This window comes from Myxine glutinosa, chromosome 5 (assembly GCF_964187855.1).
Source record: "Myxine glutinosa chromosome 5, kmMyxGlut1.1, whole genome shotgun sequence".
Taxonomy (NCBI): Eukaryota; Metazoa; Chordata; class Myxini; order Myxiniformes; family Myxinidae; genus Myxine; species Myxine glutinosa.
The window spans coordinates 73,611,197-73,683,285 of NC_136265.1; the positions used below are offsets into that span (position 1 = coordinate 73,611,197).

Consider the following 72,089-nt stretch of genomic DNA (forward strand, 5'->3'; position numbering starts at 1 on the left):
ACGGGTCGGGAAATGCCCGGGCCGGCGCTCAATTGTGGCGATGAGCGCCGGCCGTTCGAGCAGCCTGCTGTTCATAACGGACACCTTCTCCGGGCGCCGTTACCTGTGCGACACGGGAGCGCAGGTGAGTGTCATTCCCGCCGGCACGTCAGACAAGCACGCCGCGGGTGGGGGCCCCGCGCTGCTTGCCGCGAACGGGACGCCCATCCGTACGTATGTAAAACGCTGCCTCTCTCTGCGGTTTGGAGGGCAGGTTTTCCGATGGACGTTCGTCACCGCCGACGTGCCCATGGCACTGCTTGGCGCGGACCTCCTGTGCGCTAATGGGCTCCTGGTCGACGTCAAGCGCAGACGGCTTGTCCAGGCCGAGACGTTCAGCTCGCTCGCTTGTGCGTTGCCCAGCTCAACGAGCGGCTTGCCAAGCGGCTTGCCGAACGATTCGGTTCCGGCCACGTTGGTCTGTACGCTTCCGGCAGCGGACGCATTCACCCGCCTCCTCGCCGGCTTCCCGGCCCTCACGCGGCCCACCTTCTCGGCGGGGGCCGTCAAGCACGGGGTGGCCCATCACATCCCCACCGTCGGGCCACCGGTCTACGCCCGGGCACGCCGCCTCGAGCCGACGAAGCTGGCGGTGGCAAAAGCGGCGTTCGCTACCCTGGAGCGACTCGGCATCGTTCGGCGCTCAGAGAGCGCTTGGGCGTCGCCGCTGCACATCGTGCCGAAGCCCGGCAGGGGATGGCGACCGTGCGGGGACTATCGCCGTCTGAATGACGCCACGACTCCCGACCGCTACCCCGTCCCCCACATTCAGGACTTTTCCGCCCGTTTGGCGGGCAGGTCCTTCTTCTCGAAGGTGGACCTCATACGCGGCTACCATCAGGTCCCCGTCAGGCCGGAGGACGTCCCGAAGACGGCGGTCATCACGCCATTCGGACTCTTCGAGTTCCTGCGCATGCCCTTCGGTCTGAAGAATGCGGCTCAGGCGTTCCAGCGACTGATGGACAGCGTCCTGCGCGACTTGGATTTTGTCTACGTCTACCTGGACGATATCCTCGTCGCCAGCGCGTCCCGCGAAGAGCACCTACGCCACCTCCGCACGCTCTTCGAACGCCTGGGCCAGCATGGCCTGATTGTGAACCCCGCAAAGTGCCAGTTCGGCGCCGCCACAATCGATTTTCTGGGGCACCGTGTCACCAGGCACGGCGCCGTCCCCCTGCCGGCCAAGGTGGAGGCGGTGAAGGGGTTTCCGCGCCCCCGCACGATCAGAGGGCTGCAGGAGTTCCTGGGCATGGTGAACTTTTACCATCGGTTCCTGCCCCGTATCGCCCAGCTCCTGCGCCCCCTGCACGAAGCTCTCCGAGGTAAGCCGGGCAAAGGCGACGTTACCTGGACCGAGCAGATGGACACGGCGTTCACGGGCGCGAAGCTCGCCTTGGCTAACGCCACCATGCTCGCGCACCCGGCGCCCGATGCACCGATCGCCCTCACCACCGATGCCTCGGACTACGCGGTGGGCGCGGTGCACGAGCAATGGGTGCGTGGAGCTTGGCAACCGCTGGCGTTCTTTAGCCGGCAGCTTCGCCCGCCCGAACGCCGTTACAGTACCTTCGACCGCGAGTTGCTCGGACTTCACTTGGCGGTCAGGCACTTCCGCCATCTGCTCGAGGGCCGGGCGTTCACTGCCTTCGTCGACCACAAGCCGCTGATCTTCGCGATGGGCAAGGTCACCGAGCCGTGGTCGGCCCGGCAGCAGCGTCACCTCTCGGCCATGTCCGAGTACACGACGGACATCCAGCACGTCGCGGGGAAGGACAACCCGGTGGCGGATTGCCTTTCCCGGGCCGTCGCCCACGCAGTCCACCTCGGCATCGACTATGCCCGGATGGCAGCGGAACAGGCCGCTGACCCCGACGTCCAGGCCTTGCGGACCGCCGTCACGGGTCTCCGCGTCACCGAGGTGCCGTTCGACGGCGCGGGGGCGGCCCTCTTGTGCGACGTCTCCCTCGGGCGTCCTCGCCCCATTGTGCCCGCGGGCTGGCAGCGCCAGGTGTTTGACGCCATCCACGGCCTGTCCCACCCGGGCGCGAGGGCCTCCCAAAGGCTGATCGCCGACAAGTTCGTCTGGCATGGCCTCCGGAAGGCCGTCCGCGGCTGGGCCAGGACGTGCCTCGCGTGCCAGCGCGCCAAGGTGCACCGGCACACCCAGGCCCCGTTGGCCCCGTTCACGGTGCCGGAACGCCGGTTTGACCACGTCCACGTGGACCTGGTGGGACCTCTGCCCCCCTCGCGGGGTTTCACCTACGTCCTCACCATGGTGGACCGCACCACCCGGTGGCCGGAGGCCGTGCCCTTGGCGTCGACAACAGCGGCCGATGTCGCGCAGGCTTTCATCGCCACCTGGGTCGCCCGGTTCGGCGCCCCCTAAGACATCTCATCCGACCGCGGCCCCCAGTTCACCTCGGAGCTCTGGGGGGCGGTTGCGCAGGGGCTCGGGGTCCGGCTGCACCGAACCACGGCCTACCACCCCCAGGCTAACGGCTTGTGTGAGCGATTTCACCGCTCATTGAAGGCCGCGCTCCGGGCCACCCTCCGCGACGGCGGCTGGGTCGACAGGCTCCCCTGGGTCCTGCTGGGCCTCCGGACGGCGCCCAAGGAGGACCTGCGCGCATCCGCGGCGGAGTTGGTCTTCGGGCAACCGCTGCGGGTGCCGGGCGAGTTCCTCCCCGACTCCACGGCACCATGGTCCGCGGCACAGCAGCGCTCCGCTCTGCAAGAGACCGTCCAGAGGTTCGCCCCGGTGCCAACGGCATGCCACGGGCACCCACCGACGCACGTCGCCCCGGAGCTTCGCACGGCGGAGTACGTCTTCGTCCGCCACGATGCCCATCGGACACCACTGCGGCCCCCGTACGACGGGCCTTTCCGCGTGGTGGAGACCGGGGCGAAGCACTTCACCCTGGACATCGGCGGTACTCCTGACCGCGTTTCGGTAGACCGCCTCAAGCCGGCCCACCTCGATGTGGACCATCCACCGCCAGTGGCCCGACCCCCACGTTGGGGCCGCCCTCCTGCGGGCGGACCCCCGTCACCGCCCAGCCCCGCCGCCACGGCGCCCCCCGGTCCTGCACCCATCCCAGGGGCAGCCAGGGGCATCCCACCTGGTATCCCTGCACCCCGGACGCCGCCGATCGCCAGGGGGCGCTTCGGCCGGGTCATTCGTCTGTCCCGCAAACTGGCCCTCCAGGTGCGCGGGAATTCTGGGGGGGGGCGCGTGTGGCGGACACAAAAGCCCACTGGCGTGGTGACATCATTCCACGCACCAAGTGGGCGGTGGCCACGCACCAGGGGTAGGCGTGGCCTCATGATATACACCGGGCGCCCAGCCCGGAACAGTACAGTGTTACAGTGCAGTCTTACAATAAAGACGTTTATATGTTACCGCTTGTCCGCTTCCTCCTTGCTCACAAGCAGCGCGCGTAACGCCGCGCTTTAGATTTAAACTTTAATACAAAATTATATAGAGATTAAAACTTGAACACAAAATGATATATAGATGAAAAATTTAATACAAAATTATATATGGATTAAAACTTTAATACAAAATTATATATAGATTAAAACCTTAATACAAAATTATATTTAGATTAAAACTTTAATACAAAATTATATATAGATTAAAACGTGAATACAAAATTATATATAGATTAAAAATTTAATACAAAATTATATATAGATTAAAACCTTAATACAAAATTATATATAGATTAAAACTTTAATACAAAATTATATATAGATTAAAACTTGAACACAAAATTATATATAGATTAAAACCTTGATACAAAATTATATATAGATTAAAACTTTAATACAAAATTATATATAGATTAAAACCTTAATACAAAATTATATATAGATTAAAACTTTAATACAAAATTATATATAGATTAAAACTTGAACACAAAATTATATATAGATTAAAACCTTAATACAAAATTATATATAGATTAAAACTTGAATACAAAATTATATATAGATGAAAAATTTAATACAAAAATATATATAGATTAAAACCTTGATACAAAATTATATATAGATTAAAACTTTAAAACAAAATTATATATAGATTAAAACTTTAAAACAAAATTATATATAGATTAAAACTTTAATACAAAATCATATATAGATTAAAACCTTAATACAAAATTATATATAGATTAAAACTTTAATACAAAATCATATATAGATTAAAACCTTAATACAAAATATATATAGATTAAAACTTTAATACAAAATTATATATAGATTAAAACTTTAATACAAAATCATATATAGATTAAAACCTTAATACAAAATTATATATAGATTAAAACCTTAATACAAAATTATATATAGATTAAAACTTTAATACCAAATTATATATAGATGAAAACTTTAATACAAAATTATATATGGATTAAAACTTTAATACAAAATCATATATAGATTAAAACCTTAATACAAAATTATATATAGATTAAAACTTTAATACAAAATTATATATAGATTAAAACTTTAAAACAAAATTATATATAGATTAAAACTTTAATACAAAATCATATATAGATTAAAACCTTAATACAAAATTATATATAGATTAAAACTTTAATACAAAATCATATATAGATTAAAACCTTAATACAAAATTATATATAGATTAAAACCTTAATACAAAATTATATATAGATTAAAACTTTAATACAAAATTATATATAGATGAAAACTTTAATACAAAATTATATATGGATTAAAACTTTAATACAAAATCATATATAGATTAAAACCTGAATACAAAATTATATATAGATTAAAACTTTAATACAAAATTATATATAGATTAAAACTTTAATACAAAATTATATATAGATTAAAACTTCAATACAAAAATTATATATAGATGAAAATTTTAATACAAAAATATATATAGATTAAAACCTTAATACAAAATTATATATAGATTAAAACCTTAATTCAAAATTATATATACATTAAAACTTGAATACAAAATTATATAAAGATTCAAACTTTAATACAAAATTATATATAGATAAAAAATGTAATACAAAATTATATATACATTAGAACTTCAATACAAAATTATATATAGTTTAAAACTTTAATAGCAGCCTCCTCACCCCTCACAGCCTCCTCACTCTCTGAAGACCTGAACGAAATCAAAGACTGGTCAAACAAGTGGAACATGTCTTTCAATCCTGACAAATCTCACACTCTTACTATGTCTCTCCGAAAAGATCGACTGGACAACCCTCCCATCTACTTTCTCAACAATCCTCTCCACGAAGTTCTGTCGCTCAAGCTTTTGGGTCTCACTATCTGCCATGATCTTTCTTCGGAAAACCACATTTCCAAGCTGGCCTCCAAAGCCAGTCGCCGACTAAGCATCCTCCGTCGTGCGAAGTCCTTCCTCGGCACACCTGAGCTCCTCACCACATACAAGGCTTTCATCCGCAGCTCAATGGAATTACTGTTCTCCCCTCTCGGCCGGTGCTCCTGCCTTACACCGAGCTCGGCTTCACGCTGTTGAAACCAAAGCTTTCAGAATCATTGGAATCTGCCGTGATGAAGCTATCTCCGAGGGCCTTTCACTCACTCACCGCAGACAGGTAGGTGGTCTTTCTGTCTTCTACCGACTCCTCTCCGGTCTTCCTCCCCCAGCTCTCTCTGTGCTCTGTCCCCCAAATATTCCTACAGGTCGCACAAGATCTGCCAGCAACCCTCTGATGGTTAAACTGCCGAAATCTCGGCTCTGCTCACCTTCACTCTTTCATTCCTCTTTTCTCCCGCCTCTGGAACAAACTCCCACACTCCCTTCAATCCCACTCCTCCCTCCAGGTCTTTAAAACAGCTGTTCACCACCATCTCTTATCTTCCCCCATCTAAAACCTTGATCTTTTCTACCCCCGCTAATTCACCCCAGATCCACCTTGTTTGAAATTCCAATTTCTTTCCTGGAAGTCCTGGCAGTGTCCATATGTTTTATACCTCTCCCACCCCACCTTCCCATGCCTCCCCCCACAAAGCCCTCTCCCTCCCACAGATCTCTCGATGTCTCCATGTCTCTCGGTCCCTGCTCTCAAATGTTGTGTTTGTGTCCTTCCCCCTCTCTCCCCATCTTGTCTACCGCTCCCGATGTTATATGTTTTATGTGTCGGTTTGTCTTTCTGTGTGATTAATGTTCGCTCTTTCACGAGCCTCGATCTTGTATACAAAAAAAAAATACAAAATTATATATACATTAAAACTTCAATACAATATTATATATAGATTAAAACTTTAATACAAAATTATACATAGATTAAAAATTTACTACAAAATTATATACAGATTAAAACTTTAATGCAAAATTATATATAGATCAAAAATTGAATACAAAATTATATATAGATTAAAAATTTAATGCAAAATTATATGTAGATGTAAACTTCAATACAAAATTATATATATTGATTAAAACTTTAATACAAAATTATATATATTGATTAAAACTTTACTACAAAATTATATATGGTTTAATACTTTAATACAAAATTATATATGGTTTAAAACTTTTATACAAAATTATATATCGATGAAAAATTTAATACAAAATTATATGTCGATGAAAACTTTAATACAAAATTATATATAGATTAAAACCTTAATACAAAATTATATATGGATTGAAACTTTCATCCACAATTGTATTTATTGATTAAAACTTTACAACAAAATTATATATGGTTTAAAACTTTAATACAGAATTATATATGGTTTAAAACTTTAGTACAAAATTATATATAGATTAAAACTTTAATACAAAATTATACATAGATGAAAACTTTAATACAAAATTATATATAGTTTAAAACTTTACTACGAAATTATATATAGATGAAAACTTCAATACAAAATTATATGCAGATGAAAACTTTCATACAAAATTATATATGGTTTAAAGCTTTAATACAAAATTATATATGGTTGAAAACTTTAATACAAAATTATATGTAGATGAAAACTTTAATACAAAATTATATATAGTTTAAAACTTTACCACAAAATTATATGGAGATGAAAACTTAAATAACAAAATTATATATAGTTTAAAACTTTACCACAAAATTATATGTAGATGAAAACTTCAATACAAAATTATATATAGATGAAAAATTTAATACAAAATTATATATAGTTTAAAACTTTACCACAAAATTATATGTAGATGAAAACTTAAATAACAAAATTATATGTAGATGAAAACTTTATTACAAAATTATAGATAGATTAAAACTTTACTACAAAATTATATATACTGGACATTAAAACTTTAATACAAAATTATATACAGATGAAAATTTTAATACAAAATTATATGTAGATGAAAACTTTAATACAAAATTATATATAGTTTAAAACTTTACGACAAAATTATATATAGATGAAAACTTCAATACAAAATTATATGCAGATGAAAACTTTCATACAAAATTATATATGGTTTAAAGCTTTAATACAAAATTATATATGGTTGAAAACTTTAATACAAAATTATATGTAGATGAAAACTTTAATACAAAATTATATATAGTTTAAAACTTTACCACAAAATTATATGGAGATGAAAACTTAAATAACAAAATTATATATAGTTTAAAACTTTACCACAAAATTATATGTAGATGAAAACTTCAATACAAAATTATATATAGATGAAAAATTTAATACAAAATTATATATAGTTTAAAACTTTACCACAAAATTATATGTAGATGAAAACTTAAATAACAAAATTATATGTAGATGAAAACTTTAATACAAAATTATAGATAGATTAAAACTTTACTACAAAATTATATATACTGGACATTAAAACTTTAATACAAAATTATATACAGATGAAAATTTTAATGCAAAATTATATTTAGATTAAAACTTCAAGACAAAATTGTATATAGATTAAAACTTCAATGCAAAATTATGTCTGTGGAAGGGAGAGGGCTGGAGTGCGGTACACGGGATAAATAAGGACACTACAGGGGGTTTCGAGAAAGAAAACAATTTGAAAAAGGTACATTTGTGATGTATTAACTGGGGTAGAAAAGATCAAGGTTTTGGATAGGGGAGAACATATGGTGGTGAACAGCTGTTTTGAAGAGCTGGAGGGAGGAGTGGGATTGAAGAGTTTATTCCAGAGGTAGAAAAAAGAGGAATGAAGGTGAGCAGAGTCTTGGTTTTGGCAGTTTCACCAGAAGAGGGTTGCTGACAGATCTTGTGTGTCCTGAAGGAATATTTGGGGGACAGAGCTGGGGGAGCTAGGCCGGAGAGGAGTCTGTAGAAGACAAAAACCACCAACCTACCTTTGGTGAGCGAGTGTAAGGCCCTCAGAATCAGCTTCATCATGGGAGATACCAATGATCCTGAAAGCCTTGGTTTCTACAGCGTGAAGCCGAGCTAGGTGAGAGGCAGGAGCACCACCCTGAGTGGATAGCAGTATTCCATTGAACTACGGATGAAAGCCTTGTATGTGGTGAGGAGCTCAGGTGTGCCAAGAAAGGACTTCATGATGGAGGATGCCGAGTCGGCGACTTGCTTTGGAGGCCATCTTGGAAATTTGGTTTTCCCAGGAAAGATCCTGGCAGATCGTGAGACCCAAAAGCTTGAGTGATAGAATTTCTTGGAGAGGATTGTTTAGAAAGTAGATGGGAGGGTTTTTCCAGACGGTCTTTTCAGAGAGACATTGCGAGAGTGCAGGATTTGTCAGGATTTAAAAACATGTTCCACTTGTTTGACCATTTTGTGATATTGACCAGGTCTGCAGAGTGAAGAGGCTGCTGCTTGCTGATCTGAGGGTTGAGAAATGTAGCGGCAGAGAAGGTTGTCATCAGCAAAGAGGTAGAGAGGATTTTCCAGAGAGTCGGAGAGATCATTAATAAAGCCCAAAAACTCACAGGGCTCAGACAGAACACTGTCTTGAGGAACTCCAGCCTGGACAGGAAGGGGAGATAGGAGAATTCCATTTTGAGCCATGTTGACTACCACAGGAAAGGAAGTCCTTGAGCTATGCATGGATTTCCATGGATACTTTAAGAAAAGTGAAACTCATGAGAAATCAATGGTGCGCCATCACAAATCCCCATGCGTCCCACCAAAAGCAAAGTTAAATGATGGCAAAAGGTTCCACCAGGAACGACCCAAAATCAAATTTTGAGTTGAAAGTTATTTTCCATTTTTACCCTCTGACCCCAAGTCCCCACCCTCTGAGGCATGAACCTGGGGTTAAATCCAAAAAATCGTTCCCTGTAACGGACTCGTATAACATTTAATAATTGTGCTTTGGCAAAAGTTATGTTGGATGGTGTTACGGTCTGTGGCCTTTTTCTTCTTCCTTCCCACCCACCCCCCTGGGAGTTTGACCAAGTGGTTTGGTCCATGTGTATCAAGCCTAAGATTGGCTGTGGGGCAGGGGAGTGGCCAGGAAGGTGATTCAGAGGAGTGAGTGGCCATTTTGGAGGAAGGCTTCTGGCAGAGTGCTTTTTCGGCGGTTGTAGAATGTCCGGCTGCAATCTCTCCACCTGAAGGGTGACGTTGATCGAACTCTTGCTGCCAACCACTGAGGCCTGCCTTGGGGCCTACTTGTGTACTTGCCTACTCCTACCCTCTACCACTGGGCCTGCCTTGGGGCCTACTACTGGGCCTGCCCTGGGGCCTACTCTTGGACCAGCCTACTCTTGGACCGGCCTGCTCTTGGACTGACTTGCTCTTGGACCTGCCTACTCTTGGACCGGCCTACTCTTGGACCAGCCTACTCTTAGACCGGCCTACTCTTGGACCGGCCTACTCTTGGACTGGCCTACTCAGGTTTTTCCCTCTTTTCTCCCTTCTTGGTTTTATGTGTAGGAAGAGATTTTCATGTGATAATCCATAAATAAAGACAGTGTGATTGAAGGCTTGGCTTGGTGTGCTTCAGGCCGTAACAAATTGGGGGCTCGTCCAGGAGCTGGATTACATGATACCTGTCTTGGATTTTTGTTTCTTTTTGCAGTAGTGCGTTTTCTCATTGGCAGATAATTTGACTTTTGTTTACAGTGCTGATACTTCTATATTTACTGCAGTCGTACACCATGGCTGAGGAGATGGATTGTGAAGTGAAGGAATTTGTGGAGAAGAAATTTGGTGTATCACAAATCAACGAATGATTAGATTTTGGCGAATATCTGGATCTGGACGCAATAATTTTTTTAAGTGATTGTTCACCATTGAGTGATTCGACTGTATGTAACATGATATATCAAGAAGTTGTGGACAGATTATGACAAAATTCGGTGGATATGTTGGGTCGGTGACAATAACAAGCCGATTAGATTTGGGTTCAGGTCTGGATACAGATCCAGTCTATCAGTGGTATACAAACCCATAAACTGTTCAGCCTGGTGGAGGTATGCGCTCTCCCAAGTGCCGTTCCAGTTTTTGTTGTTTTCTTCTTTAATAATTTGTGCACGTGAATTTTTTTTACCGCTCTTGGAGATGTAATCTAATCTAGGCTGTCGACCGCAATGATGACTCCTCCTTTGCCCGTTACAGATAACAACCAGCACAGGAGAGGTCATGATCAGGTACCTGCTTTGGTCTCACTGGTTATTGCAGGGTTTGAAGGCATAAACAAACAAACGCACATTCTACTTTATATTTTAGAACAGCAAACATACCCGCAACGCCGGTTCCCTCCTCCCGCCACTTCCCCTTCCTCATCCTATGCTTACTCCCACACCACCCCTCCAAACTCCCACCCCTCCTAATTCCCACCCCTCCTAACTCCCACCCCTCCCCTATCTCCTATCCAACAGCCCCCTTCCCTCCCTCCTCAAACCACCTCCCTGCCCCCAAAACAGGTGGCTTGTGTGTTCACAAGTTATCAATTACGAGAAATTGACTGTTTAAAAGTATTGTTACTGATCGCGGTTTAGGATGTTGTTTGCCGAGCGAAGGCTCCGCGACCGAACAGTTGTTCCCCGACTCACCCGATTCACCCAGAACTTTGGCCGTATCGCACCGCAGCTGCCCAATCTGGAAAAGACTAAAACGACGAAATGCAAAGAGGAAAAGGAATAAGACGAGAAGACGGACAGAAGAGTAATTGGATTTATTATACACACAAGCAAAAAGAAAGCAGTCACGTTTATTTACAACACATAAGACGCAGGTGACACAGTGCAAATACTAGCTTATACAGACTTAATTAAATACCCAGGGACAAGACACACAGAACAAACTCACATACACAAGAAGGGTGGAAAGGCAGGAGGTGGATGGCTGGAGGGAGAGGAAGGTCCAAGGAGGTCCTGCAGCACGATCGGCGCGTTTAGCAGCCGCCGTTCCTTCGCGGCCCTGCTCAAAACCGCCGTCCAGGCCCCAAGCGGCTGTTGGGTGTTGTTGCTGCTGTGGCCGCCGCTTGCTTTGCCAGGACTCTTCTGACTCGTCTGGTCCAAACCCTCAACTCAACAACACTCTTGCACGTCTCCCTGTCCAACCACTCTTTCTCTCTTGGTCCAACCACTCTTTCTCTTTCTTGATCCAACCACTCTTTCTCTCTCTTGGTCCACTCACTCCTCACCACCGACCACCCCACGCTTCTTGCGCGCGCGCCTTTATAGCGCCTCCGGCGATCAAGCCGCCGGCCTTTAGGACACGCCCATCAGTGTGCTCACCTCGGCCCTGGTTGGTCACGCGACCCTCTGGCTCCGCCCTTGATGACGACGGGCGGGCACGCCCCTCTTCCCCGACCCGAGCACATGTTCAATGGTGGTTTTGGAGGGGATGTAATTGGCAATCGAGGCTTGGCAATGACGAAAGGGGATGTGAAAGGAAATGGAGATTTTGGGGATGGGAATGAAAGGGGATCTATTCTCTTTCACTGGTGCAATGGAGTACTTCAATTAATGGGAGACACAGCCTTACCCTAAAACACAGAATAAGATATAACTATCGAACAGGGGTATTCTATTATTGGCTGACGTGTATGCTTGTGGACTAATTATGGGATGCCCTTTTACCTTTACACAGCTCCGGAGGCAGGGGGCGCAGAATAAACAATAATAATAATAATAAAGCACACAATCAAAAAAATATACAGTCCTCATATCCGCAACAGTATTAAAATATGATGATAATGTCTCATTTGCTTTTATGTATAAGATAACATTGTTCCAAGCTCCTAATGAATGAAATAACATCGTAAATGAAAGCAGATTGCACAAAAAGGTGAAAACTAAGAAACATCGAACAATAGCACTCAAAAGATTCGGTATTCGATGAGCTCTTTATTGTACAGAAACCACTACGACCTCTTCAAAAGTAAGGCATTTTTTGTCGGTGGAAACAAAATGGCAGATTAAGACCACTGAGGTGAACACAGGCTGACCAAGGATAAAACCTGATTTTGTTTTAATTTAATGAGCCCGTTAATTATCTTCAATAGGGGTGTTTAAATCTACCCACACACCCAGTTTTCATTCGTGCACTCCCTTCGAGTACCCTTAGCATGCACACAAAGTTTTGGGCCGCTAGATATCATGGTTTTTTGAGTTATGGAGAAGACACGCTGACTGACAAACAAACTTTATTACACTAGCAAAGGTACTGGGCGTTGCCGGGCAATGCATTGTCGCTTTGCTGGCAGCAATGTTGAGAGGAGAGGGGGAGGATTGGACCGGCAAGGCCTCAAAATACAAATTCTACAATATCAAGGTGTGTAATCCCTCAAAAGCTTGGTTTCCCCAAAACCTGTTTTAGCGCAAGGGCAACACTAACAACCTCATTTGCATCTATTTGTAAAATCACATGTAACATTGATAAAACCATGCAGGAAACATGTAATCTTGCCTGCACGTGTGTCGCATTATTCCTTTTGCCTGCAGAGTGCACAGAACAATGGGATTTCATTTTATAACATGTTTTTCACCAGATTTGTTTTAATTTTGTGTGGAGCACCTTAATGAACCTTTAAAAATGCAAATACAAGTCGAATATACCCCATGGCGAAGCAGTCCCGAAAGGGGACAAAGCGCAAAACCGTGGTAAAATGTATAGCATGTAGTACCCCTTTAAAAGCTATTCACAGCCTCACTGCGGTTATTTTAAAATAAATTTGAATTGTTCTCAAATTTTACAGAATTAATAGACTTTAGTGACGAGCAGAAATCAAATTGAAGTTAATATGAGCATATGCAAAAACAGAAGAAGAAGAAATAAGCACCGTTTATTGTATCACCATGGCTTGCAAAAACAGTGCACTAAAGTGCACTCCTGTTAATATTCAAAAAAGGTGTTTACATTTACCCAAACATCCAATTTTCATTCATGAACTCCCTCAGAGTTCCCTTCGTGTGCATGCAAAGTTTGGGGCTGCCAGGTTTAATGGTTTTTGAGTTATGGCAGAGACGCACACACTACGCCTTTTATTATAGAGGTGTCAATCTGTAATCTGGTCCCATCTGATTACTTGCAGTGGTGACAGGATCGCAGGTTCAAATCCCACGTACAGTTTGCATTTGGATCCGCTGGCTCATGTAAACCTACAGCTATATCTCCTCGTCCTCGATTTGAGAGCGCAACGTCCTCCAGGTGTTTTTTGACATGACGGAGAAAGAAATGCAAATTCAGAACTTGAGTAACAAGGTTAACATGAGGCTTTTGGTCTTTGCAACAGAGAAGCCAGGTAGGGATCTGGAGAGGGCAGACAAGGTGGTATAAAAATGTTACCGCATGTGTATGGTTGGGAGAGCAAACGGTCTGGTTTTTCTCAGGTTTTACTAAAAACCAGATTATTTTGCTTACAACCTTGTGCTGTATGTACAGGCCGCAGCTCACTCCCTGTAAGCACATTCACACAAATGGTCACCTGGATGTCAAAAGAGTAACCATTATTTATCAATATTCAGGTAAAATAAATCTGCAAAAGTCAAGTTAGTCTGGGATCCAGTCACCAAAATTTGAGAGAACCTGACATGGCATGTTATACTCTTTGTTTGTGTTTTTTCTATTAATTTGGACATTAAGGTCCGCTGAATGAGAGGTCTGCTCTGCCGGAAACCTTGCGAAAAAAAGTTGTGGCCATTTTTGTATATGCCTTAAAAAATGGTCTTACAATGCATGTTGTTGTTGTTGTTGTTGTTTTGTATATGCGCCCTTTATTTTTTGACCGAAAAATGTGAAAAATGTTTTTTTTCCTTAAAATCCCCAGTGGGTTGTGTAGGGTGTTTCCCACACATAGACTTTACTTGGGCGGGCCGCCCAGGTATATTAACGGCCACCCAAGTAAAAAAATAAAAATATAATAAAATGTTTTCATAAATAAAAATAAAAATTAAGCCATCCGTCCGAGAGAACGACGCGACCCGCGACACCTGCGATTGATTAACTAGTCCAGCGGACAATCTCCCCTCGCTCTACCCCTCCCCCCTCCCCTACTGACAAATGTGCGCTCTGCAGAGATCAAAACACAGAGAGAGAGAGAGCGAGAGGGTTCTCTGGACAGCTTTTCAAGACGCGGACACTGTGGATATTTTGGATGGATATAGCACGGACGAGGTAAAGCAACTCCTTTTCTCCTTATTGTGTAATTGTTTTCTTGACTTTTTTTCATAGTAGCTTGAATTCTATGAAAGCAAGCGGCAACTATGCTGCGTTACCAAAAAAAGCTTGGTAGACCTGTATGCTAGGTAGGCAGGCACACGTGTTTGTCCAAGGCTAACGTTCGACTGTATTCAGAACACATGCGCAACAACATGCAGCAAAGTTGTACTGGCTAAATATGATCAGCTAATTTTTCACCAGAATGCAGGAAAATAAGTGTTTGACGCTCAAAATTTTCTGGGGGACGACCGCCAGACCCCCCGCTAAAATTCGCCCTCCCCCACCCCAATATGCTACCACCACAAGTATATTTCAGACCTGTGGGAAACACTGGCTGTCAATAAATGCATCCCAGATACACAGAACACGTGTTGACAACATCAAGTTGAGAAATACACTTACAAAACCTTTCCAAATGATTTAGAATCATTTTTATGCAAAAGCGCCCCCGATATGTTTTCATTTTTTCATTATTTTCATCTTGCGAAAAAAAAATTGTGGCCATTTTTGTATATGCACCCTTTATTTTTTGACCGAAACATGTGATTTTTTTTTCTTTTTCTGCTGCAGGACCTGAAGACCCTGCAGGACCTGCAGCCTGAATCATGGAGCCTGAGTTCTCAACCAAGCAGCTGAAGAGAAAGTGGCCCGATACCAACTATACCGCTTGCCTAATATGTCAGAGGACAGACAGTAACTCTGGTCCTCTTCAGAAACTGACAGATCAAGGCTATCCTGCACTCCTACAGTCACGTGAAAAAGTAAGTACACCCCATGTAAAGTTTTGACTTTTTCAACATATTTCAACATACAGCTATTTGATCTTCATTTCAACAATATTGATAGATAAAGGTGATATAATATAACAAATATCATGAAACATTTACATTTTGTAGTCCATTGTATAATTTAAATAGACATAAATCCAAATTTCGCATGTGGAAAAAGTAAGTACACCCTTGGCTCTAATATGTGGTATTGCCCCCTTTGGCAGAAACAACCTCAAGGAGGCGATTCTTGTAACTGTCTAGCAGTCTCTGACATCGACTGGGAGAAATTTTTGCCCACTCCTCCATGCAGAATTCTTTCAGCTGTGCGATGTTTGAGGGGTTTCTTGCATGCACAGCTCGTTTCAAATCCCCCCCACAACATCTCGATGGGATTTAGATCCGGGCTTTGACTTGGCCATTCCAGAACCCTCCATTTCTTTCTTTTCAGCCATTCCTTGGTGGATTTACAGGTATATTTAGGGTCATTGTCATGTTGCAAGGTGCACCTTCGGTTGAGCTTCAACTTTCCGACAGATGGCCTCACATTATCCTCAAGCACCCTCTGGTACAATGAAGAATTCATAGTGGATTCCATGATGGTGAGCTGCCCAGGCCCTGATGCAGCAAAGCTGCCCCAAACCATAATATTTCCACCACCATGCTTTACAGTTGGTTTCAGGTTCTTGTTGTCAAATGCTGTCTTTGGTTTTCGCCAAACATGTCTTCTGGTACTGTGGCCAAATAGCTCTACCTTTGACTCATCTGTCCAGAGCACATTGCTCAAGAAGTGCTGGTCTTTGCCTCGGTGTTCATTGGCAAACTTTAGTCTTGCCCTGATGTTCTTTCTGGACAGCGAAGGTTTCCTCCTGGCACACCTCCCATGTAGATCAAATTTGTGCAGCCTCTTTCTAATGGTAGACTCGTGCACTTTGACATCAACAGTGGCAAGAGCTACCTGTAGGCCCCATGGACATTCTGGGGGTTCTTAGAGACTTCTTTCAGCATCTTGTGGTCTGCTCTCGGGCTGAACTTGCTGGGGCGGCCTGGTCTGAACAAGTTGGCAGTTGTTTGGAATCTTCTCCACTTGTAGATGATCTTCCGGACAGTCGAATGATTGATTTCAAATTGTTTGGAGATCTTTTAAAATCCCTTCCCAGACTCGTAGGCATCTATAACCTTCGTTCTGAAGGCCTCAGAGAGCTCTTTTGATCTAGACATGGTGACGCCGCACACTTCAACAACAAAGAGCAAACCAAACTAAATGTCTGAAGTTGAAATAAGACAGGTTCCTCCAAGATCCTCTCTAATGATGTTCTAATCATTTGCACCTGAGCTGGTGCACCTGATTCTAATTTTAGGTATTTGAAGTAGTGATAAATGTAGGGGTGTACTTACTTTTTCCACAAGCGAAATTTGCATTTATGTTTATTTTAATTATACAATGGACTACAAAATGTAAATGTTTCATGATATTTATTATATTATATCACCTTTATCTATCAATATTGTTGAAATGAAGATCAAATAACTGTATGCTGAAATACAGACTTGGCATTTAATATGGAATATATATTTTTTCTTGACTTGGGTTTACTTTCTGAACTCTGTATATCAATCTCGTGAGTTTCTTTTACGCTTCGGTGATTTCTTTGTTAAAAGAACCATGTCACTGATTGTCTGTCCCAGCAAGAAGTCAATAACAGGATTATATCACAGGTGGCGTGACAAAATGTACGGACAGGTACATTTGACGATTGGCTTCACAATCGGGTATATAAGGGTTGTTGCGTTCTGTATTTGTGGAAAACAACTGCTGCACGTCTACAAAAGTTATTGCCGCTTCCCCTGGAGATGGTCCGTCAACTCAACAATGCCGTTTGTCATTTAGTGCTGGCTTTACGAAATTCCGGCATGAAACAGCGTGCTATTGCTCGGCAGTATGGCATCACTCAAGGTCAGGTATCAAAGATCCTGAAACGAAATGCTCAGAGGGGTGTCCCTTCTCCAATACCGAGGTCAGGACGTCCCCGCAGAACCACAAGGAGGGATGATCGCCAGCTGCACCGGTTAGTCCGCAATGGCCGTACCAAGTCAGCTAATCGGCTTCGGGGTGAGTGGCAGCAACTGACAAGTGTGCCTGTATCCAGAAGGCTTGTCAACCAACGACTGGTTCAAGCAGGCTATCGTGCCAGGCGTCCCCTGAGAAAGCCACGTCTGACCAGACAACACCGCCAGCGTCGATTGCAGTGGGCCAGAGAGCACCGTCAATGGCAGCCAGGACACTGGAATCACGTGATCTTCAGTGACAAGTCTAGGTTTCTGGTCTATCTTCAATTTGGCCGCGTCCGAGTGCGCAGACAAGTGCATGAAGCCAACAACGAAGATTGTATAGTGCCAAGAGTCCATGGTGGAGGTGGTGGGGTGACCGTTTTGGCTGCTTTTCATGCAGGGGGCAAAACTGACCTGGTTGTTCTGAATGGAAACCTGAACCAGTTCAAGCACAGGGCCATTCTGAAAGAAACATTGCTTCCATTTGTTCATGCAGCCTATCGAGGAAACTTTGTCTTCCAAGATGACAATGCACGGCCTCATCATGCTCGCATGATACAACACTTTCTTGCTGACCGTGGTGTAGAGCATATGGAGTGGCCTGCCATGTCCCCGGATATGAATCCGATAGAGAACTTGTGGGCGGAATTAACGCGTCAAATCGACAACTTGGACCAGCAGCCTGCCTCTGTGCGTGAATTGCAGCAGGCTATTGTAACTGCATGGCAAGCGATTCCTGTCCAAACCTTGGCAAATCTCGTGAACAGCATGCCTCAATGTGTACGTGCTCTCCTGAATGCTCGTGGGGGTTACACGAAGTACTGAACTGTAATTTTACGGTCTGTAATCCCAGTCGTAATTTAACTTTTGTTTTTGTTAAAAAAAATTTGGGGCTAATGTGCAAAATAAAGAGATACTTCTGGAAAACGCACAGAGGTTTAACACAGTACTGTCCATGAAATGAGTTCCATTTCAGTTTACATCACTTTCAAGGATCAATTTACTTGCTTCGAAATGTCAAATGTGGTTTTTGTTTCTTTTAAAGGTCACATTAACAAAATCTAGAACAATTTCAACATAACTCCAATGAACTTTTGGTTCTAAGTCATCTTGAAAAGTAAGTTCACCCCCACCAAAAATATATTCCATATTAAATGCCAAGTCTGTATGTTGAAAAAGTCAAAACTTTACATGGGGTGTACTTACTTTTTCACGTGACTGTATATGCTGTAAACAACAGAAAGGACGATGTCTCATTCAGACTTGAGAATGAGCTGGAACCTCAGTGACTTTCTGGGAAGGAATCTTGTGTGGCACGCACAGTGTCGCACCAAATACACAAATCGCAAAACTGTTGATGAGAATTTTTTTTTTTGCAAAGCAAGAAGGCAATTCATCTGAAGCAGGACTCTCCACTGAGCCAAACAGCAGTGCTCCAAAAACACGGTTTTCAATGCGACAAACCATCAAATACAAGGAAGAATGCTTCATTTGTGGCAGAGCTCGTACTACTAAGGGGGATAGATCCCTCCTTTTGATCGCCACTTATATGATAGAATTCAGTCTGGAAAAAAGCCAACAAACTTGAAGATGAGGATATGCTACGCAAGATTCGTGGTCCTGATGGAAACAAGTGCACTAATACGATTGCTGACGACCTCCAGTACCACAGGGACTGCATGAACTTCTACCTGACAAGACGTGTTCATAAACAGGAAAAGAAAAGTACTAACAATTCAATATGATGCTGCACTGACCCAACTGGTATCTCGCATAGATGCGCCCCTTTTCAGAGATTGTGCCATATTCTTCGTTACAGCTTTGAGGGATGAATTCCGTAAATGCCTGGAAAACCATGGAGTTGACAATGTTAACTCATACAGATCTGTCCTTGGTAGCCCGCCTTAAAAGGCACTATGAAGTAGATGGCAACTGAAAGATAATGTGCCACAGAAAGGATGCTCTAGCCTGGTTTGCTCTGGTGAATTGAACATTGGCTGCATGCTCACCAAGTTGAAGGAACTAAAGGAGACAGCTGAAGAGGCAGAGTATGAAGAAGAAAGTGACGATGAGGTGACACCTGATGATACCAGTCTCCTCCTACAACACTGCAAAGAGAATACGGATGGAACTCCAGGACCAACGTATGGCAGCGAAGCAGGCACTGAAGGCTGCAAGAGAAGCCAGATCATCTTCAGCCAATGGAAGTCAGCAGATGCCTGGAAGTGACCGAAGACCCGTCACTGCAGCTGGAGATATCATACTTGGTCATTGCGGAGTGAACTGCAACCTGTACAACCACCTGGCATGGTTAACAGATGCATCCCCAGAAGTGGGTGGGGACGGCCGAGTGAAAGTCAGTCCCAAGCAGCACGAACAAGTTCTCAACCTTGCCCAGGATGTCTGCCCAACAGATGCAGGGATCCCAACACCAAAACACATTGGAACAGCATTGCACATCCTCAAGGAAACCAGAAGCAAGGCGACTGTGACACTCCTAAACAGATTTTTTCACGTAAGGGTAATAAAATCACCACAGATCCATTGATTTTGGTTTGAATTTCAGAATGTTTAATGTGGAATGACTGTTTGGTGAAAAGAATGACACATTGGCTGATGTCATAACTCAGGGCATAGTTGATTAGTAATGAAATAAAGATGAAAAGAATGAAAAAATGCAAAAAACAATCAGGGGTGCTTTTGCATAAATATGATTCTAAATCATTTGGAAAGGTTTTGTAAGTGTATTTTTCAACTTGTCAACACGTGTTCTGTGTATCTGGGATGCATTTATTGACAGCCTACACAACCCAGAGGATTTTAAGAAAGTCACATTTTTCGGTCAAAAAATAAAGGGCGCATATACAAAACATGCATTTTAAGACCATTTTTAAGGCATATACAAAAATGGCCACAAATTTTTTTCGCAAGGTTTCCGGCGGAGCAGACCTCTCATTTAGTGGACCTTAATGTCCAAATTAATAGAAAAAACAAACAAAAAGTATAGCATGCCATGTCGGGTCCAACTCATTTTATTGAGCTTTTGAGCCTGTGGATCCCAGACTAAGAAATTGTCCATGAACCTGCAATAGACATGTCCCAGGGATCGTTGTAGTAATTTAGACCCATCGCAGTACGATTGTTCTCAACTATTCGAACAGTCGTCCGCCATCACGCGTGTGCTGCACATGGCTGATAGGATAGCCAAGAGGTACACTCACCTGGGTTCGAATCCACACCCAGGTATAAACCTTACACCAGCGCTGTGTCCCAGGAGTGATGCCATGTGCAGTTTGGAACAGAAGTGCTTGTGGTAGATTGTCAGGTGACGTTACATTGAGAGAACCTCCAGCATAAACCTCTTACCCATCTAATTCAAACAAATGTATACAAGATGGCTGCAGCTAAGAATTTTAGCTCAGAGGCTCGAACTTTTAATTAAAAAAAAAAAAAAAAAAAAAAAAAAAACATAACAGCAACCTGATGGGTTTGTGTGGAAGAGAAATTATATTGAAAAAATATATATATATATTCAGGCTTAAAATGCCAGGTACAACATGACCATTTAGACCCCGTGGTCCACATGATTACATCCTTAACAGGAATGAATCAACGAATCGAAACAAATTCATTGAGCAATAATTTTATTTCCACCACTGGACAAACCAGGAAATGCAATCAATTCAATGTGAAGCTGAAAAAACATTTACAAAATGTGAAATCACGTGCGGACATTCAACACTTATTTGCTTTGTTTACCCTGAGGCTTCGTACCGGTTGAGGATTTACAAACATCACAGGAGCGATCGGAATCGTGGTCCTGGTGCTTCGCCTCCACCACCTGGTTTAATGGAGTTTTCTGCATAATGGAGTCGAACCCCGATTTTAAAGATTCGACAACACCGGTTAAACGCGCACGACCGCTCTCTGCAACAACCTGGATCCCGGCAGAACTCTTCCTGAACACCTCTCGCCCGGTCTTGCTCGACACAGCAACGAGTCGCCGGTAAAGGTCAAGGGACGAGGAGCTTGGTACAACAACCTTCTCTTCATCAGGAGTTGCACCTTCTGCAGGAAGCACAAGTATTAGTTTGTATACAAACACAAAAAGTGAATCACGTCCACACGGCACCAACTTACCTTGCTTATCTTGTGGCAGGTATCGATCCACCTGAGAAATCAATGAATCTGCACCCGACAAAACCACCTGTCCAAACTTGGTTTTCAGTAGCGAGTCTGCACCGTCCAACACGACCTGCTTGGATCTCTCAAAACCCACTCCGACCTGGGACTTGGACCAATCCAGAAATGTTTCCAAACGTTTTTGTGCAATTTGCAAATTGTTCGTTACATCATCAAGTACCTGGAAACAAGGAAATATAAACCAATCACAGGACAATATTTATTTTTAATTACTGCATCAGGTCACAACAGGTACATTTGGAAAGGTAAAGGTAGTGTCAAAAACACAACTTGATGTTCTTATTTCTCCAGTTCCAAAGAGCCAGATGTCTCCACACTAAATTACATTCACAGGAAGATCCAGAATCACCTCCATTCTCCATACCTTGTTGGCAGGTTGATGCAAGAACGGGACCTTCTCCACAAGATCCAGACCCCGGCATGCGAGCTCGTCCACAAACTTAACTGGAGGAAATAAAAAGTTGAAAACTCAAAGATCATGGATATTGATGAATCACTCAGTGGAACAGAAAAAGGGAAATTTCAAAAACGACCCAGAACAACCTCCATCCTTCTCCAGAATCGATCACAATACAAAACTTTCCATTAAAAGGAAGAAAGTTCCACAAGGTTTGAGTTGAAATAAACAGAAGTTCAGACATCACATCCGATCTGCATGGAATCACTCACTCTGCAGATGAAGAATCCTGGTGATTGGTTCGACCCCACTGGAGGTGATCACAGCTACCCCCGTAACGCCTCGTTCCACCATGTTACCAAAAGAGAGAAGAACAGGCCTCGACTCCTTCCCACACTTGTAGGCCTGAACCAAGTCATCCGCAACAGAACTGAACAGCGGTAGTGAATACAATCTCTGAAATACATTCTGTGGACAAGAACAGAAAGTTACAACAATGAGAGGACGTCTCACATTCCGAAACTTCATGGGATTGGCTGGTTGAGGTTTTCATGAGAACAGATGGATGGGGTTAGAGTGGGGGGGGCGGTTAAGGTTAAATCCACCAACATCAAATCACTGCTTAAATTGACATCCATCGAACAGTTTCTTTTCCACAGCAAAGGTGACTAGGTTACCAGTTAAACAAGAACAGTTAACCATGGACCACAAACTCGTTACATCAAATTCATTCCAAGATAATCTGACTCATTCTTTATAAACGAACAATCTCAATCACGAGTCCAACATCAAAACTTGGCATGACAGATTTTACATTAGAAAATAGTTCCACACTTTATATGTACCAGCAGCGGTTCCCACCCTATGGCGGGGCTTCAATTGGGAGGCCCAAATGGAAAGGCAAAATATCAGAAATGGAAGGCTTTGTTTATTTTAAACGATTCATATGAACATCCGTTGAATCACATCACACGCAAATCAAAATCTAAACAGTACATGGCGCCCATTTTGAAAAAAGATAGAATTCTGCAAAACGGAAGCGGCCGCTACACGTCTTTCTCAGTCGTTCTGCACACGCTGCCGTGTTCCTTCGGAGCTGCACGTTTATATAGGAACAGTTCAAGTCGATCTACTCTCTCCTGGTACGTAGAATAAACAGTATTTGTAGAATTTCAACAAAAGCCACATCACTGTTCCATCGTGTTTGGAAAAACTGGAAAAATAGCCGATAGCCTATTTTACTCCCAGGGGTCCCAGGAATACCCACCCAAAATATCGTTGCGATCGGTTCAGCCGTTTTTGCGGTACCTTCGAACGGACGGACACGGTGAATTATAGTAAGATTAAGTGAGAAATGAGAAAACAAACTTCAAACTCACCCCCGTCCGTCCGTTTCCCTCCAGACAAACACTCGCACCATCCCACCCCACTCCAAACTTCCACATTCCCACCCATACGTCCATCCCCACTAATAACTCATTCACCTGGAACTCGGCCCGACATGTTCACCTGAAGAACCAAAGAACTCACCTTGGTACCGACGCTCTGAATCTGGACGGCCATTTCGTTCAAAACAAGAAACGATTCACAGGGAGAGAACCGAGCGAGATCAAGACAAGAGCACTGAATCAATCTGAGCACCACCAGGTACCGAAGGTAAACCAGGCACAGACAAGGGAATGACGAAACGAATAAATTTCTCACCTTTTTATACAATGAACAGGAACACCTGCTCCTCTGACGTCACACCGTTGCACGACTCCAATTATAATGTTGTAATTATAACGGCCGAGCCCGAATGCATTAACCCCATTTTCGGACTAAGTCCAACGGGGGCAAATAAAATACTTCAAATGGAAATCGATCCGCCATCGCCACAAATGGCAGGGACAAGTTGTTAAAAAATGGACCCAGGTTGCTCCTGTTTGAAATCATTGGAGAGGCGGGGGATGGTGTGTCTGATCTTCCGGTCATTGTTGGTCATCGAAACCAGAAGCATCATAGACTTGCAAGGCGGGCCGAAACTCTTTAAAAGCGAGCGGGACATCCGTATAGTTTTATGGATCTCCCATAGGCTTCTTATTGTTATTTCTACGTTTTCTTTTCAACACAGGTATGTTCAGGTGCGTGGCGTGTATAGAGTATCGCGGCTCTGAAAACACCATATAAAAAAGTAATGGAAGAAGAAGAAGAACATTGAAAATTTAGCTATTACCTTTGGTCGGGGAAAAAAAACAACTTCTTTTTTTCTGACATTTTTGTTCATGGCGGATTCGTTACCATTATTTGTCATGGAGACGTGACGTCATCGAGTGTAAAAAAATGACGACTTCATTCCGATATTCATATTGACCAAATACCGAAACATTATTAGATTCATAATTTAGATGACACATGACAGAATTTTTATAAATGATTGATAGTAATTGTCGTCAAAAATTAAATGTATATTAAAACTTTATCACAAAATTATATATACTGGACATTAAAACTTCAATACAAAATTATATATAGATTAAAACATTAACACAAAATTATATATAGATTTAAACTTTAATACAAAATTATATATAGATTAAAACTTGAATACAAAATTATATATACTGGACATTAAAACTTCAATACAAAATTATATATAGATTTAAACTTTAATACAAAATTATATATAGATTAAAACTTGAATACAAAATTATATATAGATGAAAAATTTAATACAAAATTATATATGGATTAAAACCTTAATACAAAATTATATATTGATTAAAACTTTACTATAAAATTATATATAGATTAAAACTTTAACACAAAATTATATATAGATTAAAACATTAACACAAAATTATATATAGATTAAAACTTCAATACAAAATTATATATAGATTAAAACTTTAACACAAAATTATATATAGATTTAAACTTTAATACAAAATTATATATAGATTAAAAGTTGAATACAAAATTATATATAGATTAAAAATGTAATACAAAATTATATATGGATTAAAACTTTAATACAAAATTATATATAGATTAAAACCTTAATACAAAATTATAAATTATATAGATTAAAACTTTAATACAAAATTATATATAGATTAAAACGTGAATACAAAATGATATATAGATGAAAAATTTAATACAAAATTATATATAGATTAAAACCTTGATACAAAATTATATATAGATTAAAACCTTGATACAAAATTATATATAGATTAAAACTTTAATACAAAATTATATATAGATTAAAACCTTGATACAAAATTATATATAGATTAAAACTTTAATACAAAATTATATATAGATTAAAACCTGAATACAAAATTATATATAGATTAAAACTTTAATACAAAATTATATATAGATTAAAACCTTAATACAAAATTATATATAGCTTAAAACCTTCATACAAAATTATATATAGATTAAAACTTGAATACAAAATTATATATAGATGAAAAATTTAATACAAAAATATATATAGATTAAAACCTTGATACAAAATTATATCTAGATTAAAACTTTAATACAAAATTATATATAGATTAAAACTTTAATACAAAATCATATATAGATTAAAACCTTAATACAAAATTATATATAGATTAAAACTTTAATACAAAATCATATATAGATTAAAACTTCAATACAAAATTATATATAGATGAAAATTTTAATACAAAAATATATATAGATTAAAACCTTAATACAAAATTATATATAGATTAAAACTTTAATACAAATTATATAGATTAAAACCTTAATACAAAATTATATATACATTAAAACTTGAATAAAAAATTATATAAAGATTCAAACTTTAATACAAAATTATATATAGATTAAAAATGTAATACAAAATTATATATACATTAAAACTTCAATACAAAATTATATATAGATTAAAACTTTAATAGCAGCCTCCTCATTCCTCACAGCCTCCTCACTCTCTGAAGACCTGGACAAAATCACAGACTGGTCAAACAAGTGGAACATGTCTTTCAATCCTGACAAATCTCACACTCTTACTATGTCTCTCCGAAAAGATCGACTGGACAACCCTCCCATCTACTTTCTCAACAATCCTCTCCAAGAAGTTCTGTCGCTCAAGCTTTTGGGTCTCACTATCTTTCATGATCTTTCTTGGGAAAACCACATTTCCAAGCTGGCCTCCAAAGCCAGTCGCCGACTTGGCATCCTCCGTCGTGCGAAGTCCTTCCTAGGCACACCTGAGCTCCTCAACACATACAAGGCTTTCATCCGCAGCTCAATGGAATACTGTTCTCCCCTATGGGCCGGTGCTCCTGCCTCACACCTAGCTCGGCTTCACGCTGTTGAAACCAAAGCTTTCAGAATTATTGGAATCTCCCGCGATGAAGCTATCTCTGAGGGCCTTTCACTCACTCACCGCAGGCAGGTAGGTGGTCTTTCTGTCTTCTACCGACTCCTCTCCGGCCTTGCACCCCCAGCTCTCTCTGTGCTCTGTCCCCCAAATATTCCTACAGGTCGCACAAGATCTGCCAGCAACCCTCTGATGGTTAAACTGCCGAAATCTCGGCTCTCTGCTCACCTTCACTCTTTCATTCCTCTTTTCTCCCGCCTCTGGAACAAACTCCCTCACTCCCTTCAATCCCACTCCTCCCTCCAGGTCTTTAAAACAGCTGTTCACCACCATCTCTTATCTTCCCCCATCCAAAACCTTGATCTTTTCTACCCCCGCTAATTCACCCCAGATCCACCTTGTTTGAAATTCCAACTTCTTTCCTGGAAGTCCTGGCAGTGTCCATATGTTTTATACCTCTCCCACCGCCCCCTTCCCATGCCCCCCCCCCCCCCAAAGCCCTCGCCCTCTCTCAGATCTCTCGATGTCTCCATGTCTCTCGGTCCCTGCTCTCAAATGTTGTGTTTGTGTCCTTCCCCCTCTCTCCCCATCTTGTCTACCGCTCCCGATGTTATATGTTTTATGTGTCGGTTTGTCTTTCTGTGTGATTAATGTTCGCTCTTTCACGAGCCTCGATCTTGTATACAAAAAAAAAAGAAAAAAAGAAAAGAGTTTGAAAGAGAAAAGGAAGAACAGCAAAGAGAAAAGGAAGAAAAGCAAAGAGTTTGAAAGAGAAAAGGCAGAAAAGCAAAGAGACTTAAGGAAGAAAAGGAAGAAAAGCACAGAGTTTCAAAGAGAAAAATGAGAATGGCAACGAGAGTTTGAGTTAAGAAAATTAGAAACTCAGGTGGGACAGGCCCAACCGGTTTCCATCGATTCAGGTGGGGGTCAAAATGATCTCCCCCATTCCTTTGATGTGGCTCGGAACATTAGACCTGTTCCCAAGTTTAACGAGGAGGAGGTGGAAACTTTTTTTTTCTGTCTTTTGAAAAGATCGCAAAACTCTTCAGTGGCCCGTACAATACTGGACACTGCTACTACAAAGTGGGTTCATAGGGAGAGCCCAGGAAGTGTATTCAGCTCTGTCGGAGGATCAGTCAGAGAATTATGAGGCTGTTAAAAAGGCTGTGTTGTCAGCCGATGAGCAAGTTCCAGAAGCATACCAGCAGCAGTTCCGAACCTTAAAAAGACAGGCTGGGCAGACATTTGTTGAATTTGCGAAAGATAAGGAAATGAGTTTTGATCGGTGGCATCGTTCTCGATAAGTGGATCAGACCTATGGTAATCTAAGGGAGGTTATCTTGATGGAAGAGTTTAGGAACAGTATCCCCTTGGACATTAGGACACACCTTACGGATCATATGGTTGGTGAGTTGAAAAAAGTTGCTGTTGGTGCAGATGATTATGAACTTACCCATAAGAGAGGCCTTGGTTTTCCTCATTACGGTACTACCTGGGATAACAAGAAGGGGCTTAGAGAGGACCGGTCAGAGGGGAAGTGGACAGACCATAGGGGTCCATTGGTGCGGCTGTCTCTGGGTAGACAGTTTGAGTGGTCGAGTCAGGCATCTCGCCGGGGACCGGCCCCCACGTGTTATTACTGTAAACAGAGGGGACATCAGAAGTCGAATTGTTGGAAATTGCAAAGGGAGGAGAAGCAGGGAGACTCCGTTAGACCTATTGCATTGGTTCGAACCAAAGTGTACAGCCACAGGGATCGTGCCCTTACAGTTAAGGCGGAGGAAACTGCGGACCTTACGAGCCCCGTACAGGACCATTACAAACCCTTTGTGTCAAAGGGCAAGTGTCTTGTGTTACGTGCTCCTCCTGAAACCCCGGTCACGGTGTACCTCCGAGCCCTGAAAGGAGTCACGGCAGAAAGATGTGTTATTATGTGTGTCAATGACAAATGGTGAAACCACACCAACCGATTGTTACCAAAAAACAAGTATTGTATTAATGTCGCACAAGAATGACAGCACAAGTACAATATACTTTCAATTGCACAACCAAAACACCATATAATTTCTATGATGGTACCATCAGTTTCTTACTGAATAACTTACTGTGCTCCAAGTGAGCGAAAAGAACATTCCCCAAAGTCTCTGTCCCGGCACCAAGCCAAAGTCGATCCATGCGCCGGTGATCGCAAGAAAAAGGTCATATCGAGACCAGAATCCAGGTCGGCTGACAGTCAACGCTACCAAAGAGGCGCAAAGGTGCACCCAAAAGGCGACTGGGAAATCACACCTTCGGGTATGAACGTTCAGCGGCTCCCAAACGGAAAACCGCAAATTCCCACTCGAAATCCACGTTACACATGCAAACCAGGCTAACGGCTGGGTGCAGTGAAATGGCTGGAGCGAGGTGAAAAGGCTGGAGCGATGCGAAATGGCTGGAGCGATGCGAAATGGCGGGAGCGATGCAAAATGGCGGGCGGGCCCCTAATGGAGGTGTACCTGCTCTCCAACAGCGATTCTCTTCGGAATCAACCTCAAAACCCGTCACGCAGTTTTATCTGTCACAGCGATAACCACTCTGTCACAGGAATCCCTTTCCCGGGAAAACCAAAGTTCGCTCGTGACCCACGTTCGCCAGCGTCTCCTCGAGACCTCAAAGCAGCTCGGCTTTTTCTTCCCGACCTCTCTTTGCTCCGCTTTTTTTGCTTCCTCTTCTTCCAGTTTCTCCCGATCCGGTTTCCGGTTTCTTTTAAAACACTAATTTTCCACCTTTTGAAAACATTTATCTCCATTTCACTCAAACTATACCAAGAATAGTACATGGAACCAAAAATGCTTAGTGGATGAAAACCACAACGACGGAAGTGACGAGTCCGTAACACTTGGGATGGGAAAGTCAAGTCCGTAGTTATTCTGAGGGATACTGGGGCAGCCCAGTCGTTTATGTTGTCTAACATTTTACCATTGACTTTGAGTAGTTCGGGGAAAGCAAGTGCCTTAATCCAGGGCATTGCAGGTCGTTATGTCCCAGTCCCCTTACATAGGGTGAACTTGAAGTCTGATTTGGTCACAGGACCCATGATGGTAGGAATAGTCCCCACTCTCCCCATAGAGGGTATTAGTTTCGTATTGGGAAATGATTTGGCTGGCAATAGGTTTTGTGTTTCCCGAGTAGTGAAAGAGAGTTTCCTCGAAGAGACGGAGAACCCTAACCTTCCAGACTATGTAGGTACTTTCCGGGAGAGACTTACCACCGCCTGCAATGTCGCCAAGGAATAGTTGAAAGTATCTCAGCGCGTAATGAAGACCCGTTTTGACCTGAATACGACAGCTCGTAATTTTAGGCCTGGAGATAAAGTGCTAGTTTCACTACCTCTGCCTGGGGAGCCACTATTGGCGAAGTTTAGCGGTCCCTACTTGGTCGAAAAAAAGCTGAGTGAGGTGAACTACATGGTGCGGACCCATGACAGATGGAAACCCCACCGGGTGTGCCACATTAATATGCTTAAAAGGTACTATGGGTGTGAGGCTGACCTCAGCCGGCCAGTTGGTAGGTCATATAAAGCATCAAGATATTGACCAGTGAATTAGACAGCATTGCTCTACAAGCACCTGATAGGGAACCGATGGGGGATTTTAGTACAACCGTACCCCTTGAAGATTGTACATATTTCGGGTCGAGATAATGTCATTGCAGATGCTCTATCTCGAGCTTAAGATATTTTTTTTTCATGCCCCTGCATAGTAGCTATGATGCCTGGTAAATGTCACAATGAGAGGTGGCTGTTTGTTTATTGCACTGTTTATGCTGGGTTTAGACTAACCTGCCTTTGTAGAAGAAAACTTTTCTTGGGTAAAGTTTTCTTCTCGAAGGGGGGGGGGGGGGGGGGGTGTTACGGTCTATGACCTTTTTCTTCTTCCTACCCCCCCCCACCCCCCTGTGAGTTTGACCAAGTGGTTTGGTCCATGTGTATAAAGCCTATGATTGGCTGTGGGGCAGGGGAGTGGCCAGGAAGGTGATTCAGAGGAGTGAATGGCCCATTTTGGAGGAGGGCTTATGGCAGAGTGCTTTTTCGGCGGTTGTAGTGTCCGGCTGCAATCTCTCCACCTGAAGGGTGACGTTGATCGAACTCTTGCTGCCTACCACTGGGGCCTGCCTTGTGGCCTACTTGTGGACTTGCCTACTCCTACCCTCTACCACTGGGCCTGCCCTGAGGCCTACTGTTGGGCCTGCTTTGGGGCCTACTGTTGGGCCTGCCATGGGGCCTACTGTTGGGCCTAACCTGGGGCCTACTGTTGGGCCTGCCTTGGGGCCTACTCTTGGACCGGCCTACTCTTGGACCGACCTCCTCTTGGACCGGCCTACTCTTGGACCTGCCTACTCTTGGACCTGCCTACTCTTGGACCGGCCTACTCTTGGACCGGCCTACTCTTGGACCGGCCTACTCTTGGACCGGCCTACTCTTGGACCGGCCTACTCTTGGACCGGCCTACTCTTGGACCGGCCTACTCATGGACCGGCCTACTCTTGGACCGGCCTACTCTTGGACCGGTCTACTCTTGGACCGGCCTACTCTTGGACCGGCCTACTCTTGGACCGGCCTACTCTTGGACCGGCCTACTCTTGGACCGGCCTACTCTTGGACCGGCCTACTCTTGGACCGGCCTACTCTTGGACCGATCTACTCTTGGACCGGTCTACTCTTGGACCTGCCGACTCTTGGACCTGCCGACTCTTGGACCTGCCGACTCTTGGACCTGCCGACTCTTGGACCTGCCGACTCTTGGACCTGCCTACTCTTGGACCTGCCTACTCTTGGACCTGCCTACTCTTGGACCTGCCTACTCTTGGACCTGCCTACTCTTGGACCTGCCTACTCTTGGACCTGCCTACTCTTGGACCGGCCTACTCTTGGACCGGCCTACTCTTGGACCGGCCTACTCTTGGACCGGCCTACTCTTGGACCGGCCTACTCTTGGACCGGCCTACTCTTGGACCGGCCTACTCTTGGACCGGCCTACTCTTGGACCGGCCTACTCTCGGACCGGCCTACTCTCGGACCGGCCTACTCCCGGACCTGCCTACTCTCGGACCGGCCTACTCTCGGACCGGCCTACTCTCGGACCGGCCTACACTCGGACCGGCCTACTCTTGGACTGGCCTATTCAAGATTTTCCCGCTTTTCTCCCTTCTTGGTTTTATGTGCAGGAAGAGATTTTCGTGTGATAATCCATAAATATAGACAGTGTGATTGAAGGCTTGGCTTGGTGTGCTTCAGGCTGTAACAATGGAAAATATCCTGTTAAGTCACAACAACAGCAACACCAAAACAGCAACAACAACAGGAGGGATAAAAGAACATTGGCAGTTTGAGAACGGCAGAAGAAGAAGAAACGGAGACAATGAGGAGGAGAAGGCAACGACACTTCTGAGCTGTCACGCTCATTTTCAAAAAGTGCAAATCATTTTTAAACTGACATAACCAGTAAAGGAGGAACCGTGGATCTTCTGCATGCGAACCTGGGCCGAGTTTAGTGACTCGCCTATTCCCTGAAAACGATAGACCAACTTCGACCCACTGTGTGTTGGTCTATGGAGACAGCTTGGCTTCTTATATTATACCTGGTGAGGTAGTCTTGTCTGAACGCCTTCTACTCATGGAATCTACCTGTCGCCCATTGCACTGTTGTTATCTAAGTGACCTTTTCAAACCTTGTATACCTTCATTGGCACCATTTTGGGTTATTTACATGCCATTTCTGAGAAGGCACGCGGCTGATTGACCCGTGCATAACTTCAGAACATATTCGTCCCTCCAATCTCTCCTCTTCCACAAGTAATGAAACGGAAAATCAAATACTGCATTGGAGTCATTAGAAGGAACCAGAAGAAATAAAAAGCAAAGTTGGAGTCATCAGGAGAACTTGGATAAGATTTGGGTTTCAGCCCATGCTCCACAACGCTCAAACCCATCGTGGATCTTCAGTATGTCGTTCGTGGATCTTCTCCAGTGCCCTGAGGTCGACATGTAATTGCTATGTTGTTTGTACTCCCGATCCGTGTTTCCTTCATTGTAAAAACTACCAAGTCAACAGTTAAAAGGATTTTGAGACGATAGGTGCTATGGCCTTTGCAAGATCGATGGAGACAGCGATCTGTTGGCTTATACACCGCCAAAATAGCTTTGTGGAATTCTCTCATGTCGAGATTAAACCCACGTCGTTTGAACTTTGGCTGAGGTCATTATTTACTTTTATTGATCCAAAATGGCCGATAAAAAAGTACTTTCCAGCGAGTCCTTGGTCTCTGACCGATTTTTAATCTGTTTATCTGTCTGTGAGCGTGACATCCCAAAAGGTTATGACGGATACAGAAGAAATTTGGTGTATCACAATAAATCAACGAATGATTAGATTTTGGTGAATATCTGGATCCGAACCAATAATTTTTTTAAGTGATTGTTCACCATTGAGTGATGCGACTGTATGTAACTTGATATTTCAAGAAGTTGTGGATGGCTTATGACAAAACTTGGTGGATAAGTTGGGTCGGTGACACGAACAAGCCGATTAGATTTGGGTTCAGGTCTGGATACAGATCCAGTGTATCAGTGGTATACAAACCCATAAACTGTTCAGCCTGGTGGAGGTCTGCGCTCTACCAAGTGCCGTTCTAGTTTTTGTTGTTTTCTTCGTTAATAATTTGTGCACGTGAATTTTTTGACCGCTCTTGGAGATGTAATCTAATCTAGGCTGTCGACCGCAATGATGACTCCTCCTTTGCCCGTTACAGATAACAACCAGCACAGGAGAGGTCATGATCAGGTACCTGCTCCGCATGGGAAACGGAGCACTCGACGTCGCAAGGCAAATACCCACACCTGAGGGCCTGTAATCCAAGCACGAGTAGCCTAATGGTGCTGTCAGGCTCCGCCACACGACACCCGGGCGTTCCTGGAGTTCCGGCAGGACTCCACGATGTCGACGACTGCAGGTGCAGTGTGGCCTCGGTGAAGCGAACGGGACATCCAACTTTCCTATCCAGGCCTGTGGCCGTATCTGTGCGGGCTGGGGCCTCGCTGCATTTGGTTTGCGGGGCTTTAGGCATGATAGTATGCAATGATCCAGATTGTTGGGTCTCATTTGAATTACCCGATTGAATTTCACTTTTTTTTTCTTTTTTTTTTTGTCCAGCCCTGAAGGAACGGCGCTTGTGGCTATCACCCACGGAGACCCATCACGGTCCCTTAAGCATGCTCATAGCTATCCCCTCCCATTTGCTTATGTTCTGGCCTGAACCATTTGCTTATGTTTTTTAGGAGCAGGTGACATGTACTTGACGAAACATAACATTGTAGCAAAAATTGAAAAACCACACTTGAAGTGATTATTTTGCATGCGCTTGTAATGCGAATGAAGCCCATGCACTGATGTTTGTACCCCGGTTGAGGTTGGTGTTTGCATGGATTGTATTGCACGTGAGGCCTAGGTTTATTTTTTTCAATGGGGAAGGGGGATAAAGGTTTTACAGTGATGTGTGATGAAAGTTTTAAAATTAGACTTGTTCCCTTATCAAAGCAAACCGGACTGAAGCAAAGGTTTTTTTTTTAGTTCTTCGTACAAACTTGTCATTTGGTTTTATGATGCTATTGTGACACTCCTTTTAAAAAATGTGTTGGTTGTTTACATTCAATCATTTTTTTTCTTCATTGTTTAAAGCTTTTGTTTTGTCAAGAATATTTCGAATTTGCTTAAGTAACCAGCCCTGAGAGCTGAGATTAAGCCTTGAGAAATTCAGTGAAATGTTATAATAATTTTGAGTTGACAACAAATCACGACAACCTCCATATACAGTCTTCACAAAACATACGGCTCGATGGCTCCCAGGAAAATCCAGGTGGTGTTTAAGCAACATACACACTCGCGGCCTGAACATGGAGGTGTTATCAGTGTGAAGCAATCTTTTTAGTAACAGGTGCACATGTAAACACGCTGATTGAATTTGTGTTGACAACAAATCACAACAACCTCAACATATGATCTTCACAATACATATTACTCGCTCACTCCTGGGAAAACCCACGCAGTGTATAAGCACAAGACCTGATCGAGGCCTGAAAGCCAATTATCTGGTTTTATCTGGCATCAATTTTTCATCCAAACATATAGATAGCCCTGTGTCCTTTCTCTAGATGAAAGATGGGGCAATGCAAAGTTTGGTCTCACTGGTTATTGCAGGGTTTGAAGGCATAAACAAACAAACGCACATTCTACTTTATATTTTAGAACAGCAAACATACCCGCAACGCCGGTTCCCTCCTCCCGCCACTTCCCCTTCCTCATCCTATGCTTACTCCCACACCACCCCTCCAAACTCCCACCCCTCCTAATTCCCACCCCTCCTAACTCCCACCCCTCCCCTATCTCCTATCCAACAGCCCCCTTCCCTCCCTCCTCAAACCACCTCCCTGCCCCCAAAACAGGTGGCTTGTGTGTTCACAAGTTATGAATTACGAGAAATTGACTGTTTAAAAGTATTAAAATATGATGATAATGTCTCATTTGCTTTTATGTAGAAGATAACATTGTTCCAAGCTCCTAATGAATGAAATAACATCGTAAATGAAAGCAGATTGCACAAAAAGGTGAAAACTAAGAAACATCGAACAATAGCACTCAAAAGATTCGGTATTCGATGAGCTCTTTATTGTACAGAAACCACTACGACCTCTTCAAAAGTAAGGCTTTTTTTGTCGGTGGAAACAAAATGGCAGATTAAGACCACTGAGGTGAACACAGGCTGACCAAGGATAAAACCTGATTTTGTTTTAATTTAATGAGCCCGTTAATTATCTTCAAAAGGGGTGTTTAAATCTACCCACACACCCAGTTTTCATTCGTGCACTCCCTTCGAGTACCCTTAGCATGCACACAAAGTTTTGGGCCGCTAGATATCATGGTTTTTTGAGTTATGGAGAAGACACGCTGACTGACAAACAAACTTTATTACACTAGCAAAGGTACTGGGCGTTGCCGGGCAATGCATTGTCGCTTTGCTGGCAGCAATGTTGAGAGGAGAGGGGGAGGATTGGACCGGCAAGGCCTCAAAATACAAATTCTACAATATCAAGGTGTGTAATCCCTCAAAAGCTTGATTTCCCCAAAACCTGTTTTAGCGCAAGGGCAACACTAACGACCTCATTTGCATCTATTTGTAAAATCACATGTAACATTGATAAAACCATGCAGGAAACATGTAATCTTGCCTGCACGTGTGTCGCATTATTCATTTTGCCTGCAGAGTGCACAGAACGATGGGATTTCATTTTATAACATGTTTTTCACCAGATTTGTTTAAATTTTGTGTGGAGCACCTTAATGAACCTTTAAAAATGCAAATACAAGTCGAATATACCCCATGGCGAAGCAGTCCCGAAAGGGGACAAAGCGCAAAACCGTGGTAAAATGTATAGCATGTAGTACCCCTTAAAAAGCTATTCACAGCCTCACTGCGGTTATTTTAAAATAAATTTGAATTGTTCTCAAATTTTACAGAATTAATAGACTTTAGTGACGAGCAGAAATCAAATTGAAGTTAATATGAGCATACGCAAAAACAGAAGAAGAAGAAATAAGCACCGTTTATTGTATCACCATGGCTTGCAAAAACAGTGCACTAAAGTGCACTCCTGTTAATCTTCAAAAAAGGTGTTTACATTTACCCAAACATCCAATTTTCATTCAGAACTCCCTCAGAGTTCCCTTCGTGTGCATACAAAGTTTGGGGCTGCCAGGTTTAATGGTTTTTGAGTTATGGCAGAGACGCACACACTACGCCTTTTATTATAGAGGTGTCAATCTGTAATCTGGTCCCATCTGATTACTTGCACTGGTGACAGGATCGCAGGTTCAAATCCCACGTACAGTTTGCATTTGGATCCGCTGGCTCATGTAAACCTACAGCTATATCTCCTCGTCCTCGATTTGAGAGCGCAACGTCCTCCAGGTGTTTTTTGACATGACGGAGAAAGAAATGCAAATTCAGAACTTGAGTAACAAGGTTAACATGAGGCTTTTGGTCTTTGCAACGGAGAAGCCAGATAGGGATCTGGAGAGGGCAGACAAGGTGGTATAAAAATGTTACCGCATGTGTATGGTTGGGAGAGCAAACGGTCTGGTTTTTCTCAGGTTTTACTAAAAACCAGATTATTTTGCTTACAACCTTGTGCTGTATGTACAGGCCGCAGCTCACTCCCTGTAAGCACATTCACACAAATGGTCACCTGGATGTCAAAAGAGTAACCATTATTTATCAATATTCAGGTGAAATAAATCTGCAAAAGTCAAGTTAGTCTGGGATCCAGTCACCAAAATTTGAGAGAACCTGACATGGCATGTTATACTCTTTGTTTGTGTTTTTTCTATTAATTTGGACATTAAGGGCTGCTGAATGAGAGGTCTGCTCTGCTGGAAACCTTGCGAAAAAAAGTTGTGGCCATTTTTGTATATGCCTTAAAAAATGGTCTTAAAATGCATGTTGTTGTTGTTGTTGTTGTTGTTGTTTTGTATATGCGCCCTTTATTTTTTGACCGAAAAATGTGAAAAATGTTTTTTTCCTTAAAATCCTCAGTGGGTTGTGAAGGGTGTTTCCCACACATAGACTTTACTTGGGCGGGCCGCCCAGGTATATTAACGGCCACCCAAGTAAAAAAATAAAATAAAATAAAATGTTTTAATTAAAAAAATAAAAATTAAGCCATCCGTCCAAGAGAACGACGCGACCCGCGACACCTGCGATTGATTAACTAGTCCAGCGGACAATCTCCCCTCGCTCTACCCCTCCCCCCTCCCCTACTGACAAATGTGCGCTCTGCAGAGATCAAAACACAGAGAGAGAGAGAGCGAGAGGGTTCTCTGGACAGCTTTTCAAGACGCGGACACTGTGGATATTTTGGATGGATATAGCACGGACGAGGTAAAGCAACTCCTTTTCTCCTTATTGTGTAATTGTTTTCTTGACTTTTTTCATAGTAGCTTGAATTCTATGAAAGCAAGCGGCAACTATGCTGCGTTACCAAAAAAAGCTTGATATACCTGTATGCGAGCTAGGTAGGCAGGCACACGTGTTTGTCCAAGGCTAACGTTCGACTGTATTCAGAACACATGCGCAACAACATGCAGCAAAGTTGTACTGGCTAAATATGATCAGCTAATTTTTCACCAGAATGCAGGAAAATAAGTGTTTGACGCTCAAAATTTTCTGGGGGACGACCGCCAGACCCCCCGCTAAAATTCGCCCCCCCCCCCCCCCAATAGGCTACCACCACAAGTATATTTCAGACCTGTGGGAAACACTGGCTGTCAATAAATGCATCCCAGATACACAGAACCCGTGTTGACAACATCAAGTTGAGAAATACACTTACAAAACCTTTCCAAATGATTTAGAATCATTTTTATGCAAAAGCGCCCCCGATATGTTTTCATTTTTTCATTATTTTCATCTTGCTAAAAAAAATTGTGGCCATTTTTGTATATGCACCCTTTATTTTTTGACCGAAACATGTGATTTTTTTTTCTTTTTCTGCTGCAGGACCTGAAGACCCTGCAGGACCTGCAGCCTGAATCATGGAGCCTGAGTTCTCAACCAAGCAGCTGAAGAGAAAGCGGCCCGATACCAACTATACTGCTTGCCTAATATGTCAGAAGACAGACAGTAACGCTGGTCCTCTTCAGAAACTGACAGATCAAGGCTATCCTGCACTCCTACAGTCACGTGAAAAAGTAAGGACACCCCATGTAAAGTTTTGACTTTTTCAACATATTTCAACATACAGCTATTTGATCTTCATTTCAACAATATTGATAGATAAAGGTGATATAATATAACAAATATCATGGAACATTTACATTTTGTAGTCCATTGTATCTATCTATAATTCCAGTAATCTCTGTGTGTGTGTGTGTATGTGTGTGTGTATGTGTGTGTGTATGTGTGTGTGTCTGTGTGTTTGTCTGTGACCGCTGTTTCTCGACAACCACGGGTCCGATATACTTGAAACTTGCCAGGTATATTGCTGGGGACCTGAGGATGTGCCTTTTCAAGGTTTCATATTAATCGGAGAAGTAGTTACCGAGCTATGGCGATTTATTTACCAAACTAATCACAGAACAGGTTGCGGGGTAGGCCAGCCAATCACAGAAGACGTTGTTGCGTAGGCGTGGCCGATGTGAGAGCGCGTGCGCCAATGGTAATTCGAGGCGTAGCGGGCGCCATTTGGAGGAGCTGGGAGGACTCAGTCGCGATAGAGTGAGCCTGAGTGAGTATATCAAGACAAGAACAAGATCTAGAAGGAGGTATGTACGGTGCGATTCATATAATATATTGTTTAGTTATCGTCGATGAGGAATTTGGGGTCGGAATGGGTGATCGGCCTGGGTGACTGGGTCTCGACTAGATGCTGGGCCGCACCAAGGAACGGGCACCCACGTACGGGCACGTCCTAGTAATTTAAATAAACATAAATGCAAATTTCGCATGTGGAGAAAGTAAGTACACCCTTGGCTCTAATAGGTGGTATTGCCCCCTTGGCAGAACCAACCTCAAGGAGGCGTTTCTTATAACTGTCCAGCAGTCTCCGACATCGACTGGGAGAAATTTTTGCCCACTCCTCCATGCAGAATTCTTTCAGCTGTGCGATGTTTGAGGGGTTTCTTGCATGCACAGCTCGTTTCAAATCCCCCCCACAACATCTCGATGGGATTTAGATCCGGGCTTTGACTTGGCCATTCCAGAACCCTCCATTTCTTTCTTTTCAGCCATTCCTTGGTGGATTTACAGGTATATTTAGGGTCATTGTCATGTTGCAAGGTGCACCTTCGGTTGAGCTTCAACTTTCCGACAGATGGCCTCACATTATCCTCAAGCACCCTCTGGTACAATGAAGAAATCATAGTGGATTTCTGATGGTGAGCTGCCCAGGCCCTGATGCAGCAAAGCTGCCCCAAACCATAATATTTCCACCACCATGCTTTACAGTTGGTATCAGGTTCTTGTGGTCAAATGCTGTCTTTGGTTTTCGCCAAACATGTCTTCTGGTACTGTGGCCAAATAGCTCTACCTTTGACTCATCTGTCCAGAGCACATTGTTCCAGAAGTGCTGGTCTTTGCCTCGGTGTCCATTGGCAAACTTTAGTCTTGCCCTGATGTTCTTTCTGGACAGCGAAGTTTTGCTCCTGGCACACCTCCCATGCAGATCAAATTTGTGCAGCCTCTTTCTAATGGTAAACTCGTGCAATTTGACATCAACAGTGGCAAGAGCTACCTGTAGGCCCCGTGATGACATTCTGATTCTGGGGTTCTTAGAGACTTCTTTCAGCATCTTGCGGTCTGCTCTCGGGTTGAACTTGCTGGGGCGGCCTGGCCTGAACAAGTTGGCAGTTGTTTGGAATCTTCTCCACTTGTAGATGATCTTCCGGACAGTCGAATGATTGATTTCAAATTGTTTGGAGATCTTTTTAAATCCCTCCCCAGACTCGTAGGCATCTATAACCTTCTTTCTGAAGGCCTCAGAGAGCTCTTTTGATCTAGACATGGTGATGCCACACACTTCAACAACAAAGAGCAAACCAAACTAAATGTCTGAGGTTTAAATAAGACAGGTTCCTCCAAGATCCTCTCTAACGATGTTCTAATCATTTGCACCTGAGCTGGTGCACCTGATTCTAATTTTAGGTATTTGAAGTACTGATAAATGTCGGGGTGTACTTACTTTTTCCACATGCGAAATTTGCATTTATGTTTATTTAAATTATACAATGGACTACAAAATGTAAATGTTTCATGATATTTGTTATATTATATCACCTTTATCTATCAATATTGTTGAAATGAAGATCAAATAGCTGTATGCTGAAATATATTGAAAAGGTCAAAACTTTACATGGGGTGTACTTACTTTTTCACTTGACTGTATATGCTGTAAACAACAGAAAGGACGATGTCTCATTCAGACTTGAGAATGAGCTGGAACCTCAATGTGACTTTCTGGGAAGGAATCTTGTGTGGCACGCACAGTGTCGCACCAAGTACACAAATCGCAAAACTGTTGACCAGAGAATTATTTTTTTTGCAAAGCAAGAAGGCAATTCATCTGAAGCAGGACTCTCCACTGAGCCAAACAGCAGTGCTCCAAAAACACGGTTTTCAATGCGACAGACCATCAAATACAAGGAAGAATTCTTAATTTGTGGAAGAGCTCCTACTACTAAGGGGGATAGATCCCTCCTTTTGATCACCACTTATGATAGAATTCAGTCTGGAAAAAAGCAAACAAACTTGAAGATGAGGATATGCTACGCAAGATTCGTTGTCCTGATGGAAACAAGTGCACTGATATGATTGCTGACGACTTCCGGTACCACAGGGACTGCATGAACTTCTACCTGACAAGACGTGTTCATAAACAGGAAAATAAAAGTACTAACAATTCAATATGATGCTGCACTGACCCAACTGGTATCTCGCATAGATGAGCCCCTTTTCAGAGATGGTGCCATATTCTTCGTTAACGCTTTGAGGGATGAATTCCGTAAATGCCTGGAAAACCATGGAGTTGACAGTTAACTCATACAGATCTCAGTCCTTGGTAGCCCGCCTTAAAAGGCACTATGAAGTAGATGGCAACTGAAAGATAATGATTGTGCCACAGAAAGGATGCTCTAGCCTGGTTTGCTCTGCAGAATTGAACATTGGCTGCATGCTCACCAAGGTGAAGGAACTAAAGGAGACAGCTGAAGAGGCAGAGTTTGAAGAAGAAAGTGACGATGAGGTGACACCTGATGATACCATAGTCTCCTACAACACTGCAAAGAGAATACGGATGGAACTCCAGGACCAACGTAAGGCAGAGAAGCAGGCACTGAAAGCTGCAAGAGAAGCCAGATTATCTACAGGCATTGGAAGTCAGCAGATGCCTGGAAGTGACTGAAGACCCGTCACTGCAGCTGGAGATATCATACTTGGAGGCATCGCGGACAGTGAGCTGCAACCTGTACAACCACCTGGCATGGTTAACAGATACATCCCCAGAAGTGGGTGAGGACGACCGGGTGAAAGTCAGTCCCAAGCAGAACGAACAAGGTCTCAACCTTGCCCAGGATGTCTGCCCAACAGTTGCAGGGATCAACACCAAAACACATTGGAACAGCATTGCACATCCTCAAGGAAACCAGAAGCAAGGCGACTGTGACACTCCCAAACAGATTTTTTCACGTAAGGGTAATAAAATCACCACAGATCCATTGATTTTGGTTTGATTTTCAGAATGTTTAATGTGGAATGACTATGTTTGGTGAAAAGAATGACACATTGGCTGATGTCATAACTCAGGGCATTGTTGATTACTAATGAAGTAAACATGAAAAAAAAAAAAGCGGGGGCACTTTTGCCTAAAAATGATTCCAATTCATTTGGAAAGGTTTTGTAAGTGTATTTCTCAAATTGATGTCAACACGTGTTGTGTATCTGGGATGCATTTATTGACAGCCTACACAACCCACTGAGGATTTTAAGAAAGAAAATGTCACATTTTTCGGTCAAAAAATAAAGGCTGCATATACAAAACATGCATTTTAAGACCATTTTTTAAGGTATATACCAAAAAGGGCACAAATTTTTTTCGCAAGGTTTCCGGCAAAGCAGACCTCATTCAGCGGACGTTAATGTCCAAATCAATAGAAAAAACAAAAAAAGTATAGCATGCCATGTCAGGTCCAACCCATCTAATTGAGCTTTTGAGCCTGTGGATCCCAGACTAAGCACTTTGGCCATGAACCTGCAATAGACATGTCCCAGGGATCACTGTAGTAATTTAGACCCATCGCAGTACGATTGTTCTCAACTATTCGAACAGTCGTCCGCCATCACGTGTGCGACACATGGCTGATAAGATAGCCAAGAGGTACACACTCACCTGGGTTCGAATCCACACCCAGCTATAAACCTTACACCAGCGCTGATGTGTCCCAGGAGTGATGCCGTGTGCAGTTTGGAACAGAAGTGCTTGTGGTAGATTGGCAGGTGACGTTACATTGAGAGAACTTCCAGCATAAACCTCTTACCCATCGAATTCAAACAAATGTATACTAGATGGCTGCAGCTAAGAATTTTAGCTCAGAGGCTCGAACTTTTATTTAGATTTAATTTATTTAATAAAATTAAATTAAAAAAAACACGCAAAAGCAACCTGATGGGTTTGTGTGGAAGAGAAATTATATTGAAATATATATATATATATATTAGGCTTAAAATGACAGGTACTACATGACCATTTAGACCCCGTGGTCCACACGAGATTACATCCTTGACAGGAATGAATCAACGAATCGAAACAAATTCATTGAGCAATAATTTTATTTCCACCACTGGACAAACCAGGAAATGCAATCAATTCAATGTGAAGCTGAAAAAACATTTACAAAATGTGAAATCACGTGCGGACATTCAACACTTATTTGCTTTGTTTATCCTGAGGCTTCGTACCGGTTGAGGATTTACAAACATCACAGGAGCGATCGGAATCGTGGTCCTGGTGCTTCGCCTCCACCACCTGGTTTAATGGAGTTTTCTGCATAATGGAGTCGAACCCCGATTTTAAAGATTCGACAACACCGGTTAAACGGACACGACCGCTTTCTGCAACAACCTGGATCCCGGCAGAACTCTTCCTGAACACCTCTCGCCCGGTCTTGCTCGACACAGCAACGAGTCGCCGGTAAAGGTCAAGGGCCGAGGAGCTTGGTACGACAACCTTTTCATCAGGAGTTTCACCTTCTGCAAGACAGAGGTATTAGTTTGTATACAAACACAAAAACTGAATCACGTCCACACGGCACCAACTGACCTGGCTTATCTTGTGGCAGGTATCGATCCACCTGAGAAATCAATGAATCTGCACCTGACAAAACCACCTGCCCAAACTTGGTTTTCAGTAGCGAGTCTGCACCGTCCAACACGACCTGCTTGGATCTCTCAAAACCCACTCCGACCTGGGACTTGGACCAATCCAGTAATGTTTCCAAACGTTTTTGTGCAATTTGCAAATTGTTCGTTACATCATCAAGTACCTGGAAACAAGGAAATATAAACCAATCACAGGACAATATTTATTTTTAATTACTGCATCAGGTCACAACAGGTACATTTGGAAAGGTAAAGGTAGTGTCAAAAACACAACTTGATGTTCTTATTTCTCCAGTTCCAAAGAGCCAGATGTCTCCACACTAAATTACATTCACAGGAAGATCCAGAATCACCTCCATTCTCCATACCTTGTTGGCAGGTTGATGCAAGAACGGGACCTTCTCCACAAGATCCAGACCCCGGCATGCGAGCTCGTCCACAAACTTAACTGGAGGAAATAAAAAGTTGAAAACTCAAAGATCATGGATATTGATGAATCACTCAGTGGAACAGAAAAAGGGAAATTTCAAAAACGACCCAGAACAACCTCCATCCTTCTCCAGAATCGATCACAATACAAAACTTTCCATTAAAATGAAGAAAGTTCCACAAGGTTTGAGTTGAAATAAACAGAAGTTCAGACATCACATCCGATCTGCATGGAATCACTCACTCTGCAGATGAAGAATGCTGGTGATTGGTTCGACCCCACTGGAGGTGATCACAGCTACCCCCGTAACGCCTCGTTCCACCATGTTACCAAAAGAAAGAACAGGCCTCGACTCCTTCCCACACTTGTAGGCCTGAACCAAGTCATCCGCAACAGAACTGAACAGCGGTAGTGAATACAATCTCTGAAATACATTCTGTGGACAAGAACAGAAAGTTACAACAATGAGGACGTCTCACATTCCGAAACTTCATGGGATTGGCTGGTTGAGGTTTTCATGAGAACAGATGGATGGGGTTAGAGTGGGGGGGGCGGTTAAGGTTAAATCCACCAACATCAAATCACTGCTTAAATTGACATCCATCGAACAGTTTCTTTTCCACAGCAAAGGTGACTAGGTTACCAGTTAAACAAGAACAGTTAACCATGGACCACAAACTCGTTACATCAAATTCATTCCAAGATAATCCGACTCATTCTTTATAAACGAACAATCTCAATCACGAGTCCGACATCAAAACTTGGCATGACAGATTTTACATGAGAAAATAGTTCCACTCTTTATATGTACCAGCAACGGTACCCACCCTATGGCGGGGCTTCAATTGGGAGGCCCAAATGGAAAGGCAAAATATCAGAAATTGAAGGCTTTGTTTATTTTAAACGATTCATATGAACATCTGTTGAATCACATCACACGCAAATCAAAATCTAAACAGTACATGGCGCCCATTTTGAAAAAAGATTAGAATTCTGCAAAACGGAAGCGGCCGCTACACGTCTTTCTCAGTCGTTGTGCACACGCTGCCGTGTTCCTTCGGAGCTGCACGTTTATATAGGAACAGTTCAAATCGATCTACCCTCTCCTGGTACGTAGAATAAACAGTATTTGTGGAATTTCAACAAAAGCCACATCACTGTTCCATCGTGTTTGGAAAACCTGGAAAAACAATAGCCGATAGCCTATTTTACTCACAGGGGTCCCAGGAATACCCACCCAAAATATCGTTGCGATCGGTTCAGCCGTTTTTGCGGTACCTTCGAACGGACGGACACGGTGAATTATAGTAAGATTAAGTGAGAAATGAGAAAACAAACTTCAAACTCACCCCCGTCCGTCCGTTTCCCTCCAGACAAACACTCGCACCATCCCACCCCACTCCAAACTTCCACATTCCCACCCATACGTCCATCCACACTAATAACTCATTCACCTGGAACTCGGCCCGACATGTTCACCTGAAAAACCAAAGAACTCACCTTGGTACCGACGCTCTGAATCTGGACGGCCATTTCGTTCAAAACAAGAAATGATTCACGGGGAGAGAACCGAGCGAGATCAAGACAAGAGCACTGAATCAATCTGAGCACCACCAGGTAGCCAAACCAGGCACAAACAAGGGAATGAAGGAACAAATAAATTTCTCACCTTTTTATACAATGAACAGGAACACCTGCTCCTCTGACGTCACACCGGTGCACGACTCCAATTATAATGTTGTAATTATAACGGCCGAGCCCGAATGCATTAACCCCATTTTCGGACTAAGTCCAACGGGGGCAAATAAAATACTTCAAATGGAAATCGATCCGCCATCGCCAAAAATGGCAGGGACAAGATTGTTAAAAAATGGACCCAGGTTGATCCTGTTTAAAATCATTGGAGAGGTGGGGGATGGTGTGTCTGATCTTCCGGTCATTGTTGGTCATCGGAACCAGAAGCATCATAGACTTGCAAGGCGGGCCGAAACTCTTTAAAAGCGAGCGGGACATCCGTATAGTTTTATGGATCTCCCATAGGCTTCTTATTGTTATTTCTACGTTTTCTTTTCAACACAGGTATGTTCAGGTGCGTGGCGTGTATAGAGTATCGCGGCTCTGAAAACACCATATAAAAAAGTAATGGAAGAAGAAGAAGAACATTGAAAATTTAGCTATTACCTTTGGTCGGGGAAAAAAACAACTTCTTTTTTTCTGACATTTTTGTTCATGGCGGATTCGTTACCATTATTTGTCATGGAGACGTGACGTCATCGAGTGTAAAAAAATGACGACTTCATTGCGATATTCATATTGACCAAATACCGAAACATTCTTAGGTTCAGAATTTAGATGACACATGACAGAATTTTTATAAATCATTGATAGTAATTGTTGTCAAAAATTAAATGTCTATTAAAACTTTATCACAAAATTATATATACTGGACATTAAAACTTCAATACAAAATTATATATAGATTTAAACTTTAATACAAAATTATATATAGATTAAAACTTGAATACAAAATTATATATAGATTAAAACTTGAATACAAAATTATATATAGATGAAAAATTTAATACAAAATTATATATGGATTAAAACCTTAATACAAAATTATATATAGATTAAAACTTCAATACAAAATTATATATAGATTACAACTTTAACACAAAATTATATACAGATTAAAACTTTAACACAAAATTATATATAGATTAAAACATTAACACAAAATTATATATAGATTAAAACTTCAATACAAAATTATATATAGATTAAAACTTTAACACAAAATTATATATAGATTTCAACTTTAATACAAAATTATATATAGATTAAAAGTTGAATACAAAATTATATATAGATTAAAAATTTAATACAAAATTATATATGGATTAAAACTTTAATACAAAATTATATATAGATTAAAACCTTAATACAAAATTATAAATTATATAGATTAAAACTTTAATACAAAATTATATATAGATTAAAACGTGAATACAAAATGATATATACATGAAAAATTTAATACAAAATTATATATAGATTAAAACCTTGATACAAAATTATATATAGATTAAAACCTTGATACAAAATTATATATAGATTAAAACTTTAATACAAAATTATATATAGATTAAAACCTGAATACAAAATTATATATAGATTAAAACTTTAATACAAAATTATATATAGATTAAAACCTTAATACAAAATTATATATAGATTTAAACTTTAATACAAAATTATATATAGATTAAAACTTGAATACAAAATTATATATAGATGAAAAATTTAATACAAAAATATATATAGATTAAAACCTTGATACAAAATTATATCTAGATTAAAACTTGAATACAAAATTATATATAGATTAAAACTTTAATACAAAATTCATATATAGATTAAAACCTTAATTCAAAATTATATATAGATTAAAACTTTAATACAAAATCATATATAGATTAAAACTTCAATACAAAATTATATATAGATGAAAATTTTAATACAAAAATATATATAGATTAAAACCTTAATACAAAATTATATGTAGATTAAAACTTTAATACAAATTATATAGATTAAAACCTTAATACAAAATTATATATACATTAAAACTTGAATAAAAAATTATATAAAGATTCAAACTTTAATACAAAATTATATATAGATTAAAAATGTAATACAAAATTATATATACATTAAAACTTCAATACAAAATTATATATATTGATTAAAACTTTAATAGCAGCCTCCTCATTCCTCACAGCCTCCTCACTCTCTGAAGACCTGGACGAAATCACAGACTGGTCAAACAAGTGGAACATGTCTTTCAATCCTGACAAATCTCACACTCTTACTATGTCTCTCAGAAAAGATTGACTGGACAACCCTCCCATCTTCTTTCTCAACAATCCTCTCCAAGAAGTTCTGTCGCTCAAGCTTTTGGGTCTCACTATCTTTCATGATCTTTCTTGGGAAAACCACATTTCCAAGCTGGCCTCCAAAGCCAGTCGCCGACTTGGCATCCTCCGTCGTGCGAAGTCCTTGCTCGGCACACCTGAGCTCCTCAACACATACAAGGCTTTCATCTGCAGCTCAATGGAATACTGTTCTCCCCTATGGGCCGGTGCTCCTGCCTCACACTGAGCTCGGCTTCACGCTGTTGAAACCAAAGCTTTCAGAATCATTGGAATCTCCCGTGATGAAGCTATCTCCGAGGGCCTTTCACTCACTCACCGCAGACAGGTAGGTGGTCTTTCTGTCTTTTACCGACTCCTCTCCGGTCTTGCTCCCCCAGCTCTCTCTGTGCTCTGTCCCCCAAATATTCCTACAGGTCGCACAAGATCCGCCAGCAACCCTCTGATGGTTAAACTGCCGAAATCTCGGCTCTCTGCTCACCTTCACTCTTTCATTCCTCTTTTCTCCCGCCTCTGGAACAAACTCCCACACTCCCTTCAATCCCACTCCTCCCTCCAGGTCTTTAAAACAGCTGTTCACCACCATCTCTTATCTTCCCCCATCCAAAACCTTGATCTTTTCTACCCCCGCAAATTCACCCCAGATCCACCTTGTTTGAAATTCCAACTTCTTTCCTGGAAGTCCTGGCAGTGTCCATATGTTTTATACCTCTCCCACCCCCCCCCCTTCCCATGCCTCCCCCCACAAAGCCCTCTCCCTCCCACAGATCTCTCGATGTCTCCATGTCTCTCGGTCCATGCTCTCAAATGTTATGTTATGTTTGTGTCCTTCCCCCTCTCTCCCCATCTTGTCTACCGCTCCCGATGTTATATGTTTTATGTGTCGGTTTGTCTTTCTGTGTGATTAATGTTCGCTCTTTCACGAGCCTCGATCTTGTATCCCCCCAAAAAAAAAAAAAAAAAATAATTATATATACATTAAAACTTCAATACAAAATTATATATAGATTAAAACTTTAATACAAAATTATACATAGATTAAAAATTTACCTCAAAATTATATACAGATTAAAACTTTAATGCAAAATTATATATAGATTAAAAATTGAATACAAAATTATATATAGATTAAAAATTTAATGCAAAATTATATGTAGATGAAAACTTTAATACAAAATTATATATATTGATTAAAACTTTAATACAAAATTATATGTATTGATTAAAACTTTACTACAAAATTATATATACTGGACATTAAAACTTTAATACAAAATTATATGTATTGATTAAAACTTTACTACAAAATTATATATACTGGACATTAAAACTTTAATACAAAATTATATATGGTTTAAAACTTCAATACAAAATTATATATGGTTTAAAACTTTAATAAAAAATTATATATATTGATTAAAACTTTAATACAAAATTATATATATTGATTAAAACTTCACTACAAAATTATATATACTGGACATTACAACTTTAATACAAAATTATATATGGTTTAAAACTTTAATATAAAATTATATATGGTTTAAAACTTTAATACAAAATTATATATAGATTAAAACTTTACTACAAAATTATATATAGATGAAACTTTAATACAAAATTATATATATTGATTAAAACTTTCATACACAATTGTATTTATTGATTAAAACTTTACAACAAAATTATATATGGTTTAAAACTTTAATACAAAATTATATATGGTTTAAAACTTCAGTACAAAATTATATATAGATTAAAACTTTAACACCAAATTATATATAGATGAAAAATTTAATACAAAATTATATGTAGATGAAAACTTTAATACAAAATTATATTTGTTGATTAAAACTTTACTACAAAATTAAATATAGATGAAAACTTAAATACAAAATTATATGTCGATGAAAACTTTCATACAAAATTATATATGGTTTAAAACTTTCATACAAAATTATATATTGGTTTAAAACTTCAATACAAAATTATATATGGTTGAAAACTTTAATACAAAATGATATATAAATGAAAAATTTAATACAAAATTATATGTAGATGAAAACTTTAATACAAAATTATATATAGTTTAAAACTTTACCACAAAATTATATATCTATCTATAATTCCAGTAATCTCTGTCTGTACGTTTGTACGTTTGTACGTTTGTCTGTCTGTGACCGCTGTTTCTCGACAACCACGGGTCCGATATACTTTTAACTTGCCAGGTATATTGCTGGGGACCCGAGGATGTGCCTTTTCAAGGTTTCATATTAATCGGACAATTACTTACCGAGCTATGTCCAAAAAACGATTCAACCAATCAGAGAGCAGCGAACGATCGCGTGTGCCGAACGTGGCGGGCACACTCTGCCTCGGATGGCACATTTGAGAGCGTATTCATTTATTTCACTTTTGCAAACTATGTTGGCGTTAAACTATGTTTTACAACTAATAAAAACGAATTTGCGATTCATTCGCTTTCCTGCGCGTTTGTGCACGCGATGGCGATTTCTTTACCAAACTCCGGAAGCCGTTCGCTTTGGACCAAACCATTGCATGTAAATAGAGGGGGGGGGATTGTCACCACTCGCAAGCCGTTCGCTTTGGACCAAACCATTTCATGTAAATAGAGGGGGGGGATATAATTTTAGATATAGATATAGTACGGGCATGCCCAAGTAGATGAAAACGTAAATAACAAAATTATATGTAGATGAAAACTTTAATACAAAAATTATAGATAGATTAAAACTTTACTACAAAATTATATATAGATGAAAACTTTAATACAAAATTATATGTAGATTAAAATTTTACTACAAAATTATATATATGGGACATTAAAACTTTAATACAAAATTATATACAGATGAAAATTTTAATACAAAATTATATATAGTTTAAAACTTTATGACAAAATTGTATATAGATTAAAACTTCAATGCAAAATTATGTCTGTGGAAGGGAGAGGGCTGGAGTGCAGTACACTGGATAAACAAGGACACTACAGGGGGTTTCGAGAAAGAAAACAATTTGAAAAAGGTGCATTTGTGATGTATTAACTGGGGTAGAAAAGATCAAGGTTTTGGATAGGGGAAAACATATGGTGCTGAACAGCTGTTTTGAAGACCTGGAGGGAGGAGTGGGATTGAAGAGTTTATTCCAGAGGCAGAAAAAAGAGGAATGAAGGTGAGCAGAGTCTTGGTTTTGGCAGTTTCACCAGAAGAGGGTTGCTGACAGATCTTGTGTGTCCTGAAGGAATATTTGGGGGACAGAGCTGGGGGAGCTAGGCTGGAGGGGAGTCTGTAGAAGACAAAAACCACCAACCTACCTGTGGTGAGCGAGTGTAAGGCCCTCAGAATCAGCTTCATCATGGAAGATACCAATGATCCTGAAAGCCTTGGTTTCTACAGCGTGAAGCCGAGCTAGGTGAGAGGCAGGAGCACCAGCCCAGGTGGATAGCAGTATTCCATTGAACTACGGATGAAAGCCTTGTATGTGGTGAGGAGCTCAGGTGTGCCAAGAAAGTACTTCATGATGGAGGGTGTTGAGTCGGCGACTTGCTTTGGAGGCCATCTTGGAAATTTGGTTTTCCCAGGAAAGATCCTGGCAGATCGTGAGACCCAAAAGCTTGAGTGATAGAATTTCTTGGAGAGGATTGTTTAGAAAGTAGATGGGAGGGTTTTTCCAGACGGTCTTTTCAGAGAGACATTGCGAGAGTGTAGGATTTGTCAAGATTGAAAGACATGTTCCACCTGTTTGACCATTTTGTGATATTGACCAGGTCTGCAGAGTGAAGAGGCTGCTGCTTGCTGATCTGAGGGTTGAGAAATGTAGCGGCAGAGAGGGTTGTCATCAGCAAAGAGGTAGAGAGGATTTTCCAGAGAGTCGGATAGATCATTAATAAAGCCCAAAAACTCACAGGGCCCAGACAGAACACTGTCGTGAGGAACTCCAGCCTGGACAGGAAGCTGAGATGGGAGAATTCCATTTTGAGCCACATGTTGATTACCACAGGAAAGGAAGTCCTCGAGCTATGCGTGGATTTCCATGGATACTTTAAGGAAAGTGAAACTCATGAGAAATCAATGGTGCGCCATCACAAATCCCCGTGCGTCCCACCAAAAGCAAAGTTAAATGATGGCAAAAGGTTCCTTCCACCAGGAACGACCCAATATCAAATTTTGAGTTGAAAGTTATTTTCCATTTTTACCCTCTGACCCCAAGTCCCCACCCTCTGAGGCATGAACCTGGGGTTAAATCCCAAAAATCGTTCCCTGTAACGGACTCGTATAACATTGAATAATTTTGCTTTGGCAAAAGTTATGTTGGATGGTGTTACGGTCTGTGGCCTTTTTCTTCTTGCTTCCCACCCACCCCCTGGGAGTTTGACCAAGTGGTTTGGTCCATGTGTATAAAGCCTAAGATTGGTTGTGGGGCAGGGGTGTGGCCAGGAAGGTGATTCAGAGGAGTGAGTGGCCATTTTGGAGGAGGGCTTATGGCAGAGTGCTTTTTCGGCGGTTGTGGAGTGTCCGGCTGCAATCTCTCCACCTGAAGGGTGACGTTGATCGAACTCTTGCTGCCAACCACTGAGGCCTGCCTTGGGGCCTACTTGTGGACTTGCCTACTCCTACCCTCTACCACTGGGCTGGCCCTGGGGCTGACTGTTGGGCCTGCGTTGGGGCCTACTTTTGGACCGGCCTACTCTTGGACCGGCCTGCTCTTGGACCGGCCTGCTCTTGGACCGGCCTGCTCTTGGACCGGCCTGCTCTTGGACCGGCCTGTTCTTGGACCGGCCTGCTCTTGGACCGGCCTGCTCTTGGACCTGCCTACTCTTGGACCGGCCTTCTCTTGGACCGGCCTTCTCTTGGACCGGCCTACTCTTGGACCGGCCTACTCTTGGACCGGCCTACTCATGGACCGGCCTACTCATGGACCGGCCTACTCTTGGACCGGCCTACTCTTGGACCGGCCTACTCTTGGAACGGCCTACTCTTGGAACGGCCTACTCTTGGACCGGCCTACTCTTGGAACGGCCTACTCTTGGACCGGCCTACTCTTGGACCGGCCTACTCTTGGACCGGCCTACTCTTGGACCGGCCTACTCTTGGACCGGCCTACTCTTGGACCGGCCTACTCTTGGACCGGCCTACTCTTGGACCGGCCTACTCTTGGACTGGCCTATTCGGGTTTTTCTCTCTTTTCTCCCTTCTTGGTTTTATGTGTAGGAAGAGATTTTCGTGTGATAATCCATAAATAAAGACAGTGTGATTGAAGGCTTGGCTTGGTGTGCTTCAGGCTGTAACAAATTGGGGGCTCGTCCAGGAGCTGGATTACATGATACCTGTCTTGGATTTTTGTTTCTTTTTGCAGTAGTGCGTTTTCTCATTGGCAGATAATTTGACTTTTGTTTACAGTGCTGATACTATATTTACTGCAGTCGTACACCATGGCTGAGGAGATGGATTTTGAAGTGAAGGAATTTGTGGAGAAGAAGGGGCTATCAGTGCAAGATGTAGAACTGTTAGGTAAGGTAGAGTTACGAGCTGTAGCTGATCATCTTGGGGTTGGTGGGACATCTCGTATGAAAAAGGCGGAGATTGTTTCGGCTGTCAGTCACATGGGTTTAGAACCGTGGGTAAGATTGAGGAGTGAAGCCTTGGAATTGGCCCGGATAGAATCAGAAGAAAGACAGCTAAGACCAAAGTTAGAAGACAAAGAATGGCAAAGAGAGTTTGAAAGAGAAAAGGAAGAACAGCAAAGAGAAAAGGAAGAAAAGCAAAGAGTTTGAAAGAGAAAAGGAAGAAAAGCACAGAGAGTTTGAAAGAGAAAAAGGAGAACGGCAACGAGAGTTTGGGTTAAGAAAATTAGAAACTCAGGTGGGACAGGCCCAACCGGTTTCCATCGATTCAGGTGGGGGTCAAAATGATCTCCCCCATTCCTTTGATGTGGCTCGGAACATTAGACCTGTTCCCAAGTTTAACAAGGAGGAGGTGGAAACGTTTTTTCTGTCTTTTGAAAAGATAGCAAAACTCTTCAGTGGCCCGTACAATACTGGACCCTGCTACTACAAAGTGGGTTCATAGGGAGAGCCCAGGAAGTGTATTCAGCTCTGTCGGAGGATCAGTCAGAGAATTATGAGGCTGTTAAAAAGGCTGTGTTGTCAGCCGATGAGCAAGTTCCAGAAGCATACCAGCAGCAGTTCCGAACCTTAAAAAGACAGGCTGGGCAGACATTTGTTGAATTTGCGAAAGATAAGGAAATGAGTTTTGATCGGTGGCATCGTTCTCGATAAGTGGATCGGACCTATGGTAATCTAAGGGAGGTTATCTTGATGGAAGAGTTTAGGAACAGTATCCCTTTGGACATTAGGACACACCTTACGGATCATATGGTTGGTGAGTTGAAAAAAGTTGCTGTTGGTGCAGATGATTATGAACTTACCCATAAGAGGCCTTGGTTTTCCTCATTATGGTACTACCTGGGATAACAAGAAGGGGGTTAGAGAGGACCGGTCACAGGGGAAGTGGACAGACCATAGGGGTCCATTGGTGCGGCCGTCTCTGGGTAGACAGTTTGAGTGGTCGAGTCAGGCATCTCGCCGTGGACCGGCCCCCACGTGTTATTACTGTAAACAGAGGGGACATCTGAAGTCGAATTGTTGGAAATTGCAAAGGGAGGAGAAGCAGGGAGACTCCGTTAGACCTATTGCATTGGTTCGAACCAAAGTGGACAGCCACAGGGATCGTGCCCTTACAGTTAAGGCGGAGGAAACTGCGGACCTTACGAGCCCCGTACAGGACCATTACAAACCCTTTGTGTCAAAGGGCAAGTGTCTTGTGTTACGTGCTCCTCCTGAAACCCCGGTCACGGTGTACCTCCGAGCCCTGAAAGGAGTCACGGCAGAAAGATGTGTTATTATGTGTGTCAATGACAAATGGTGAAACCACACCAACCGATTGTTACCAAAAAACAAGTATTGTATTATGTCGCACAAGAATGACAGCACAAGTACAATATACTTTCAATTGCACAACCAAAACACCATATAATTTCTATGATGGTACCATCAGTTTCTTACTCAATAACTTACTGTGCTCCAAGTGAGCGAAAAGAACATTCCCCAAAGTCTCTGTCCCGGCACCAAGCCAAAGTCGATCCATGCGCCGGTGATCGCAAGAAAAAGGTCGTATCGAGACCAGAATCCAGGTCGGCTGACAGTCAACGCTGCCAAAGAGGCGCAAAGGTGCACCCAAAAGGCGACTGGGAAATCACACCTTCGGGTATGAACGTTCAGCGGCTCCCAAACGGAAAACCGCAAATTCCCACTCGAAATCCACGTTACACATGCAAACCAGGCTAACGGCTGGGTGCAGTGAAATGGCTGGAGCGAGGTGAAAAGGCTGGAGTGATGCGAAATGGCTGGAGCGATGCGAAATGGCGGGAGCGATGCAAAATGAAGGGCGGGCCCCTAATGGAGGCGTACCTGCTCTCCAACAGCGATTCTCTTCGGAATCAACCTCAAAACCCGTCACGCAGTTTTATCTGTCACAGCGATAACCACTCTGTCACAGGAATCCCTTTCCCGGGAAAACCAAAGTTCGCTCGTGACCCACGTTCGCCAGCGTCTCCTTGAGACCTCAAAGCAGCTCGGCTTTTTCTTCCCGACCTCTTTTTGCCGCGCTTTTTTTGCTTCCTCTTCTTCCGGTTTCTCCCGATCCGGTTTCCGGTTTCTTTTAAAACACTAATTTTCCACCTTTTGAAAACATTTATCTCCATTTCACTCAAACTATACCAAGAATAGTACATGGAACCAAAAATGCTTACAGTGGATGAAAACCACAACGACGGAAGTGACGAGTCCGTAACACTTGGGATGGGAAAGTCAAGTCCGTAGTTATTCTGAGGGATACTGGGGCAGCCCAGTCGTTTATGTTGTCTAACATTTTACCATTGACTTTGAGTAGTTCGGGGAAAGCGAGTGCCTTAATCCAGGGCATTGCAGGTCGTTATGTCCCAGTCCCCTTACATAGGGTGAACTTGAAGTCTGATTTGGTCACAGGACCCGTGATGGTAGGAATAGTCCCCACTCTCCCCATAGAGGGTATTAGTTTCATATTGGGAAATGATTTGGCTGGCAATAGGTTTTGTGTTTCCAGAGTAGTGAAAGAGAGTTTCCTCGAAGAGACGGAGAACCCTAACCTTCCAGACTATGTAGGTACTTTCCGGGAGAGACTTACCACCGCCTGCAATGTCGCCAAGGAATAGTTGAAAGTATCTCAGCGCGTAATGAAGACCCGTTTTGACCTGAATACGACAGCTCGTAATTTTAGGCCTGGAGACAAAGTGCTAGTTTCACTACCTCTGCCTGGGGAGCCACTATTGGCGAAGTTTAGCGGTCCCTACTTGGTCGAAAAAAAGCTGAGTGAGGTGAACTACATGGTGCGGACCCATGACAGATGGAAACCCCACTGGGTGTGCCACATTAATATGCTTAAAAGGTACTATGGGTGTGAGGCTGACCTCAGCCGGCCAGTTGGTAGGTCATATAAAGCATCAAGATATTGACCAGTGAATTAGACAGCATTGCTCTACAAGCACCTGATAGGGAACCGATGGGGGATTTTAGTACAACCGTACCCCTTGAAGATTGTACATATTTCGGGTCGAGATAATGTCATTGCAGATGCTCTATCTCGAGCTTAAGATTTTTTTTTTTTCATGCCCCTGCATAGTAGCTATGATGCCTGGTAAATGTCACAATGAGAGGTGGCTGTTTGTTTATTGCACTGTTTATGCTGGGTTTAGACTAACCTGCCTTTGTAGAAGAAAACTTTTCTTGGGTAAAGTTTTCTTCTCGAAGGGGGGGGGGGGGGGGGGTGTTACGGTCTGTGACCTTTTTCTTCTTCCTACCCCCCCACCCCCCTGGGAGTTTGACCAAGTGGTTTGGTCCATGTGTATAAAGCCTATGATTGGCTGTGGGGCAGGGGAGTGGCCAGGAAGGTGATTCAGAGGAGTGAATGGCCATTTTGGAGGAGGGCTTATGGCAGAGTGCTTTTTCGGCGGTTGTAGTGTCCGGCTGCAATCTCTCCACCTGAAGGGTGACGTTGATCGAACTCTTGCTGCCTACCACTGGGGCCTGCCTTGTGGCCTACTTGTGGACTTGCCTACTCCTACCCTCTACCACTGGGCCTGCCCTGAGGCCTACTGTTGGGCCTGCTTTGGGGCCTACTGTTGGGCCTGCCATGGGGCCTACTGTTGGGCCTAACCTGGGGCCTACTGTTGGGCCTGCCTTGGGGCCTACTCTTGGACCGGCCTACTCTTGGACCGGCCTACTCTTGGACCGGCCTACTCTTGGACCGGCCTACTCTTGGACCTGCCTACTCTTGGACCTGCCTATTCTTGGACCGGCCTACTCTTGGACCGGCCTACTCTTGGACCGGCCTACTCTTGGACCGGCCTACTCTTGGACCGGCCTACTCTTGGACCGGCCTACTCTTGGACCGGCCTACTCTTGGACCGGCCTACTCTTGGACCGGCCTACTCTTGGACCGGCCTACTCTTGGACCGGCCTACTCTTGGACCGGCCTACTCTTAGACCGGCCCATTCATGGACCGGCCTATTCATGGACCGGTCTACTCTTGGACCGGTCTACTCTTGGACCGGTCTACTCTTGGACCGGTCTACTCTTGGACCGGTCTACTCTTGGACCGGTCTACTCTTGGACCGGTCGACTCTTGGACCTGCCGACTCTTGGACCTGCCGACTCTTGGACCTGCCTACTCTTGGACCTGCCTACTCTTGGACCTGCCTACTCTTGGACCGGCCTACTCTTGGACCGGCCTACTCTTGGACCGGCCTACTCTTGGACCGGCCTACTCTTGGACCGGCCTACTCTTGGACCGGCCTACTCTTGGACCGGCCTACTCTTGGACCGGCCTACTCTTGGACCGGCCTACTCTTGGACCGGCCTACTCTTGGACCGGCCTACTCTTGGACCGGCCTACTCTTGGACCGGCCTACTCTTGGACCGGCCTACTCTTGGACCGGCCTACTCTTGGACCGGCCTACTCTTGGACCGGCCTACTCTTGGACCTGCCTACTCTCGGACCGGCCTACTCTCGGACCGGCCTACACTCGGACCGGCCTACACTCGGACCGGCCTACACTCGGACCGGCCTACACTCGGACCGGCCTACACTCGGACCGGCCTACACTCGGACCGGCCTACACTCGGACCGGCCTACACTCGGACTGGCCTATTCAAGATTTTCCCTCTTTTCTCCCTTCTTGGTTTCATGTGCAGGAAGAGATTTTCGTGTGATAATCCATAAATATAGACAGTGTGATTGAAGGCTTGGCTTGGTGTGCTTCAGGCCGTAACAATGGAAAATATCCTGTTAAGTCACAACAACAGCAACACCAAAACAGCAACAACAACAGGAGGGATAAAAGAACATTGGCAGTTTGAGAACGGCAGAAGAAGAAGAAACGGAGACAATGAGGAGGAGAAGGCAACGACACTTCTGAGCTGTCACGCTCATTTTCAAAAAGTGCAAATCATTTTTAAACTGACATAACCAGTAAAGGAGGAACCGTGGATCTTCTGCATGCGAACCTGGGCCGGGTTTAGTGACTCGCCTATTCCCTGAAAACGATAGACCAACTTCGACCCACTGTGTGTTGGTCTATGGAGACAGCTTGGCTTCTTATATTATACCTGGTGAGGTAGTCTTGTCTGAACGCCTTCTACTCATGGAATCTACCTGTCGGCCATTGCACGGTTGTTATCTAAGTGACCTTTTCAAACCTTGTATACCTTCATTGGCACCATTTTGGGTTATTTACATGCCATTTCTGAGAAGGCACGTGGCTGATTGACCCGTGCATAACTTCGGAACATATTCGTCCCTCCAATCTCTCCTCTTCCACAAGTAATGAAACGGAAAATCAAATACTGCATTGGAGTCATTAGAAGGAACCAGAAGAAATAAAAAGCAAAGTTGGAGTCATCAGGAGGAACCTGGATAAGATTTGGGTTTCAGCCCATACTCCACAACGCTCAAACCCATCGTGGATCTTCAGTATGTCGTTCGTGGATCTTCTCCAGTGCCCTGAGGTCGACATGTAATTGCTATGTTGTATGTACTCCCGATCCGTGTTTCCTTCATTGTAAAAACTACCAAGTCAACAGTTAAAAGGATTTTGAGACGATAGGTGCTATGGCCTTTGCAAGATCGATGGAGACAGCGATCTGTTGGCTTATACACCGCCAAAATAGCTTTGTGGAATTCTCTCATGTCGAGATTAAACCCACGTCGTTTGAACTTTGGCTGAGGTCATTATTTACTTTTATTGATCCAAAATGGCCGATAAAAAAGTACTTTCCAGCGAGTCCTTGGTCTCTGACCGATTTTTAATCTGTTTATCTGTCTGTGAGCGTGACATCCCAAAAGGTTATGACGGATACAGAAGAAATTTGGTGTATCACAATAAATCAACGAATGATTAGATTTTGGTGAATATCTGGATCCGAACCAATAATTTTTTAAAGTGATTGTTCACCATTGAGTGATGCGACTGTATGTAACTTGATATTTCAAGAAGTTGTGGATGGATTATGACAAAACTTGGTGGATAAGTTGGGTCGGTGACAAGAACAAGCCGATTAGATTTGGGTTCAGGTCTGGATACAGATCCAGTGTATCAGTGGTATACAAACCCATAAACTGTTCAGCCTGGTGGAGGTATGCGCTCTACCAAGTGCCGTTCTAGTTTTTGTTGTTTTCTTCGTTAATAATTTATGCACGTGAATTTTTTGACCGCTCTTGGAGATGTAATCTAATCTAGGCTGTCGACCGCAATGATGACTCCTCCTTTGCCCGTTACAGATAACAACCAGCACAGGAGAGGTCATGATCAGGTACCTGCTCCGCATGGGAAACGTAGCACTCGACGTCGCAAGGCAAATACCCACACCTGAGGGCCTGTAATCCAAGCACGAGTAGCCTAATGGTGCTGTCAGGCTGCGCCACACGACACCCGGGCGTTCCTGGAGTTCCGGCAGGACTCCACGATGTCGACGACTGCAGGTGCAGTGTGGCCTCGGTGAAGCGAACGGGACATCCAACTTTCCTATCCAGGCCTGTGGCCGTATCTGTGCGGGCTGGGGCCTCGCTGCATTTGGTTTGCGGGGCTTTAGGCATGATAGTATGCAATGATCCAGATTGTTGTGTCTCATTTGAATTACCCGATTGAATTTCACTTTTTTTTTCTTTTTTTTTTTGTCCAGCCCTGAAGGAACGGCGCTTGTGGCTATCACTTGTGGCTATCACCCACGGAGACCCATCACGGTCCCTTAAGCATGCTCATAGCTCTGCCCTCCCATTTGCTTATGTTCTGGCCTGACTTTTTTTAGGAGCAGGTGACATGTACTTGACGAAACCTAACATTGTAGCAAAAATTGAAAAACCACACTTGAAGTGATTATTTTGCATGCGCTTGTAATGCGAATGAAGCCCATGCACTGATGTTTGTACCCCGGTTGAGGTTGGTGTTTGCATGGATTGTATTGCACGTGAGGCCAAGGTTAATTTTTTTCAATGGGGAAGGGGGATAAAGGTTTTACAGTGATGTGTGATGAAAGTTTTAAGATTACACTTGTTCCCTTATAAAAGCAACCCGGACTGAAGCAAAGGTTTTTTTTTTTAGTTCTTCGTACAAACTTGTCATTTGGTTTTATGATGCTATTGTGACACTCCTTTTAAAAAATGTGTTGGTTGTTTGCTTTCAATCATTTTTTTTCTTCATTGTTTAAAGCTTTTGTTTTGTCAAGAATATTTCCAATTTGCTTCAGTAACCAGCCCTGAGAGCTGAGATTAAGCCTTGAGAAATTCAGTGAAATGTTATAATAATTTTGAGTTGACAACAAATCACGACAACCTCCATATACAGTCTTCACAAAACATACGGCTCGATCGCTCCCAGGAAAATCCAGGTGGTGTATAAGCAACATACACACTCGCGGCCTGAACATGGAGGTGTTATCAGTGTGAAGCAATCTTTTTAGTAACAGGTGCACATGTAAACACGCTGATTGAATTTGTGTTGACAACAAATCACAACAACCTCAACATATGATCTTCACAATACATATTACTCGATCACTCCTGGGAAAACCCACGCAGTATATAAGCACAAGACCTGATCGAGGCCTGAAAGCCAATTATCTGGTTTTATCTGGCATCAATTTTTCATCCAAACATATAGCCCTGTGTCCTTTCTCTAGATGAAAGATGGGGCAATGCAAAGTTTGGTCTCACTGGTTATTGCAGGGTTTGAAGGCATAAACAAACAAACGCACATTCTACTTTATATTTTAGAACAGCAAACATACCCGCAACGCCGGTTCCCTCCTCCCGCCACTTCCCCTTCCTCATCCTATGCTTACTCCCACACCACCCCTCCAAACTCCCACCCCTCCTAATTCCCACCCCTCCTAACTCCCACCCCTCCCCTATCTCCTATCCAACAGCCCCCTTCCCTCCCTCCTCAAACCACCTCCCTGCCCCCAAAACAGGTGGCTTGTGTGTTCACAAGTTATGAATTACGAGAAATTGACTGTTTAAAAGTATTGTTACTGATCGCGGTTTAGGATGTTGTTTGCCGAGCGAAGGCTCCGCGACCGAACAGTTGTTCCCCGACTCACCCGATTCACCCAGAACTTTGGCCGTATCGCACCGCAGCTGCCCAATCTGGAAAAGACTAAAACGACGAAATGCAAAGATGAAAAGGAATAAGACGAGAAGACGGACAGAAGAGTAATTGGATTTATTATACACACAAGCAAAAAGAAAGCAGTCACGTTTATTTACAACACATAAGACGCAGGTGACACAGTGCAAATACTAGCTTATACAGACTTAATTAAATACCCAGGGACAAGACACACAGAACAAACTCACACACACAAGAAGGGTGGAAAGGCAGGAGGTGGATGGCTGGAGGGAGAGGAAGGTCCAAGGGGGTCCTGCAGCACGATCGGCGCGTTTAGCAGCCGCCGTTCCTTCGCGGCCCTGCTCAAAACCGCCGTCCAGGCCCCAAGCGGCTGTTGGGTGTTGTTGCTGCTGTGGCCGCCGCTTGCTTTGCCAGGACTCTTCTGACTCGTCTGGTCCAAACCCTCAACTCAACAACACTCTTGCACGTCTCCCTGTCCAACCACTCTTTCTCTCTTGGTCCAACCACTCTTTCTCTTTCCTGGTCCAACCACTCTTTCTCTCTCTTGGTCCACTCACTCCTCACCACCGACCACCCCACGCTTCTTGCGCGCGCGCCTTTATAGCGCCTCCGGCGATCAAGCCGCCGGCCTTTAGGACACGCCCATCGGTGTGCTCACCTCGGCCCTGGTTGGTCACGCGACCCTCTGGCTCCACCCTTGATGACGACGGGCGGGCACGCCCCTCTTCCCCGACCCGAGCACATGTTCAATGGTGGTTTTGGAGGGGATGTAATTGGCAATCGAGGCTTGGCAATGACGAAAGGGGATGTGAAAGGAAATGGAGATTTTGGGGATGGGAATGAAAGGGGATCTATTCTCTTTCACTGGTGCAATGGAGTACTTCAATTAATGGGAGACACAGCCTTACCCTAAAACACAGAATAAGATATAACTATCGAACAGGGGTATTCTATTATTGGCTGACGTGTATGCTTGTGGACTAATTATGGGATGCCCTTTTACCTTTACACAGCTCCGGAGGCAGGGGGCGCAGAATAAACAATAATAATAATAATAAAGCACACAATCAAAAAAATATACAGTCGTCATATCCGCAACAGTATTAAAATATGATGATAATGTCTCATTTGCTTTTATGTAGAAGATAACATTGTTCCAAGCTCCTAATGAATGAAATAACATCGTAAATGAAAGCAGATTGCACAAAAAGGTGAAAACTAAGAAACATCGAACAATAGCACTCAAAAGATTCGGTATTCGATGAGCTCTTTATTGTACAGAAACCACTACGACCTCTTCAAAAGTAAGGCTTTTTTTGTCGGTGGAAACAAAATGGCAGATTAAGACCACTGAGGTGAACACAGGCTGACCAAGGATAAAACCTGATTTTGTTTTAATTTAATGAGCCCGTTAATTATCTTCAAAAGGGGTGTTTAAATCTACCCACACACCCAGTTTTCATTCGTGCACTCCCTTCGAGTACCCTTAGCATGCACACAAAGTTTTGGGCCGCTAGATATCATGGTTTTTTGAGTTATGGAGAAGACACGCTGACTGACAAACAAACTTTATTACACTAGCAAAGGTACTGGGCGTTGCCGGGCAATGCATTGTCGCTTTGCTGGCAGCAATGTTGAGAGGAGAGGGGGAGGATTGGACCGGCAAGGCCTCAAAATACAAATTCTACAATATCAAGGTGTGTAATCCCTCAAAAGCTTGGTTTCCCCAAAACCTGTTTTAGCGCAAAGGCAACACTAACAACATCATTTGCATCTATTTGTAAAATCACATGTAACATTGATAAAACCATGCAGGAAACATGTAATCTTGCCTGCACGTGTGTCGCATTATTCCTTTTGCCTGCAGAGTGCACAGAATAATGGGATTTCATTTTATAACATGTTTTTCACCAGATTTGTTTTAATTTTGTGTGGAGCACCTTAATGAACCTTTAAAAATGCAAATACAAGTCGAATATACCCCATGGCGAAGCAGTCCCGAAAGGGGACAAAGCGCAAAACCGTGGTAAAATGTATAGCATGTAGTACCCCTTTAAAAGCTATTCACAGCCTCACTGCGGTTATTTTAAAATAAATTTGAATTGTTCTCAAATTTTACAGAATTAATAGACTTTAGTGACGAGCAGAAATCAAATTGAAGTTAATATGAGCATATGCAAAAACAGAAGAAGAAGAAATAAGCACCGTTTATTGTATCACCATGGCTTGCAAAAACAGTGCACTAAAGTGCACTCCTGTTAATATTCAAAAAAGGTGTTTACATTTACCCAAACATCCAATTTTCATTCATGAACTCCCTCAGAGTTCCCTTCGTGTGCATGTAAAGTTTGGGGCTGCCAGGTTTAATGGTTTTTGAGTTATGGCAGAGACGCACACACTACGCCTTTTATTATAGAGGTGTCAATCTGTAATCTGGTCCCATCTGATTACTTGCACTGGTGACAGGATCGCAGGTTCAAATCCCACGTACAGTTTGCATTTGGATCCGCTGGCTCATGTAAACCTACAGCTATATCTCCTCGTCCTCGATTTGAGAGCGCAACGTCCTCCAGGTGTTTTTTGACATGACTGAGAAAGAAATGCAAATTCAGAACTTGAGTAACAAGGTTAACATGAGGCTTTTGGTCTTTGCAACAGAGAAGCCAGGTAGGGATCTGGAGAGGGCAGACAAGGTGGTATAAAAATGTTACCGCATGTGTATGGTTGGGAGAGCAAACGGTCTGGTTTTTCTCAGGTTTTACTAAAAACCAGATTATTTTGCTTACAACCTTGTGCTGTATGTACAGGCCGCAGCTCACTCCCTGTAAGCACATTCACACAAATGGTCACCTGGATGTCAAAAGAGTAACCATTATTTATCAATATTCAGGTAAAATAAATCTGCAAAAGTCAAGTTAGTCTGGGATCCAGTCACCAAAATTTGAGAGAACCTGACATGGCATGTTATACTCTTTGTTTGTGTTTTTTCTATTAATTTGGACATTAAGGTCCGCTGAATGAGAGGTCTGCTCTGCCGGAAACCTTGCGAAAAAAAGTTGTGGCCATTTTTGTATATGCCTTAAAAAATGGTCTTACAATGCATGTTGTTGTTGTTGTTGTTGTTGTTTTGTATATGCGCCCTTTATTTTTTGACCGAAAAATGTGAAAAATGTTTTTTTTCCTTAAAATCCCCAGTGGGTTGTGTAGGGTGTTTCCCACACATAGACTTTACTTGGGCGGGCCGGGCCGCCCAGGTATATTAACGGCCACCCAAGTAAAAAAATAAAAATATAATAAAATGTTTTAATAAATAAAAATAAAAATTAAGCCATCCGTCCGAGAGAACGACGCGACCCGCGACACCTGCGATTGATTAACTAGTCCAGCGGACAATCTCCCCTCGCTCTACCCCTCCCCCCTCCCCTACTGACAATTGCGCGCTCTGCAGAGATCAAAACACAGAGAGAGAGAGAGCGAGAGGGTTCTCTGGACAGCTTTTCAAGACGCGGACACTGTGGATATTTTGGATGGATATAGCACGGACGAGGTAAAGCAACTCCTTTTCTCCTTATTGTGTAATTGTTTTCTTGACTTTTTCATAGTAGCTTGAATTCTATGAAAGCAAGCGGCAACTATGCTGCGTTACCAAAAAAAAGCTTGGTAGACCTGTATGCGAGCTAGGTAGGCAGGCACACGTGTTTGTCCAAGGCTAACGTTCGACTGTATTCAGAACACATGCGCAACAACATGCAGCAAAGTTGTACTGGCTAAATATGATCAGCTAATTTTTCACCAGAATGCAGGAAAATAAGTGTTTGACGCTCAAAATTTTCTGGGGGACGACCGCCAGACCCCCCGCTAAAATTCGCCCTCCCCCCCCCCCCCCAATATGCTACCACCACAAGTATATTTCAGACCTGTGGGAAACACTGGCTGTCAATAAATGCATCCCAGATACACAGAACACGTGTTGACAACATCAAGTTGAGAAATACACTTACAAAACCTTTCCAAATGATTTAGAATCATTTTTATGCAAAAGCGCCCCCGATATGTTTTCATTTTTTCATTATTTTCATCTTGCGAAAAAAAATTGTGGCCATTTTTGTATATGCACCCTTTATTTTTTGACCGAAACATGTGATTTTTTTTTTCTTTTTCTGCTGCAGGACCTGAAGACCCTGCAGGACCTGCAGCCTGAATCATGGAGCCTGAGTTCTCAACCAAGCAGCTGAAGAGAAAGTGGCCCGATACCAACTATACCGCTTGCCTAATATGTCAGAAGACAGACAGTAACGCTGGTCCTCTTCAGAAACTGACAGATCAAGGCTGTCCTGCACTCCTACAGTCACGTGAAAAAGTAAGTACACCCCATGTAAAGTTTTGACTTTTTCAACATATTTCAACATACAGCTATTTGATCTTCATTTCAACAATATTGATAGATAAAGGTGATTTAATATAACAAATATCATGAAACATTTACATTTTGTAGTCCATTGTATAATTTAAATAAACATAAATGCAAATTTCGCATGTGGAAAAAGTAAGTACACCCTTGGCTCTAACAGGTGGTATTGCCCCCTTTGGCAGAAACAACCTCAAGGAGGCGTTTCTTGTAACTGTCTAGCAGTCTCTGACATCGACTGGGAGAAATTTTTGCCCACTCCTCCATGCAGAATTCTTTCAGCTGTGCGATGTTTGAGGGGTTTCTTGCATGCACAGCTCGTTTCAAATCCCCCCCACAACATCTCGATGGGATTTAGATCCGGGCTTTGACTTGGCCATTCCAGAACCCTCCATTTCTTTCTTTTCAGCCATTCCTTGGTGGATTTACAGGTATATTTAGGGTCATTGTCATGTTGCAAGGTGCACCTTCGGTTGAGCTTCAACTTTCCGACAGATGGCCTCACATTATCCTCAAGCACCCTCTGGTACAATGAAGAATTCATAGTGGATTCCATGATGGTGAGCTGCCCAGGCCCTGATGCAGCAAAGCTGCCCCAACCATAATATTTCCACCACCATGCTTTACAGTTGGTTTCAGGTTCTTGTTGTCAAATGCTGTCTTTGGTTTTCGCCAAACATGTCTTCTGGTACTGTGGCCAAATAGCTCTACCTTTGACTCATCTGTCCAGAGCACATTGCTCAAGAAGTGCTGGTCTTTGCCTCGGTGTTCATTGGCAAACTTTAGTCTTGCCCTGATGTTCTTTCTGGACAGCGAAGGTTTCCTCCTGGCACACCTCCCATGTAGATCAAATTTGTGCAGCCTCTTTCTAATGGTAGACTCGTGCACTTTGACATCAACAGTGGCAAGAGCTACCTGTAGGCCCCATGGACATACTGGGGGTTCTTAGAGACTTCTTTCAGCATCTTGCGGTCTGCTCTCGGGCTGAACTTGCTGGGGCGGCCTGGCCTGAACAAGTTGGCAGTTGTTTGGAATCTTCTCCACTTGTAGATGATCTTCCGGACAGTCTAATAATTGATTTCAAATTGTTTGGAGATCTTTTTAAATCCCTTCCCAGACTCGTAGGCATCTATAACCTTCTTTCTGAAGGCCTCAGAGAGCTCTTTTGATCTAGACATGGTGACGCCGCACACTTCAACAACAAAGAGCAAACCAAACTAAATGTCTGAAGTTGAAATAAGACAGGTTCCTCCAAGATCCTCTCTAACGATGTTCTAATCATTTGCACCTGAGCTGGTGCACCTGATTCTAATTTTAGGTATTTGAAGTAGTGATAAATGTAGGGGTGTACTTACTTTTTCCACAAGCGAAATTTGCATTGATGTTTATTTTAATTATACAATGGACTACAAAATGTAAATGTTTCATGATATTTGTTATATTATATCACCTTTATCTATCAATATTGTTGAAATGAAGATCAAATAGCTGTATGCTGAAATACAGACTTGGCATTTAATATGGAATATATATTTTTTCTTGACTTGGGTTTACTATCTGAACTCTGTATATCAATCTCGTGAGTTTCTTTTACGCTTCGGTGATTTCTTTGTTAAAAGAACCATGTCACTGATTGTCTGTCCCAGCAAGAAGTCAATAACAGGATTATATCACAGGTGGCGTGACAAAATGTACGGACAGGTACATTTGACGATTGGCTTCACAATCGGGTATATAAGGGTTGTTGCGTTCTGTATTTGTGGAAAACAACTGCTGCACGTCTACAAAAGTTATTGCCGCTTCCCCTGGAGATGGTCCGTCAACTCGACAATGCCGTTTGTCATTTAGTGCTGGCTTTACGAAATTCCGGCATGAAACAGCGTGCTATTGCTCAGCAGTATGGCAACACTCAAGGTCAGGTATCAAAGATCCTGAAACGAAATGCTCAGAGGGGTGTCCCTACTCCAATACCGAGGTCAGGACGTCCCCGCAGAACCACAAGGAGGGATGATCGCCAGCTGCACCGGTTAGTCCGCAATGGCCGTACCAAGTCAGCTAATCGGCTTCGGGGTGAGTGGCAGCAACTGACAAGTGTGCCTGTATCCAGAAGGCTTGTCAACCAACGACTGGTTCAAGCAGGCTATCGTGCCAGGCGTCCCCTGAGAAAGCCACGTCTGACCAGACAACACCGCCAGCGTCGATTGCAGTGGGCCAGAGAGCACCGTCAATGGCAGCCAGGACACTGGAATCACGTGATCTTCAGTGACAAGTCTAGGTTTCTGGTCTATCTTCAATTTGGCCGCGTCCGAGTGCGCAGACAAGTGCATGAAGCCAACAACGAAGATTGTATAGTGCCAAGAGTCCATGGTGGAGGTGGTGGGGTGACCCTTTTGGCTGCTTTTCATGCAGGGGGCAAAACTGACCTGGTTGTTCTGAATGGAAACCTGAACCAGTTCAAGCACAGGGCCATTCTGAAAGAAACATTGCTTCCATTTGTTCGTGCAGCCTATCGAGGAAACTTTGTCTTCCAAGATGACAATGCACGGCCTCATCATGCTCGCATGATACAACACTTTCTTGCTGACCGTGGTGTAGAGCATATGGAGTGGCCTGCCATGTCCCCGGATATGAATCCGAAAGAGAACTTGTGGGCGGAATTAACGCGTCAAATCGACAACTTGGACCAGCAGCCTGCCTCTGTGCGTGAATTGCAGCAGGCTATTGTAACTGCATGGCAAGCGATTCCTGTCCAAACCTTGGCAAATCTCGTGAACAGCATGCCTCAATGTGTACGTGCTCTCCTGAATGCTCGTGGGGGTTACACGAAGTACTGAACTGTAATTTTACGGTCTGTAATCCCAGTCGTAATTTAACTTTTGTTTTTGTTAAAAAAAAATTGGGGCTAATGTGCAAAATAAAGAGATACTTCTGGAAAACGCACAGAGGTTTAACACAGTACTGTCCATGAAATGAGTTCCATATCAGTTTACATCACTTTCAAGGATCAATTTACTTGCTTCGAAATGTCAAATGTGGTTTTTGTTTCTTTTAAAGGTCACATTAACAAAATCTAGAATAATTTCAACATAACTCCAATGAACTTTTGGTTCTAAGTCATCTTGAAAAGTAAGTTCACCCCCACAAAAAATATATTCCATATTAAATGCCAAGTCTGTATGTTGAAAAAGTCAAAACTTTACATGGGGTGTACTTACTTTTTCACGTGACTGTATATGCTGTAAACAACAGAAAGGACGATGTCTCATTCAGACTTGAGAATGAGCTGGAACCTCAATGTGACTTTCTGGGAAGGAATCTTGTGTGGCACGCACAGTGTCGCGCCAAGTACACAAATCGCAAAACTGTTGATGAGAATTTTTTTTTTTGCAAAGCAAGAAGGCAATTCATCTGAAGCAGGACTCTCCACTGAGCCAAACAGCAGTGCTCCAAAAACACGGTTTTCAATGCGACAGCCCATCAAATACAAGGAAGAATGCTTCATTTGTGGCAGAGTTTGCACTACCAAGGGGGATAGATCCCTCCTTTTGATCGCCACTTATATGATAGAATTCAGTCTGGAAAAAAGCAAACAAACTTGAAGATGAGGATATGCTACGGAAGATTCGTGGTCCTGATGGAAACAAGTGCACTAATATGATTGCTGACGACTTCCAGTACCACAGGGACTGCATGAACTTCTACCTGACAGACGTGTTCATAAACAGGAAAAGAAAAGTACTAACAATTCAATATGATGCTGCACTGACCCAACTGGTATCTCGCATAGATGAGCCCCTTTTCAGAGATGGTGCCATATTCTTCGTTAACGCTTTGAGGGATGAATTCCGTAAATGCCTGGAAAACCATGGAGTTGACAATGTTAACTCATACAGATCTCAGTCCTTGGTAGCCCGCCTTAAAAGGCACTATGAAGTAGATGGCAACTGAAAGATAATGGTTGTGCCACAGAAAGGATGCTCTAGCCTGGTTTGCTCTGGAGAATTGAACATTGGCTGCATGCTCACCAAGTTGAAGGAACTAAAGGAGACAGCTGAAGAGGCAGAGTATGAAGAAGAAAGTGACGATGAGGTGACACCTGATGATACCAGTCTCCTCCTACAACACTGCAAAGAGAATACGGATGGAACTCCAGGACCAACGTATGGCAGCGAAGCAGGCACTGAAGGCTGCAAGAGAAGCCAGATCATCTTCAGCCATTGGAAGTCAGCAGATGCTTGGAAGTGACCGAAGACCCGTCACTGCAGCTGGAGATATCATACTTGGTCATTGCGGAGTGAACTGCAACCTGTACAACCACCTGGCATGGTTAACAGATGCATCCCCAGAAGTGGGTGGGGACGGCCGAGTGAAAGTCAGTCCCAAGCAGCACGAACAAGTTCTCAACCTTGCCCAGGATGTCTGCCCAACAGTTGCAGGGATCCCAACACCAAAACACATTGGAACAGCATTGCACATCTTCAAGGAAACCAGAAGCAAGGCGACTGTGACACTCCTAAACAGATTTTTTCACGTAAGGGTAATAAAATCACCACAGATCCATTGATTTTGGTTTGACTTTCAGAATGTTTAATGTGGAATGACTAATGTTTGGTGAAAAGAATGACACATTGGCTGATGTCATAACTCAGGGCATAGTTGATTAGTAATGAAGTAAAGATGAAAAGAATGAAAAAATGCAAAAAACAATCAGGGGTGCTTTTGCATAAATATGATTCTAAATCATTTGGAAAGGTTTTGTAAGTGTATTTTTCAACTTGTCAACACGTGTTCTGTGTATCTGGGATGCATTTATTGACAGCCTACACAACCCAGAGGATTTTAAGAAAGTCACATTTTTCGGTCAAAAAATAAAGGGCGCATATACAAAACATGCATTTTAAGACCATTTTTAAGGCATATACAAAAATGGCCACAAATTTTTTTCGCAAGGTTTCCGGCAGAGCAGACCTCTCATTTAGCGGACCTTAATGTCCAAATTAATAGAAAAAACACAAACAAAAAGTATAGCATGCCATGTCGGGTCCAACCCATTTTATTGAGCTTTTGAGCCTGTGGATCCCAGACTAAGAAATTGTCCATGAACCTGCAATAGACATGTCCCAGGGATCGTTGTAGTAATTTAGACCCATCGCAGTACGATTGTTCTCAACTATTCGAACAGTCGTCCGCCATCATGCGTGTGCTGCACATGGCTGATAGGATAGCCAAGAGGTACACTCACCTGGGTTCGAATCCACACCCAGGTATAAACCTTACACCAGCGCTGTGTCCCAGGAGTGATGCCATGTGCAGTTTGGAACAGAAGTGCTTGTGGTAGATTGTCAGGTGACGTTACATTGAGAGAACCTCCAGCATAAACCTCTTACCCATCTAATTCAAACAAATGTATACAAGATGGCTGCAGCTAAGAATTTTAGCTCAGAGGCTCGAACTTTTATTTAATTAAAAAAAAACAAAAAAAAAAAACATAACAGCAACCTGATGGGTTTGTGTGGAAGAGAAATTATATTGAAAAAATATATATATATATTCAGGCTTAAAATGACAGGTACTACATGACCAGTTGGAAGACCCCATGGTCCACATGATTACATCCTTGACAGGAATGAATCAACGAATCAAAACAAATTCATTGAGCAATAATTTTATTTCCACCACTGGACAAACCAGGAAATGCAATCAATTCAATGTGAAGCTGAAAAAACATTTACAAAATGTGAAATCACCTGCGGACATTCAACACTTATTTGCTTTGTTTACCCTGAGGCTTCGTACCGGTTGAGGATTTACAAACATCACAGGAGCGATCGGAATCGTGGTCCTGGTGCTTCGCCTCCACCACCTGGTTTAATGGAGTTTTCTGCATAATGGAGTCGAACCCCGATTTTAAAGATTCGACAACACCGGTTAAACGGACACGACCGCTCTCTGCAACAACCTGGATCCCGGCAGAACTCTTCCTGAACACCTCTCGCCCGGTCTTGCTCGACACAGCAACGAGTCGCCGGTAAAGGTCAAGGGACGAGGAGCTTGGTACGACAACCTTCTCTTCATCAGGAGTTGCACCTTCTGCAAGAAGCACAGGTATTAGTTTGTATACAAACACAAAAACTGAATCACATCCACACGGCACCAACTTACCTTGCTTATCTTGTGGCAGGTATCGA

The 72,089-nt window shown here is 42.9% G+C and overlaps 2 protein-coding genes and 1 long non-coding RNA gene across 3 annotated transcripts; all 3 read right to left on the minus strand.

Annotated features, from left to right (window-relative positions):
* Positions 1-21,113: 21,113 nt before the first annotated feature.
* Positions 21,114-23,719, minus strand: LOC137428364 (perilipin-1-like). The gene is made up of 5 exons (XM_068118290.2): positions 23,617-23,719; positions 22,359-22,554; positions 22,054-22,133; positions 21,627-21,849; positions 21,114-21,554 (listed from the first exon to the last, which is right to left on the minus strand). Exons 1-5 carry the CDS (start codon positions 23,647-23,649, stop codon positions 21,229-21,231), a joined length of 858 nt encoding a protein of 285 aa, XP_067974391.2. The 5' UTR covers positions 23,650-23,719; the 3' UTR covers positions 21,114-21,228.
* Positions 23,720-42,823: 19,104 nt separating this feature from the next.
* On the minus strand, positions 42,824-43,518 carry LOC144892033 (uncharacterized). Its single transcript, XR_013623349.1, has 2 exons — positions 43,332-43,518; positions 42,824-43,261 (listed from the first exon to the last, which is right to left on the minus strand). It is a non-coding gene; the product is annotated as an uncharacterized LOC144892033 (long non-coding RNA).
* Positions 43,519-43,710: 192 nt separating this feature from the next.
* On the minus strand, positions 43,711-45,391 carry LOC144892130 (perilipin-1-like). Its single transcript, XM_078777351.1, has 3 exons — positions 45,321-45,391; positions 44,064-44,256; positions 43,711-43,838 (listed from the first exon to the last, which is right to left on the minus strand). The coding sequence occupies exons 1-3, from the start codon at positions 45,351-45,353 to the stop codon at positions 43,711-43,713; spliced, it is 354 nt and encodes a 117-aa protein (XP_078633477.1). The 5' UTR covers positions 45,354-45,391.
* Positions 45,392-72,089: the final 26,698 nt, after the last annotated feature.

Bases quoted from the DNA above. Each gene is read 5' to 3' on its own strand.
- LOC137428364 (XM_068118290.2), bottom strand. From the start codon at position 23,649: ATGGCCGTCCAGATTCAGAGCGTCGGTACCAAG. The intron at 22,555-23,616 runs GTGAGTTCTTTG...TCTTGTCCACAG, and splicing joins TTCAGAGCGTCGGTACCAAG to AATGTATTTCAGAGATTGTA. The intron at 21,850-22,053 runs GTATGGAGAATG...CCTTGTTTCCAG, and splicing joins TGCATCAACCTGCCAACAAG to GTACTTGATGATGTAACGAA.
- LOC144892130 (XM_078777351.1), bottom strand. From the start codon at position 45,353: ATGGCCGTCCAGATTCAGAGCGTCGGTACCAAG. The intron at 44,257-45,320 runs GTGAGTTCTTTG...TCTTGTCCACAG, and splicing joins TTCAGAGCGTCGGTACCAAG to AATGTATTTCAGAGATTGTA. The intron at 43,839-44,063 runs GTGAGTGATTCC...TATTTCCTCCAG, and splicing joins CAGCATTCTTCATCTGCAGA to TTAAGTTTGTGGACGAGCTC.